Raw genomic sequence first — 71,296 nt, 5'->3', positions numbered from 1 at the left:
CATACTAGTGTTTATTCTTCATGACAAATGGTCTAAGATGTTAATACATCTGAGATAGTGCACCTAAGTCATCACAAGGGCAAAGTCAGGTTGAGGCTTCCTTTGAAATTTCTGTATAAAGATAAAGATACTCAAATAAAACTTTAAACATGACTACATTTCCAGGCTGGGTTGTGGCTCCATGGTAGAGAGCTCACCTAGCATGCACAAGGCACAAGAACATGCCAGTCACATGCCTGTCATCCCAGTTACTTGGGAGGCTAAGGCAAGAGGATCATACATTTGCGGCTCACCTGGGCAATACAGCAAGACCATGTCTCAAAATTAAATTTTAAAAAGGGCTAGGGATATATGTAGCTACGTGCTTGCCAAGGCCCTGAGGTCAACACCCAGTGTGAACAAAATCTCTCCAGGCCACACAACTGATCACAGACAACCATTGCAGGAATAGAACAGGGAAGAAGCCATTATATCAACCTCCCAAAAATAATTAAAGTAAACCTGCACTTTGTTCAGCTCACAATGCTAACATATCTAACCTCTGCTTCTACTAATTTAAATATGATAGCTTTTTAAATATGATAAAAAGCGTATGTACTTTTCTAATAAACCCAGCAGATGTGCAATATACTCAACTCTGCTCTAAAAGCCAACTTATAAGCACATAGGGGCACAATCATTAGGATAAAATGTAATTATGGCACTTCACATGAAATAACTCTTAGTGTTAATAAACATATAACCTCAAAAGAAGAAATTCAAATTTCTGAACTCAAAACATAATGGTATATTTTCAATAATATTTCAAACAGATACAAAACACAAACAGAGTTCTCCAACAAGAATTCCTGGCAATATACAAAGCATCATGCTCATCAGAAGACCCAATCCCTTGCTTGCAATGAATAAGAAAACAACTTTTTATAAATGTAAAACTTTAGGGCCTGAGGATGTTGCTCAGTGGTAGAGCACTTGCCTAGCATATGTGAGGCACTGGCTTCGATTCTCAGGACCACATAAAAATAAACAAATGTAGAACTTTAATAAGACATAGGGATATGCTTTCTAAATTGAAAAATAGAAAAGAAAATGTTTGTTTAAAAATTTATTTTTAGTAAAAAATATTTCTTAATTACACAACTCAGCTATTGACTTGTCTCTTCCACATTGTAATGACTTGGATCCTAAGGAAACTTCATCTACAGTGGTTTTAAAAATCATGCAGTGGATGGGCTGGGGATGTGGCTCAAGCGGTAGCGCGCTCGCCTGGCATGCATGCGGCCCGGGTTCGATCCTCAGCCCCACATACAAACAAAGATGTTGTGTCCGCCGAAAACTAAAAAATAAATATTAAAAAATTCTCTCTTAGAAAAAAAAAAAAAAAGAATCATGCAGGGGACTGGGGTTGCTGCCCAGTGATAGAGCACTCGCCTAGCATGTGCAAGGCCCTGGGTTCAATCCTCAGCACCACATATAAATAAAATAAAGGTACTGTGTACAACTAAAAAATAAATATTAAAAAAAGGATCAGGTGGGGTTGTGGCTCAGCGATAGAGTGCTTCCTTAGCATGTGCGAGGCCCTGAGTTAGATCCTCAAAAGCACATAAAAATAAATAAAGGTTAAAAAAAAGAATCATGCAATATAATAGTTGACATTGAAATTTTTTCTTAGAAAAATTTCATCTAAATCTGGAAGAGACATTGTGAGATATATATATATATATATATATATATATATATATATATATATATATGTGTGTGTGTGTGTGTGTGTGTGTGTGTGTGTGTGTGTGTGTAAGTAAATACATAATGTTTTTGAACATATCTCTGGATACCTCTGATGCTTGAGTTCTAGCAAATGATATTGTGTGTGTGTGTGTGTGTGTGTAAAAATATATGTGTGTGTGTATGGTGCTGGGATGGAACCCAAGGCCTCTCAATTGCTAGGCAAGTGCTCTGTCTCTGAGCTGCATACCCAGTATGCAAAGACATCTCAATAAGCAGAAAATAATTAAATTCATTTAAGATTATTATGAGAATTTTCAAACAAGACAAGTTTCTCAATGGAAAACCAAGAAAGCAAAAAGCATATTTTAAAAATATTGCTGAGGGAAAACAGCAGAAGTTCACAGGATTAAGAATTCTGTAGAAAATTAAAAAGAACTGAAAACCTGGTGGACATGGGGCATTTCCTAGGAAATACAGACATTGCAAAACAACTAAATTAAGAAAACTCAATCGATCCATTAGCATAGCAAAGTTGGAACTGCTGCTGGGAGATCTCCCACTGGAAAAGACCCTGGGATCATTAGGTCTCACAGCTAAGTGTTACCTGACCTTTCACAAATTCTGATTTTATTTCAAATGTTTATGATCTAGATAAAAAAAAAAAGGTGACTTTCCTAAATTCAGTTCATGTTCTATCAAAGCATGATATAGTCAAGATATTTCATCCATGTAGAACGTCAATGTTTATTCAACAGGCTATTTTGTGCACCACTGCAAGTGTACTGTCAATTAGTGCCCTGAGCTGTGGCTGAGAGAGGCAGGGCCTGGAAACAGGGTAGGGTCTGGAGGAGGGCCACAGTCTGGACAGGGCAGGGATCTGGAGAAGAGATGTGGGGGGCTTGGGGGAGGGGTCTAGGCAGAGTCTATGGAGGATGTGGTCTGGGGGATGGGGTGGGGTCAGGAGAAGAAAGGCAGGCCTGGAAGAGGGGTCTGGAGGAGGGTCAGAGCCAACAGGAGGGACAACAGATGGTAAGGAATACTGGCCTTGGTGGTCACTCACTCAGAGGCCCTAGTTCTCTAGCCTTCCATCCCAACAACCCACCTCAGGGAAACTGACCTGAGCTGGGTGGAGGCAGCAACAGTCTGCCTCACCCACCACCCTCCACAGTTGAAAATTCTAAATTTGAAATGAAAATTCTAAATTTGAGGCCAGTCTGGGCAATTTAGCAAGATCCTCTCTCAAAAAGAGAAGTGAGGGTGTTGCTCACTTATAGGGGTAGAGCACTTACATAGGATACATGAAGTCCTGAGTTCAAATCCTAGTCTAAAATATGTATATAATTTAAGGCAACGGGTACACTGTTTTTATAAGACCCAATTCCTTTTATTCTACGTTCATCTTATCATCATTTAAATGCATTACCACATTCATGAACAATTAATTATTTTGGCAGAAGCTGTAGAGCACTTGAAAACTAAAATGTAAGATGCTATTTATTATAGATCAATCAATTCAAGATAAATGATTTCTAAAATGAAGATGTAAGTCAGTGGAAAAGTAGATTGGGCTCATAGAAACCTGACTCTCCAACATATTGGTGCAGGGCAGGCACTGACTTCCTCAACAAGATCCATAAAATTCAAAAAATAAAACCAAGACGCAATAAGTGAAATGCCTTCAAATTAAAATGCTCTGACAAGTGAGGGAAATAGGATCATGAAGAGAGCCCCTCAGAATGGGAGAAAGTCTTTTCCATCTACTTTTCCAACAAGGGATTAATATCCAGAAATATAAATAACTCAAAACATGTAACAACAGAAAAATGAATAGCTCAACACAAAAATGGGTGAAAGAACTAAGCAGACATTTCTCAAAAGGAGAAATACAAATGGCAAAAAAACATGGGAAAAAAAAAACATGCCTGGCAATCAGAGAAATGCAAATCACATCTACATTAAGATTTCATCTCCAGTTAGAAGGGCAAACATCAGGAATACAAAAACCAACAAACTCTGGTGAGGATAGGGAGAAAGGTACACTCACCTGTTGTTTGTGCAGATGAGTGCAACCAACCACTATGGACAGCAGTACAGAGATTGCTCAAGAAACTAGAAATGAAGCCATCACATGATCTAGCTCTTCCTCCCACCCTTTTTTTTTTGGGGGGGGGTATTTACCTGAAAGAACAAAAATTAGCATGCTATAGGAATACAGCCATATCAATGTTTAAGCCAGCACAATTCTCAGTAGCCAAGCTATGAAACCTTCCCAGGTGTCTGTCAAAAGATGAGCAGATAAAAAAGCATGGCATATACACACATCAGAGTTTTACTCGGCCATAAAGGAGAATGAAATTACTGCATCTGCTGGTAAATGAATGGAACTGGAGAACATCATGCTAACTGAAATAAGCCAGACTCCGAAAGCCAAGGGTCAAATGTTTTATCTTATACACAAAAACTAGAGGTAAATAAGGAAATATAAAATGGGGAGATCCCATAAAGATACAAAGGAGGTCAGTGGAATAGAAGGGGGTGTAGGGGGAGAGAGGAGGGATGGGAAAAGGGAGGAACTGAAGAATGAAACTGACCAAACGATCTAAGTACATATACGACCACACCACAGTGAATCCCCCCTCCGTGTCTGTCTATAAACCACCAGTTTAACAAAACAATAAATAAATAGAAGGAAGACCACGAGAGAAAGGGGAACAGGAGGACGGAGGTGGAGGGAACATGGAAATACTGGGGTGAAACTGAACAAATTATACTCCATGCACGTCCGCATACATCAAAATGGACCCCACTATTATGGATAAGTAAAATACACCAGGGCTGGGGCTGTGGCTTCGTGGTACAGCACTCACCTAGCACACATGATGCCCTGGGTTTGATCCTCAGCACCACATAAAAATAAATAAATAAAGGTATTGTGTCCAACTGCAACTAAAAATGATATTTAAAAAAATTTTCAAAAGAGGAAAGATGCACATATACTGACAATTAAACTGGAATTCCCTCAACCGAAGAAAAATGTGGTTTATGAGTTTAGTTTTGTGAGTTTAGTTCCATGAAATGTGGTTCATGAGTTTAGTACATGGAATAAACTTTCTTAATATTTTTAGATGTAGATCAAACAAACACCTATATCTTATTTATTTATATGTGGTGCTGAGGATCAAACCCAGGGCCTCACACATGCTAGGCAATCACTCTACCAGGAAGCTTCAGTCCCAGCCCTGAAATACATTTTTAATAAATGAATTTGTTACAAATAACATACTAAACTGAAATAAAGTAGTAGGCTGGTAACACATGTGCTTTTCCATATTTCCGTGTTCTTTTCTACTACTTTGACACCATTAAAATAATAAGGAGGGCTGGGGTTGTGGCTCAGTGGCAGAGCACTTGCCAGGATGTGCGAAGCACTGGGTTTGATTCTCGGTATCAATAAATAAAACACAATCATGGACAACTAAAATAATATTTGAAAAAATAAGCAATAAGGAACACAAGTAATGGAGTCTCTCCTGGGCTTAGAACCCTCGTTCATCATTCCTCCTTCATCCCACCCAGGATCTCCAGGAAAAACCTGGGGTAACTGTAGGAAGATGATGAGGGGCTGGGGCTCCAGGGTAGAGCAGTCGCCGAGCACGTGCAAGGCTCTGGGTTCAATCCTCAGCACCACATAAAAATAAATAAATTAAATAAAGGTATTAGGTCCAACTACAACTAAATTTTAATTTAAATTATGGCAATATATACCTAATGTAAATTATTTTTTAAACAGACGATGAGGGTCACAACCTAGACCTAGCCTGAATGAAATAGTGAAGGAGCAGGGCGCACAGCCAGGCTCTCCTCAGCTCAGTCCCAAGGTGGGGCTCTCTCCTCACCAACACCACATTTCCCACACCTACTGCGGGTCATTCCAGAAGCTTCTAGTGCAATTCCCTCAGGCAACTCAGAACAAGAGAGCTCCAGGCATCCCTAGATACATGACCGACAGTGTCCCCGAGCCAGGCATCCACCGGAGGTAGCTCTGAGGAGAAGGGAGCTCTGGGCATCCCTACAGACATGACACACAGTGTCTCCAAGCCAGGCATCCACCTGAGGTAGCTCTGAGGAGAAGGGAGCTCCATGCATCCATAGAGACATGACCCACAGTGTCCCTAAGCCAGGCATCACCCTCAGGCAGTTCTAAAAATAAGGGAGCTCCAGGGGTCCCTAGAGACATGACAATAGACCCAGCCTGATTCCCTCTTAAAATTGGCAACCATCTTGCCACAAAGCCATGAAAAGCTAATTTTGATTTCACTGTAAATTACTGCAGATTCTGAACCTGCTTGGAATGCCTGCCCGGGGCCTTGGACTCCCCCTGCCTGGCCATCTGACCCGACAGCAGCCCTCTCTGAAACTGCAGTGACGCCCCATAAACCCTGGCCTTCCCTGGCCAGACAACGCCACTCTCTGAGGCTCTAATGACCTTCATAAATTCTGATGTTGGGGCCAGCAAAAATGTAAACCAGCCTTTGTGCTCTGCTGTCGAGTGTTGCTAGCTGTAACCCCCTTTGTGGAACTTCCTGGGTATGGAGCTGCGCTGCGAGGGAGCTGGGGCTGTCTTTTCCTGTAGTTTTGGGTGGGAGAAGCAGCCCGGATGGTGGAAATAATCAGCTTGATTTAATTTGATTTTAATTGGAGTCACTGGTCTTTTCTTTGCGTCCTGGTCTGACAGTGACCCACAGTGACCCCGAGCCAGGTGGCTCCCTGAGGCAGCTCTGAGGAGAAGGGAGCTATGGGGGTCCCTAGAGACAAGACCTCCAGTGTCCCCAAGTCCAGTGTCCACCTGGGGGAGCTCTGAGGAGAAGGGAGCTACGGGGGTCCCTAGAGACATGACCCACACTGTCCCTGACCCAGGTGGCTCCCTGAGGTAGCTCTGAGGAGAAGGGAGCTACGGGGGTCCCTAGAGACATGACCCACAGTGTCCCCAAGCCCAGTGGCTCCCTGAGGCAGCTCTGAGGAGAAGGGAACTATGGGCCACCCTAGGACCGACAGTGCCCCCAAAACCAGGCGCCCACCTGAGGCAGCTCTGAGAAGGGAGCTCCAGGTGTCCCTAGAGACATGACCCCCAGTGTCCCCGAGCCAGGCGTCCACCTGAGGTAGCTGTGAGGAAAAGGGGGCTTGGGCCCTTCCTGAAGGGCGACCCACAGTTTCCAGGAGCCAGGCTCTGCCAAGTGGGTGCTGAGGAGAAAGCTCACCTCTCACCCTGAAGGAGGAGGACTTGCGTCAAAGATGTCTGCGAGGCCCCTCCCCTGATGACCACGCCCCCCGATGGCCAAGTGCCCGGATAGCCACGTGCCCCATGGCCACGCCCCTAATGGCCACCCCTGATGGCCACGCCCCACAGGACCCTGCTCATGCTCAAAGGTGGTGCCCACCCCTAGTTCCTGGTAAACCTCAGCCCTTTCTCCACTCTCAGCTGTTACTGGATAGAACCTGTCCCCACTGCTGTCACAAGGTCTGGCAGAGTTGGCTGTGTCACCATGGAGTGGAATCTCAGGAGAGGAGAAAAAGGAGCCAGAAGCCCACCTCCCCTTCACCAGAAAGCAGGGAGCGGAAACTCCAAACCCCAGCCCTTGTGCTGCAGCAAAAGAAAATTTAAAGTCAGACACCAAAAGCCATGCAGGAGAGGGTTCTGAGAAGTGACCGTGAGGTGGAAATAGACTAAGAGAAAAGTGAGGCTTCAGCAAAAGCACTCTCAAGGGGGAGAGTGGGCATCTCCAGGCAGGGAATAAAAGGAGACAAGGCTGTCCCCAAACTTCACTACTGTTGATGTTTTCAGGAGAACTGGGGACCACCTCTGTACTCTGCCCATCAGGTGGTCAACTCCTCCTTCACGTTGGGCAGTGGAGTTGTTGACCTTAGCCGGTCCTCTCCAGAACTGTCATGGTGACCATCCTATTAGGGGGCTTCATCTACAAGTCAATCCGTGTTGATGTGGACGCTGGGGTCAATTGCTGCTCAGAAGTTACCTTAGTGTGACTGTGCTACTAAAGGGATCTCCTGTAGTGGCACCCCCTCCTCCACAGAAAATCTTAACTAACTTTCCCCAGAAATCTTCACCATAATTGATTTTAGGACTCTCAGCAAAAGAGTCTCTGTCTACAAGATCAATGTAGGTAAACTTCCTATTTTCCTGTTTCTCTATTTCACTTGGCCACTGCCCTGGAAGAAATCATCACTCCAGGTGCTGAATGCCCCATTACTAGTTTACCACAGACATTTATCCAGTATAGCAGTTTGTAGAAGAGTGGGGAGCCACTCTGAATGACCCACACCTTCCAGTCCTGAAGCAAGAGGCTCTGACGGATCATTTCAATCATTTCATGGTGATTTGGGCATTGTCCCAGCTCAGAAAGTCGAGGCATGTCTTCAGATGTAGGTCTCTCCCCTGAGGTTGAGCTACACTCACCTGTTCCTCTGTAATCCTACCCCTTTGTCCCGTTTGGGATAGAATGGTCCATGGAAACTCCCTTTGTGTGTCCCCTGCTCTTGCTCTGCCTTTGGGTGTGGCCTTCCTAGATGTCAGTCAACCTGCTGACACAGACAACAGAAAGCTAGACTCAGCCCCCTGAAACCTGACCCCTTGCCTCATTTGAATGGCTTCTCCTCAATAAAAGTGTTCAGCGTGTGTGTGTGTGTGTGTGTGTGTGTGTGTGTGTGTCTGTGTCTGTGTGTGTCTGTGTGTTCTCTCTCTCTCGCTCTCTCTCTGCAGACCCTTAAGGTTAGAGGAGCCATCACCATAGGACCCAAAGGAAAAAGTATTTTTCTGTCTCTATGTGATTATTTCACACAGCCCAGTTCACCTGGAGTGACCCTGGGTGTTTTAGTCATGAGAAAGGTGACAATTTGTGGCCCATACAGACCTTGCCACAGAGGACCATGGGGCTGTGTGCCACGTGCTGGTCCAGGTGCCCTGGAGGACCCTGGCAGTGTCACCTGCTGTTCTGCCCACACAGACCTTGCCACAGAGGACCATGGGGCTGTTTGCCCCATGCTGTTCAGGCATCTGGAGGGCCCTGGCAGTGTCACCTGGTGTTCTGCCCACACACCCTAGCCACAGAGGACCTGAGAGCTGTATGCCACATGCTGTCCAGGCACCTGGAGGACCCTGGCAGTGTCACTGGTGTTCTGCCCACACACCCTAGCCACAGAGGACCTGAGAGCTGTGTGCCACATGCTGGCACCTGGAGGACCCTGGCAGTGTAGTCAGGTGTTTTGGCCATGCAGGCCTCACCCCAGAAGCCTACAGAGGCTGCAGGTACCACATACTCCAGGATTCTGGCCAGTGCAGTCCAGTATTCTACAATGTGGCCCTCATTGCGAAGTTTCTGTGAGGTGCTACATGGGGGCCCCTAGGATTCTGGGAAGTGTATTTGGCCCATGCAGCCCTCACCATAGAGGCTCCTGGGAGCTGCTGGGAGCCATCAGCCAAGTAGCTATGACAATTTCCTTGCCAGTGTACCCCCATGTTTCTTTAGTTGAAGGACTCATGGAAATAGGACATTTTGCAGCAACATTGCATGTAAGGTGACCTTGCTCAAGGACCAGGGCGGATCCGTGTTTAGGGTGTTCTCGGTTTAGGATAATCCGAGTTTAGGGCGTTCCCTGTTTAGAATAGGGCATATCCTGCTGCCTGAGTTCCCCTTGAGTTCTCACGGGATTCAGAATATATTTGGGAGACAGAAGCCCAGTGGAGTGTGGATTTGAGCAGAGAACGTGGATTTCCCCAGAACGTGTTTGTAGAGGCCAGTGTGAGTTCGGGAATAAAGAGTTGCTGTTTGAATCTACAAAGCTGTGAGTGGCTCGTGATTTGTGCCCAGCCAGAGACTGCGGCAGGGAGCTGCAGGCCCCCAAGCATCAGGGACCTTGTAGTGTGGAGCTCTGTTGGTGCAGCCCACATTATAGTGGCACCTTAGAACTCTGAGCCCCAGGAATTCTGGGCATTGTAGTCCGTACTACTCAGGCACCCCTGACCTCAGAGGTCTGTGGGCCATTGATTATTCTGGGTAATGCAGTCCATGCTATCTAAGTGGACCTCACCATCAAGGCTCCTGGGATCTGCCTGGACACCCCCGATGCTTTTCCCTGAAGCCCTCGAAAGGAAGGTGTCTGGGCACTCCAGGGCTCAGGGATTCTGGGCAGTGTAGTCTGGCCTTCTGCACAGCCCGCACTGTGAAGGCCTCTGGGACTTGCAGGCTGCACACTCACCAGGACAACACCTCCCCCAAGGATTCCAGGTAGTACAGTTAACTTCTCTGCCCTCCCATTCTCACCACAGAGGACCCTTAGAGCTACAGCCCTTGAGGGTAGTGAGTCATGTAGTTCTGCCCACTTACATCAAGGGTTCTGGGACCTAAATTCCCCCTTAGGGTTGTGGGTCCTTCAGTCCCAGGGCTGGCTCAGTCACCAAAGAGGGTTCTGGGAGCTGTAGTCCTGAGGATTGTGGGTAATGTAGTGCAGCTCAATTACTACAAAGGATCCTGGGAGCTGCAGCCCCTGAGGATTGTGGGTAATGTAGTGCAGCTCAATTACTACAAAAGATCCTGGGAGCTGCAGCCCCTGAGGATTCTGGGTAATGTAGTGCAGCTCAATTACTACAAAGGATCCTGGGAGCCGCAGCCCCTGAGGGTTCTGGGTAATGTAGTGCAGTGATCATGCTCAATTACTACAAAGGATCCTGGGAGCTACAGCCCTTGAGGGTTCTGGGTAAGGTAGGGTAGGTTTGGCCTGCACAGCCCTGCAGGGAGGACCACAGGAGCTGCAGACCCCATGCTTTCCCTGGTTCCCTAGAGATTCCAGGTAATGCTCTACCCACACAACCCTCACCACAGAAACTCTGGGAGTTACAGGGTTTGCAGGGATCCCCAGGGACTCCAAGCACTGAAGCCTGGTGTTCTGCCCTTGCAGCCCTGATCCCAGAGGTTCCTAGGAACAGCAGGCATCCAAGGGTAATGGGTAGCACAGTTTGTCATTTTGTCAGTACAGCCATCACTCCAGAGGTCCCTGCTAGCTGCAGGTCCCCGAGGGTGATGGATACTGCCGTCTGTCATTTGACCTATGCTGCCCTCACTGCAGAGGGCTCTGGTGATGGCAGGCCCTGAAGGATTCTAGGTAGGACAGGCCATCATAACCTTCGCAGCTCTCACCCCAGAGTCTCCTGGGAGCTGCTGGCTGCATTCTCACAAACCACCCGGGGACTCTGGGCAGTGTAGTCCAGCATTCTGCTGCTCAGCACCCACCAAGGCCCCTGGAAGCTTTGGGCCATGTGCTTGCCCTGGTACACTGAGGATTCTGGGTAGCATATCCCAGCGACTGCCCACCCAGCCAAGAATCCTCCACAAAGGCCTCTGGGATCTGCAGGCCACACAGTTGACAGGAGCCCCCATTATTCAGGGTAGTAGTGGTCTGCCATGCAGTTCTCACCAGAGGCTCCTGGGAACTGTGGGCCCCGAGGATTCTAGGCCCTCCTGTCCAGCATTCTGCCCACAGGCCTCTCAGTGTGAGGCCTCTAGGGGCTACTGGTCCTGGTACCCCAAGTGTTATGGGTACTTTAGCCAAGACACTGCCCACGCAGCCATCCCCACTGTGGGACTGGCCAGAGGGCCCACCCCACTGGAACAGACTCACCCAGCACACCCAGCATCATCCGGTTTCTTCTAAAAAAATTGTAGTCACGTAATGGAAAGAAGTCTTTAATACAGCCACCGTTGAAAATAATCATGATTCTTTAATATCTAACACCCAACTGAGACACAGATTTCTCCAGCTATTTCCAATAGACTTTAGTCAATGACAGATGAGGTTCTAACGGGAGCATGCAGTGCACGGGATCGATACATCTCAAGTCCTCCTTTACTTGTGGTTGATTCACACTGTAGATCTTCAAGTCTGTGTCTTGCTTCTTGGTTTGGTTTCATCTCAGAGTGCCTGGGATGGAGCACTCCACCCCTGATCTATAACCCCACCACAAGGTCCTTCTTGTAACCGACACAAATGCAATATTTACACTTAACATAACTTTGAATTTTAACACATCAACTTCTCATTATTTCTCAAGTACTTAAACCTATAAGAAAAATTAGCCATTAAAACATGAATAAGAGCAAGCAATGAGGTCCCCTCAGGCCCCAGTGGGACTCCAGGCACTGGGCCTCCCTGCACCATCTTGAGTGGCCATCTGTGTTTCTCCTGTGTCCTTGGATTTCTCCCCAAAATACACTCAGGCCACACAAAACACACTGAAGTGACATAATGATGAGCAGCCAAAGCCTCACTGAGGAAAACTCTTGTAAAAGAAGTTCTGCTGAAATATTACTTGGGAAAGCAAAGGACATGGCAGAACTTCTTCCTCAGCCCACCAGGCAGTGCCCAGGAAGATTCTTCCTCATGTTTTCCTCACTTGGACCTTGGTCATCCTGAATCCACAGTGGAGTCTCCATGGGTAGGTGCCAAGGAGAAGGAAGCCCTGGTCCTCACCACAGACATATCCCCCAGGCATCCCCAGGCCATGGTGTCTCTCCACAAGGGTCCCCAGGATAAGGAAGCCCTGGTCCCCACCTTAAGACAGAGCCCCCAGGCATCCCCAGGCCATGATGTCTCCCCAACAGGGTCCCCAGGGTAAGGAAGTTCTTGTCCTCTCCATAGGCAGAGTCACCAGGCATCCCGAGGTCATGAGTCTCCCCAACAGGGTCCCCAGGGTAAGGAAGTTCTTGTTCTCTCCATAGGCAGAGTCACCAGGCATCCCCAGGCCATGATGTCTCCCCAACAGGGTCCCCACGGTAAGGAAGTTCTTGTCCTCTCCATAGGCAGAGTCACCAGGCATCCCGAGGTCATGAGTCTCCCCGGGAGCATCCCCAGGATAATGAACCTCTGCTCCTCACCTTAGGGCCCCAGATGTGGTATTTCACACCTGGGTCCCCAAGAGAAGGAAACTTGCAGAGGACACAGAACACCACCCACCAAAAGCAGGTGGTGGGAGACAGTTGTTATGTGCACCCCCTGCTGGCCGCCATGGGCAGCGCAGGGTGCCGGAGGCTCACCATTCAGAGCTGCCTGCCTCTGTACACACCCTAGTGCCAGTAAACAGTGAAGCTCTGAAATTCATAGTTCTGATTATTTCTGGTCATAATTTCATAAATCAAAAAGAAAGAGGGATGGGGCTGTATCAGTGGCAAAGCTCTGGCCTAGCACATGTGAGGCACTGGGTTTGATCCTCAGCACTGCATGATATAAATAAGATAAATAAATAAATAAAGACATGCTGTCCACCTACAACTACAAAAAAAAAAAAATTTAAAAAATATAGCCCATCCTATGTCTTGGTCAAAATGGATGGAGATAGAAAGCTGCAAAGTACATGGCCCCTAGGCAAAATTCCACCGATTTCCTATACAGTAGCAATCATGTAGAGGAAAGAGTGGAATGTGTAAACTGGAATAAGAGAATTTTAAATGTGTTAACATGTAAAATAGCGTCCCCCAAAATTGAAGTACCTGCTTTCAGAAAATCTTGAAACAGTAGAAAGAAATCAAATGCAATATAAATAAATGCAGAGATACTCCTTGTTCAGGTCTCCATGTCGTTAAGATAAACCTCCTCTGCAGATTCAGTGATTCCAAGTGAAATTCCCAGAAAGCTGTTTCTGAACCTAGGATCCAGATGCACCTCAAGAAGGCACACATCTGGAGCCCAGAACCTGTCAAAATACTCCATAGACTTGCGTTTACAATGCGAAACTGCAAAACTCTAGAAGACATGCATGACCACACGTTTCATGGTGAGGCTTTAAATAAAGCCCCAAAATGAATCCATGAAAGACAAAACTGATGATGTGAGTTGCATTAAATCACTCTGCAAAAACCCATATTAAGGAAATGAAAAGACAAGGAAAAGACTGGGTGAAACATCTGGAAAGCATGTGTCTAAAATAAACTTGTGTCCAGAACATAGTAAGACACTCAGCAATAAGACAACCCAGTGGGTAAAATCTAAAGAGACAACTCACAAGAAAGTATGAGATGGCAAAGAAGCACAAACAGGATTCTTAGCATCACCTGTCATGAAGAAAGCACAAACTAAAATTCTGAGATGCACTGCACACCTACTAAGCTGCTAAGGTCTTTCCTAAGTGCGGTATCCACCTTGAGGATGATGAGCAGCCACAGGCACTCTCGTGCATTGTTGGTGGAACACTCAACAGCTCACTACTATCAAAAAGCTGGCCATTTTCCCCAAAGTTAGACATGGTGTCACCTCATGATCCAAGAATACAGATGACTGCCTCGAAAACACACCTAGGTAACAGCATGGAGTTATGTACAGCAGTTCTGTTCACAGTGTCCAGATACCTCAGAGAACGTCCCTGCCCATAGTGGGGGAGGGGGGTATTAAGAGAATGTCCCTGCCCAGAGAGCGGATGGGGCTGGGGGACTTCAAAGGACATCCCTGCCCCGAGGGTGGAGGGGATTGGGGGCCTCAGAGGACACACCTGACCCCACACATCACACTCTGCAGAGAGCAGACCACACCAATGCTCCAGTGGCACCACAGCCACCAGGCGGGGAAAGGGGCTGGCTCCTGAAGGGCTCGGGGGAGCTCACTAGCTCTGTGTCCCACACTGATCCCTTGACAGTGTGTTTGGTTGTTGGCCTTCTGTTTTGTCTGCTTATAAATCAAAAGCCCAACGCATGGACCCTTTCCCCCCTTGTCACTGAAGGCAGAACAGTGAGGACCCAGGAAACTCACATATCAGCTCAGGTCCCCACAGGAATCAACCCCTGGAGAAGCCCAAGCCTGGAACATCCATTCCTGGCTCTGGAGAGAACTCCAGGGTCTGAGGCAGAGTTGGGTCAGGAAGGGATGCCCTGGTCTCCCTCTGTCTGTGGCCAGGCTCCTCCTCGGCTTCTCCTGGCTCCTCTCCTGGTTTCCTCCAATCTGCAGCCTCAGAGGTGCAAGGCAGACAGGGATGGGGTGTGTGCACATATGTAAAGGCACGCAGAGGTGCATGGGTGTGTCATGGGGATGTGTAACAGAGTTGGTGGGGAAGGCTGTGAGGGTGTTGTGTATGTGTGCACCTACACACGTCTATACTTGTATTTGTGTTTGTGTGTCCACTTGGGGTGCCAGTCAGGGAAGGAGTGCACCCCACTCCTCCGGACGAATCCTAGATCCTCACTTTCCTTCTATGGAAATTTTTTTTTCTAAAAATACCTTTTTCTTTTAAGAATATTAAGAAGTGATGCTGTATTTTTATTAACATTCACACACTGGGTCAAGGCCCAGCCTGGCTCAGGGAGGGCAGAGGGACCATCCAGGCCACCTGGATAGAGGTGTTGCTCCCTCTGTCACTGCACCCCTCCTGTGCTGCTGGAGGGGCTGGAATCAGGGCTGTGCACCCCAGAGCAGAGAAGGACTAGAATGTGTGAGGTCTCTCTCAGAAGAACAAGAGGGTTGGAAGGGAGCAATGCCCGACGCTCAGGGCATGGACTTTGCTGCCCACAGAGGAAGAGCACAGTCTCTGGTCTTGGATCTGATGCTCATCCCTGAGCTGAGAGCAGTGCTGTCACACAGAAATGTCCCCAGGCACATCAGTGAATGGCCTGAACTCAGAACAGGAGAACTGAGGGGCTCAAAACTGACACAGTTCCTTTCCTGCCACATGCCCCTGACCTGCCCTGTGGTCTTTCAACTCAGCCCTCCAAATGCCTTGGCCACTTTCCTTGGTCCCTCCCCTAACCAAAGCCAAACTGCTCCAGGATGCCTCCTCAGCTTCAAATTCAGAACAGTTTCCTTCATGCTGAGGTGATTAGCAAGGTGCACTGGGAGGAGCAGACATCTTTAGCACAGGGAGAGCCAGTGGGTCCATTTCCAGGACCAACAAAACAGAGCACAGAAATAAGTGTGACTTAAAACACAAACCTGCGATCTCGCCATTCTGCAGGCCAGAATCCCCAAATGAGGGTGTCAGCAAGGCCATTCTCCCTCTGACAGCTGTTGGAGGGTCCTTCCTTGCCTCTTCAGCTTCTGGTGTCTGCTGACAATCTCCTGCCTTGCAGCATTAGGGAAATAATTACCCATTAAAGCAGAGGGTTTAATCAGGGCCCTATATGCTGCAGAAGGGTTGTCCTTGCTAAACCCACCAAACAGGATGCTTCTGGAGACAGCCAGGGTGGCCAGATGTCACCAGGGATGGCAGAGGATGAGGAGCCTGATCCGATACTGGGGAGGGGGTGTCCTTGCTAAACTGAGCAGGGTGCTCTCCAAGCACTGAATTTTACAAGGTGGGGCAGCAGCAAGCCCAGGAGAGGGTCCAGGGGTCTGCAGAAGTGTGGCAGTCTCCTCTTGTTCAAAAAGAGACATTCCTCTGTCCTCTGAACAATATAAATTCATGTCATCATTTGGTTGCCTTCTATTTATCAGGGACCAGCTGACTCATCTCTGGGACTTTGTAGTGGAGGATACTTGCTGGACGGGGCCAATAGCCAGGTATTTAATGAGAAGGAATTAATATGAAAATAAAGAAAACATGGGAAAAAATATCACAAGTAAATTCTGTTCCTGGATTGTCTTTGATGGTGCTATGGTTTGAATTTTTGTCATCCAGAATTCATTTGATGTGAAGTGGGAGCAGTGAGGGGAACTCTGAGGACAGACTGGCCCTGAGCACTCGGCCCTCATGAGTGAATTTATCCATTCATAAATTAATGGATCAAGGGCTCAGTGGGTAGAGTGCTTGTTCACATGTACACGACCCTGGGTCCAATCTCCACCACCACAAACATTAATTACTTAGTTAATTAATTAATGGATCAATGAGTTGTCAAGGAAACAAATTTGCTACAAAAGCCAGCTGGTCCCTTCATGCAGTGCCTCAGGATACTGCAGAATCCCCGTCAGAAGAGGTCTTCAACAGATGCAGTCCCTGACCTGGGACTCTCTACACATCTTGAAATTAAAAATAGCCTTTTTTTTTTTCTTTAGGTGCTGGGGATTGAACCCAGGGCTTTGTGCATGTAAGACAAGCACTCTACCAACTGAGCTATATCCCCAGCACTAAAAATAGCTTTTTAATGAATGACTCAGCCTCAGTTGAGCAGATACAGCAACAGAAAACAGCCCAAGACAGATGGAAATATCAAGAGGGAAATCAGACGGCTAAGGGATTAGAGGAAACTGGTGTGCTATATGTAGGCAACACAGGAATTACTGGAATTTGAATTTTAAAAAAATAGCACTCCTGAAATACTGAAGGGTTACTCTGACAACACATATACAAGTATGCATTCAGAGAACTTTGAACATGGTTGAAAGGAATGAAAAGAAACATAAATAAATGCAGTGATTTTTCTTGCTCAGGATCAGTTCAACCATTAATGTTAGCGAGATACTTCTTTCTAATTTGATCTTTAGATGCAGCAGAATCCCAATCACAGTACCACAGAAGATACCTACAAATGCTGAGCCTAGAAGATATGGCAAAGGAGTGATCAAAAATAGCTCAAAAGGGGGGCTGAGATTGTGGCTCAGTGGCAGAGCACCTGCCTCGCACATGTGAAGCACTGGGTTGGACCCTCAGCACCACATAAAAATAAACAAACAAAACAAAGATCAAGACTCTGCACATCTGGTTACAAGCACTATCATAAAGCTTCAGTGATCCCAGAGTGTGGCAGTGGGAAAGGCATTGGAAATAGACAAAAGGAACAGAAGAATGAGCCCAAAAAAGACCCATGTAAAACCAGTCAAGTGTCCTCTCAAAGGGACAAAGGCCACTAGATGGAGAGAAAAAAATCTGTAACCACAAATGGCTGCAGAACAGTTGTGAAAATAAAAACGAACCACATGAAACCTGAACGCAATCTTTATGGCTTACCCAAAAAGCTACTCAAAATAATCCATAAAGTCAAATTTTCAAGTGCAAAATTGTAAAGTTTATAGAAAAAAAATCTGCATAGCCTCGTGTCTTATACATAGGAGGAATCAGACCCAGGAAGAACACCCTGTGGAGACTGGAGCTCTGCTGCCAAAGCCAGGAAACTAGAGAGGTTGCAGGGAGACCACCCGGGGAATGCGGCCGGCACCTCAGCTCCAGAGCTCTGGACTTCAGAGTCTGAGGCCACAAGTCTCTGTGTGTCCAAGCTATCCAGTTTGTGGCACTTTGCTAGGCAGCCCTAGGAGAATGACACAGGGACATTCTGCTCCACCCTTTGCAGATACCTGTCTCCCCAAGCTCACCCCACATAGGGAGGGGACAGGAGCAGGGCACTTCACAGGCCCTCACCATTGCCAGGTGGTCACTTCCCACACTGACTGTCTGGGCACTCTGGCCTCAGCTTTCAACCTCCTGGGGCCAGTGGAGGATGAGGACAAGGAGCAGTAAGAGGTCAGCCTTCCTGGCACTGGACACTGAGCCTCCACCTTGCTGTTCCTGGGCCCCAGAAAGCACAGAACTAGACCAATCCCACCCCTTACATGTCCTTCAACCCCACCTCCCAGCTTGTAACAGCAAAGATGTCCCTTTTAATCTCAGGAGGCAAAGGAGAGGACATTCCACCTGGTCAAGGCATCTCACCTGTGTCCACTGGGCCCAAGATGGCCCTTTAAAGGGGTGAGGGAAGAACAGCCTGGGGGTCAAACAAGACAGAAAGAGGAGAGGGGAATGGGGGGGGCTGGTTGTCAGGACGCTGAGGGTGGATATGTCTCCCCACAGAGGCCGAGTGCAGGCGCTGAAGAGGGACTTCCTGCCTCCACCCAGGGCCTCTGATAACTGCATAGGCACCCTTTCTCAGGAGGCCCAGTCTTAGCCAATGGGCAGCTCCAGGGACTTAGTCCATTTTCCCAAAATGGTCATGATGCAGCTTGCTGAGTCAGGATTCTGACGTTCAGGACTAGCACACTGCCTGTTCAGCACAGGAGGAGCAAAAGGCCCTTCACAGCCCAGGCCTCCAACTGTGCCTCCCTTACAGGCATCTCCTTTGTGGGACACCAGCCCTGCTGGCCGCAGAAAAGGCTACAGGCCAACACAGGGATGGCTAGGGACCCTGCGTGTTTCCTGGGAGGGCTGAGGACGGGCACTCCCCATAGCAGCCAAAGGCAGAGCAGTCACTGCCTCTGCCCTCTAGAGTCTGGGGTGAGGGGGCTTCCTGGTGGGCATGCATGAGCCCAGACCTCCTGAGGCAGGTAGGAAGATGGTGTTCCCCCAAGTCCACACACCCTGATGGAAGCAAATCCTCTGAGCTCAGGGACTCAGCATAGTTTGTGCCTCATGTGCAACACCCCCACCTCCACCTCGTCCCTCAAAACAACTGCCTGAGGAAAGCTCAAGGCTTCCAAGAAAACTTACTATATCCTGGCCAACACCTGAGGACAGGCCCCAACCTCCCTTTCTCCGGTCATTTAATAGAAAGGACTTGCAATTGACAACATGCACCTCTTGCAACTCAGAGGGGCTCAGAGCCTGAGAGCCATTACCTCGAAATACAATCATCCAGCAGGACAGGTTCTCTCTCCCAGTCTCTGGGGGAAGACAGAATTCTTAGACCACTGCCACCAACACAGCTGGCCTAACTGCATTCACAAGGACTGACTCTATTTCTTACTTCACTGAGTCCCAAGCTGAACTCTTCCTTCCTTCCCCCTTTATTATGCCCAAATTACCTCTGTGCAGACCATAATGGAACTCGGCTCTTTCCTCTACCCTCAGTAGCTACCTGACGCACTGCTACATCTGATGTCCAGCTGTGCCCATCGGTGACATCACAGGTGTGGACATCATCTGATGTCCACTTGAACCCATCGGTGACATCACAGATGTGGACATCATCTGATGCCCAGTTGTACCAATGGGTGACATCACAGATGTGGACATCATCTGATGTCCAGTTGTACCCATCGGTGACATCACTGCAGTGGACGTTCAGGAGGAGAGTTAAGGAGACCACTTTCCTAAGCGCCATCCTCTGCACTCGGCCCCTCCAGCACAGCTGCAGCCCTTGGAGCAGGCAGAGGAATGAACACACCAGTCCCAGTCAGCCCTGGGTGGCCACCTGCCGCTGGCCAGCACTCCACACAACACACCCGACTCCCCACCTCTGTGTCCAACGGGGGAAGGCCGGAAACCCAAGCGGCCGGCGCAGAGGCCTCTGGGGAAGCGGGCCCCAGGCAATCTGGGCATTGCAGTCCAGCATCCTACCCGGGAAGCCCTCACCATGATGGCCCCTGAAAGCCAAGGCCCCTGGGCACTGTAGTCCACTTCTCTCCATGCACCTCACCATGATGGCCCCGGGGCATTCTGGGTATTGCAGTCCAGCATCCTGCCCACGCAACTCTCACCGTGATGCCCCTCCCCGGAAGCCGCGGCCCCATCATTCTGGGTAGTGTAGTCCAAAGGTCTGCCCACGCGACCCTTATGGTGATTTCCCCCCCCCTCCCTAGAAGTTGAGGGCCCCGAGCATTCTGGGTAGTGCAGTCCAGAGGTCGGCTCATGCAACCATTATGGGGCCTCCCCGGAAGCCGAGGGCCATTCGCATACTGGGTAGTGTAGTCCAGAGGTCTGCCCACGCAACCCTCATCACGATGGCCCCTGGAGCATTCTGGGTATTACAGTCCAGCATCCTGCCCAGGCAACCCTCACCATGATGCCCCCCCCTCCTGGAAGCCCAGGGTCGTTAGCATTCTGGGTAGTGTAGTCCAGAGGTCGGCCCATGCAACCCCCCCCCCCCACCGTGATGCCCCTCCCCAAAATGCGGCCAGATCCTTCTGGGTTGTGTAGTCCAGAGGTCTGCCCATGCAACCCTCACGGTGATTGCCCCAAGACCTGGAAGCCGAGGACCCTGAGCATTCTGGGTAGTGTAGTCCAGAGGTCTGCCCAGGCAACCCTTACAGTGATTTCCCCCTTCCCAGAAGTCGATGGCCCAGAGCATTCTGGATAGTGTAGTCCAGACATCGGCTCATGCAACCATTACGTGATGGCCCTCCCCGGAAGCCAAGGGCCATTCGCATACTGGGTAGTGTAGTCCAGAGGTCTGTCCACGCAGCTCTCACCAAGATGGGCTCCCTCCCCCGCCAAGCAGCAGGCCCCCCAGGGATTCTGGGTGGTGTGCTTTGGCGCTCTGCGGTGTCACTACAGATACCCTGGGCAGCTTCGGGCGGGAGGATTCTGGATATTGTAGTCAAGTGTTCTCCTATTCAGTCCCCAATACAGAGGATCTGTCGACCCCTCAGCTGTGTCCGTAACAATCCTCCTGGTCCCTCCTGGGCTAGGGAGCTGCACCCCACTAATGGGACACCAGGTGGGACCTACTGGGGGTTCCAAAAAATTGGTCACACAGGTGGGCCCTCAGGTGCTGGGCAGCGGGCAGGAGCCATGCTGTCTCGAGGGGCCTGTGATGAGGGGGATGACCCCGGCCTTGCCATACTAGCCCAAGGTCATCATGCATTCCAGGATGGCTGCTACCAGGCAGGACAGAAGCTGCAGGCCAAGAATGTTGACATCCCAGTGACACCTGTTTTCCCTGGAGACAAGGGGGACAGGCCTGACCCTCAGGGCTCCTGCTCCCTTGTCTGCCTGGGGGCTAAGCTTTGAGGGGACCCAACGCAGGCATATAGAGGGGAACTTGGGTTCTGGGAGATCAAGGCCCCTGGCCTGAGCTCAGAGGGACTGGGGAGGGGAGAGCGGGGGTCCCCAATGGAGGCAATGGAGGGACAGTGGTCCCTGTTGTTTAGGTACTTGTCAGCTCATGGCTCTGGCTCAGCAACCCCACCCAGCCTGCACCCAGCCTGCCTCCTGGGCAGTGGGCGGTGTTTCCTCATCACAGCTGGTTGGACACAGGGCTGGTTCCTGTGTGTACAGGCCCTCAGGGGTCGCCACCACTGCTCCTCTCATGTCCCCTGGGAGAGTGGGTGGTGGGACATGGGATCAGATATTGGGGTGAGCAGATGCCACCTGGGGACGGGGAAGGGTGAGGAAGCTGATCAACAACGGGGTGATGGGACATTATCGGGGAACGGGTGGTCAGATATAGGGTGGTGGGACATCACCGAGTGTATACGGAGAAACCCGAGAGAACGCGAAGAGCCGAGGGCGGCTGAAGTGTGGGGACTGACGAAGAGAGCCGAGTGGCCTCGGAAGGGCCGAGTGTGTACGGAAAGGGCCGAGGGTCGAGGACAGTGTGGAAAAGGGGGACCCAAAGAGCCGATGTTGGCAGGGAGTAGTCGAGGGCCAAAGAGCCGGTTCAGGGGCGGCGCAGAGTGTCCAGGTCCTAAGCGGACGGCGGGGGGCCACGCAGAGGGCACCGGAAGGGCCAGAGGCGGTGGATGGGCCGGGGGCAGGCGGGGAGGGGAACACGGCAGCGAGAGGTGATCTGGGTCCGGCGGGGAGTGGGGGCTGCGCAGGCTTGGAGGAGGGAGGCCCTGGAGGACGCTGGTGGCTGGACTGGCGGGGCTGGGAAGCGGGGTCAGGGGCAGCGGGCAGGGCAGAGCCCAGGGCGAGCGCGGGGGGGCCTGGGGCGGGGCAGTAGGCGGTGCTGGAGGCCCGGACCTCCTAGGGTCGGCCCAAGTCAGGTGTAGCCTGAGAACAGCCAGAGGAATACCACTTTCACTTCTGTGGTCAGTGTGGGAAGAGGACACGTGGGAGCCTGTGTCCCTCAGGAAGCCTCCCTGCAGAAGTACCCAGCCCGACACCCCTCAGGATCTGATGGAGTCCAGGCACAGAGCCTGAAGAGTCCTGGCAGGGGCGGGGTCGTGAATGTACCCAGGACACTGCGTCCTCCCCCAGTCGGCACTTGGGACACACCGTCCTCCTCCAGTCTAACTGCGGACACAGGGTCCTCCTCCAGTCTACACTCGGGACACAGTGTCCTTCTCCAGTCTACACTCCGGACACCATGTCCTCCTCTACTGTACACTCAGGAGACTCAGATACAGTGTCCTCCTCCACCCTACATTCAGGATATCCGTGTCCTCCTCCAGTCTACACTCTGGACACAGTGTCCCTCCAGTCTACACTGCGGACACAGTGTCCTCCTCCTGTCTACACTGGGGACACAGTGTCCTCCTCCAGCCTACACTCGGGACACGGTGTCCTCCTCCAGCCCACACTCGGGACACAGTGTCCTCCTCCAGCCCACACTTGGGACGCAGTGCCCTCCTGCAGTATACACACCAGACACCTTTTCCTCCTCAGTGACCTTGGCTTCCCATGAGAGTGACCATGAGGAGCACGTGTGTGCACACCCCAGACAGTAGACGAGGCACTTCCCTTGGAGGGCACCTGTCTAAAAGGCTGCCCAGTGGAGGAGGCCCTGGCCTCCAGCCCTGTCTGTGGACTCTCCATTCAGAACTTACTTGCCCTAGCAACAAAGGTACCTGGCCCACAAACCCAGCAAAGACCCAATTTCCCTTTTCCCGGCCCACGCGGGAAGGACTCAGCCCTACTCAGGTCCTCAAGCCCTGGGAAGGCCCCTGTTGGCTCCCCAGGCCGCCTGCCCCCTGCCAGAGCAGCCCTGTTTGGCAATCCAGGCCCCTGTCTGTGCTCCTGGTTTGTCTTGCTGGGCTGTAATTATCTGTTAGGAGACCTTCTCCACAGGGAAATGCCAGAGGAGGCAGCTGCCCAGGAACCCGGCCCTGCACCGCCCTCTTCCTGGGCAAAGGGCAGCTGAATTTTTCCAGGGTGAGTTCACGTTTAGACAGAGTGGGCCTTGGATCCCCCCAACCAGGAGGGGCTTTCTGTAACATTGTTCTCCAAGGCCTCCACCTGTCCCCACTGCTGTCTATACCAGGGTACTGACCTTGGCCATCTCCCCAGGTGACATTGTAGGGATGGATGGGCCCCACCAGGAACGTCCCCCAGGACTGTGAGCTGTCTGCTGCTGGAGAAAGAGTCTGTTCAGGTGTAACAGGTGAAGGATCTCGGGATGAGCTCCTTCTGGACACGGGGCCCTCATGCAATGGCACTGTGCTCCCAAGAGAGAAAGGGGGGACACAGACACAGAGGAAGAGCCACATGGAGATGGAGGAAGAGACTGGAGCGAGGGGCCACCATCCAAGGCCACCTGGAGCCCCAGGAGCTGGAGAGGCAGAAGGAGCCTCCCTGGAGCCTATGGAGGGAGCTGGACACCATTGTAAGAGGCAGGTCCTGTCCACATCTTGACTCCAGAACCTGTGAGTGGGACCTTGTGTGGGAACAGGGTCTCTGCAGAGGTCGTTAGTGAAGGGTCCTGAGATGGGCTCCTCCTGGGTCAGATGGCCCTCATGCAATGGCTGTGTCCTTAAAACAGAAGAGGGGACAGACTCAGAGGAGGAGCCACGTGGAAGATGCATTTCCACTTAAAGCCCCAGGTTGGTGGTCCCTGGTTCCAGCAGGCCCTCTGCTGTGTGGGTCTCATGAAGGCAGATGGACCCTGCCACAGCGGTCACCAGGAGCTGTGTGACATGGTCTGGATGAAAGACCGTGGAGGAGCTGGTGTCTTTGGGGTCCTGCCCATTGCCACATGTGGGCATCCCACCTCGGGTGCTGCACAAGCCCCCTGTGCAGAGGGCCATGGGGACCCTCCCCTCACTGCTGACGGGGCCTCACTGCTTCTGAATCTCAGTTTTGATGTGAAGTCAGGGCTGATGCCTGGGGTCACTACCCACTAGACCAAAGGGCCCCGAACACCCAGTGCCCACCCTGGGGGCTGCCCTCTACCTGATGATCTTGTGCTGCTTAGCCCAGGCCCCTTGGCCAGACTGACTCAGGTGGCTCAGAGTTCAGCTCTGCAGCAGGTGGGGACCCTCAGTAGTGTAACAGGATGAGCAGGGACAGGGAGGGAGGGGTACAGGGGGTGTGAGCAGGGAGAGGGAAGGAGGGGTACAGGGGGGTGTGAGCAGAGAGGGAATGAGAGGGGTACAGGGGGGTGTGAGCAGGGAGAGGGAGGGGTACAGGGGGGTGTGAGTAGGGAGAGGGAGGGAGGGGTACAGGGGCCTGTGAGCAGGGAGAGGGAGGGAGGGGTACAGGGGGTGTGAGCAGGGAGAGGGAGGGAGGGGTACAGGGGCCTGTGAGCAGGGAGGGGGAGGGATGGGTACTGGGAGGTGTGAGCAGGGAGAGGGAGGGAGGGGTACAGGGGGTGTGAGCAGGGAGAGGGAGGGAGGGGTACAGGGCCTGTGAGCAGGGAGAGGGAGGGAGGGGTACAGGGGGTGTGAGCAGGGAGAGGGAGGGAGGGGTACAGGGCCTGTGAGCAGGGAGAGGGAGGGAGGGGTACAGGGGGTGTGAGCATGGAGAGGGAGGGAGGGGTACAGGTGCCTGTGAGCAGGGAGGGGGAGGGAGGGGTACAGGGGCCTGTGAGCAGGGAGGGGGAGGGAGGGGTACAGGGGCCTGTGAGCAGGGAGGGGGAGGGAGGGGTACAAGGGCCTGTGAGCAGGGAGAGGGAGTGAGGAGTACAGGGGGTGTGAGCAGGGAGGGGGAGGGATGGGTACTGGGAGGTGTGAGCAGGGAGAGGGAGGGAGGGGTACAGGGCCTGTGAGCAGGGAGAGGGAGGGAGGGGTACAGGGAGGTGTGAGCAGGGAGAGGGAGGGAGGGGTACAAGGGCCTGTGAGCAGGAAGAGGGAGGGATGGGTACTGGGAGGTGTGAGCAGGGAGAGGGAGGGAGGAGTACAGGGGGTGTGAGCAGGGAGAGGGAGGGAGGGGTACAGGGGCCTGTGAGCAGGGAGGGGGAGGGATGGGTACTGGGAGGTGTGAGCAGGGAGAGGGAGGGAGGAGTACAGGGGGTGTGAGCAGGGAGAGGGAGGGAGGGGTACAAGGGCCTGTGAGCAGGGAGGGGGAGGGATGGATACAGGGGGTGTGAGCAGGGAGAGGGAGGGAGGGGTACAGGGGCCTGTGAGCAGGGAGGGAAGGGAGGGGTACTGGGAGGTGTGAGCAGGGAGAGGGAGGGAGGGGTACAGGGGGGTGTGAGCAGGGAGAGGCAGGGAGGGGTACAGGGGGGTGTGAGCAGGGAGAGGGAGGGAGGGGTACAGGGGCCTGTGAGCAGGGAGTGGGAGGGATGGGTACAGGGGGTGTGAGCAGGGAGAGGGAGGGAGGGGTACAGGGGCCTGTGAGCAGGGAGGGGTACAGGGGCTGTGAACAGGGAGAAGGAGGGAGGGGTACAGGGTGCTGTGAGCAGGGAGAGGGAGGGAGGGGTACAGGGGCTGTGAGCAGGGAGAGGGAGGGAGGGGTACAGGGGGGTGAGCAGGGAGAGGGAGGGAGGGGTACAGGGGGGTGAGCAGGGAGAGGGAGGGAGGGGTACAGGGGGGTGTGAGCAGGGAGAGGCAGGGAGGGGTACAGGGGGGTGTGAGCAGGGAGAGGGAGGGAGGGGTACAGGGGCCTGTGAGCAGGGAGTGGGAGGGATGGGTACAGGGGGTGTGAGCAGGGAGAGGGAGGGAGGGGTACAGGGGGCTGTGAGCAGGGAGAGGGAGGGAGGGGTACAGGGCCTGTGAGCAGGGAGAGGGAGGGAGGGGTACAGGGGCCTGTGAGCAGGGAGGGGTACAGGGGCTGTGAACAGGGAGAAGGAGGGAGGGGTACAGGGTGCTGTGAGCAGGGAGAGGGAGGGAGGGGTACAGGGGCTGTGAGCAGGGAGAGGGAGGGAGGGGTACAGGGGGGTGAGCAGGGAGAGGGAGGGAGGGGTACAGGGGCTTGTGAGCAGGGAGGAGGAGGGATGGGTACAGGGGGTGTGAGCAGGGAGAGGGAGACAGGGGTACAGGGTGCTGTGAGCAGGGAGAGGGAGGGATGGGTACAGGCGGGGTGTGAGCAGGGAGAAGCAGGGAGGGGTACAGGGACCTGTGAGCAGGGATGGGTGGGTGGGTGCCCCGATTCCCTCTACAAGCAGATGACCTTCCACTGGGCACCCCCACCCCACAGCTGCCATGGCACCCCAGGTTTACAGGATGCAGGTTCCCAGTCTCTTCATATGAGAGCCCCCCCTTTCCCCCAGAAGCTCTCCTGGGACTATGGGGGTCATGCCTTTGGGGCAGGGTCTCCCAGAGACTCTCTTCTGGTTAGGGAGGTCCTTGCTGCCCAGGGCATGAGTTCTGTGGCCCGCTAATGTCAGTGTCCACATCCACTGCTGGCCCTAGGAATGCCAAAGGCCCTCTGCCACCTGATAGGTAGGGATGCGGAGAGGGAGGTGACCTGGAGGGTCTCGGGGCCCAAGGAGTCAGCAGGGTGCTGAGAAGAGGGGCAGATGGAGAAGGCACAGAGGGGACAGGGAGACAAACTGGAGTGATGAGGACCCAAGCTTAGGGCCTGGGGTCCTGGGTGGGGGGAGATGCAGGAAGGAGCTTCCCAGGACCCTGCAGAGGACGGCCTGCCCTTCAGGACCCCAACCCCAGAGATGTGGACCAGAGGCAGGAGGTGCTTTGAGCCCCGAGGGTGTAGGGCTGACGGCGGCCAGCAGGGGGCGCAGGGAGTCTTCTGAGCATCAGCGCCGCTGTCTGCCTTGAGGCAGGGACTGGGTCCATCCCATGGTGACCCACAGGGCAGGTGAGCAGGGCTGTCCTGGTCCTGCCCGGGCTGGACACACAAGGCAGGTGAGCCGGGCAGTCTGATGAACAGGTGCTCATGGAAAGTTACCTTGACACAGACTCAGGGCTGTGACAGGGGCAGCTGCAGGACCCAGAGTCACTCAGGAGAGGCTCAGGTGGAGGCTGAGGCCTCAGCCTGGGGAAGAAGTCAGCCTGTCACTCGTTGGAGAGGAAAGTGCTCCTGCGGGACCCTGAGGCCCAGCCAGGGCTCATGAGGGACATGGAGTGCTGGGCGCAGGAGGAGAGAGGCTCAGGCCCTGGGCTGCAGAATTTGGTCATGGAGGAGCGTTGAGCCCCTCAGGGAGACGTCTGTCCCCAGGCAGACCCACAGCCTGAGCCCCACCTTGCCCCTGTGCCTCTCCCAGGAAGCAGCCTAAGGCGAGGTGACCCAAGGCTCTGGCAGACCCAGGGTGCTTTCCTGTCACAGCGTCCCTGGGTGACAACCCCAGTCAGGAAGGAGTTGGGACAGGGGGTGCTCAGCTGAGCCCCAGAGGAGGCCACTCCTAGACAGGAGACGTGATGGAGCAGTGCCACCACTCACAGACCCAAAGAGAGGAGGGCAGGGTCTCATGCTCTGGGACAGAGGGAGCCAGCTGACCCACCAGGGGGCAGGGGGCATGACCCTGGGGCCTAGGCCTGTGGGGGTCCAGCGAGTCACTCCAGCAGGTCTCCCACAGGGAGTACCACCTGGTGGGCTCACCACAAGCACACAGGCCATTGCAGCTCCCAAGGTGCCTCAGGGCCACCACGGCTTCTCTGGACAGCCAAGTGGGACGTGGGGCCAGCAGGCCAAGTCCAGCAAACTATCTCCAACTGTCTCACAGGGAGGAAGGAGTGTCACCAGGAGGGTGAGAACTGGACACTGTCCATGTGACTGAGCCCTGCTCTGGTGGGGGAGCCCACCCCATGACAGCAGGGTGGCAGCAGGACATCAGAGGAGTCACTGCAGGGGACATAGGCTCACACTGACTTGGCACAAGCCTCCTGCTCTGGGGGAGCAGACAGGGAGAGGGTGGTGCCAGGGAGACTTGGTTGAAGAGGCTCCCAAACCCAAGGGTCTGCAGAGCTGAGCAGAGGGGAGGGGGGAGGAGCCCCAGGGCCCAGGGAGCTGCAGAGCTGAGTAGAGGAGAGGGAGGGAGGAGCCCCAGGAAGCTGCAGAGCTGAGCAGAGGGGAGGCAGGAAGGAGCCCCAGGGCCCAGGGAGCTGCAGAGCTGAGCAGGAAGGAGCCCCAGGGCCCAGGGAGCTGGAGAGCTGAGCAGGTGGGGAGCCCCAGGGCCCAGGGAGCTGCAGAACTGAGCAGGAAGGAGCCCCAGGGCCCAGGGAGCTGCAGCGCTGAGCAGAGGGGAGGGAGGGACGAGCCTGGTGGACAGGACATCTGGAAGGCTGGGATGAGGGGCCAACTTTGGATGCAATTTCATGGCCCTGTTAGTGTCCTGCGCTTGGAAACAAAGAGTCACAGGGGCTGAAACCATTTCACCAGTCAGGTGGGATCTTCTCCCCCAACTTTGGAGGGCAGAAGGCTGAGACCAGGGGTCACAGAGCTTAGCTCCCTTCACAGGCTCCAGGCAGGACTTGTCCAGCTACAGAGGGAAATTTACAGATGGCAGGAGTGCCAAGGTGGCCCTTCAGCACTTGGCCAGTGCAGGGGTTGATGTAGGAAATGACCACAAACCAGCAGCTGAAAACCACAGGAACCTGTCTTCTGCCAGCCCTGGAGGGCAGAGGCCAAGGCCAGGGGTCTCAGGCTGAGATCCCTGCACAGGCTCCAGGTGGCCCTGGGCTGGTGGCCCCTCACTGCAGTCTCTGCCTCCATTTCCACGTGGCTACTCCTCTGTGCCTGTGTCCCCTCCTCTGTCTCTAGTGAGGACACTGCCATTGCATGAGGGCCACCCTTACCCAGGATGGTGTCATCTTGAGATCATTACCTAATTACATGTGCAGAGACCCTACATGCAAAAGAAGCCCTATCCCGAGGTCCCAGGTGCACTTGGGGTGCTAGTCACCCCACTGGGGTAGGACATGAGGAGGCATCCCAGGTGGGGAGGAGGAAGGCAGGTGATTGTCAGGAGGAGGAAGGCAGGGGAGCAGGGGCGAGTGGGCCAGCCCATGTGGGATGCCTGATAGACTTCCAAGCAGGGTTCTGGGCACGGAGTCCCGTCTGGGAGCCCGTGTGTGCTCATCTACAAACGGGGGAGTCATGGGCAGGTCGGAGGGTGTAAGTCATGAGACAGATGAGATCATCCACCCCAGGTGCAGAAGGAAGCCGCTCCAGGACTCCAGGCAGGGCCTGGGAACAGGCCAGTGTTTGGCAGGTGGAGGACGAGCATTCTGGAGGTAGGACGGCCGGACCACCAGGGAGTGGAGAAGGGTGGGTGCCTGGTGTCCTGTTGTGGGGTCACAGGAGCATGACAAGTGGTTTGGTGCCAGGGCCCCTGGAATGTGGGAGCAAAGGGCGTCTGGGGCTCTGCGCCCTCACAGTGTGTCTCAGGGAGAGCTAGGTCCTGTTGCATGGAGGCCCACCACCCTGCCTGCCCAGCCAAGAGACTGCCTGCCACCCTTGGTTTCTCTCTCCAGCCCACTGTACCTTCCCACCAAGCCAAGGCAGCATTGTGTCCTGATGCTCACGATGTCATGAGGTCTGACGCTGTCTGGCCACTGCCTGTCCTTGACTTGAGCATAGAGAGGAGAGCCATCGGGATGGATCAGGGGCCACCTCAGCCATCTTGACCTCAGTGTCCCACATGGCTCCCTAAATATGTCCCCTTAGCTTTGAAGAGTTGCACGTCACTGGTAGTCCTGGGAGGTGTCTGCTCCTACAAGAGCCCGGCAGAGTAGGTGTGTGTCCTGCCCACCGTGGCCAGAGAGTGAGTGGACACACCCATGCTGGGGTCGCTCCAGGGGACACTGCAGGCTGCCCAGCAGGGGGGCATGACCTGTCTTCAAACCCTAAGGCCAATCAGAAGGACCAGAGGGCCCCTCCCAATCTGGGTGAGAGCCAGGGCTACACACTGACCTCACCTTGAGCAGGAGCCTTTGGGGTGAGGGGGCGTCCCCTGGCTGCAGCCAGTGCTCCCAAGAGCCCCAGAACCTTTCATGGAGTGGAGGAGCTCCAGGCCCAAGCTCTCCATCCATTTTCCTTTAGGCCCCCTCCACGCAGGCGGTGGCCTCTCCTGTGGGAGCAGGAATCAGCCCCCAGCACCGACCTTGGTGGTCTCCCAGACAGGCGCCTGCAGTCCAGGGCCCTAGGGAGCTCTGGGACCAGGGTTGGGGTGAGGATGCTGCCGAGCGCTGGCTTGGAACCCAGGAGGAGGAGGTTCCCAAGGGAGTCCTTCACCCACAAGGCCGGTTCTAGCCCATGGGGAGTTGTCCATGGACCCTGGGGTCCTTGGGTTCTGGGGCTGGAGCCTGGGGTGTGGAGGAGCTGGGCTCATTTAGCGGCATGGAGACGTGGGTACGGGGACTCCACCTCCACCAAGCCAGCACCTCTCCTTTCGGGGACGGGGGACGACATGCCTGTACCAAGCCTTCCTCCACAGCGGGAGGAACCCTTGGAGTGGGCCTGCAAGACAGCAGCACCTCCCGCGAAAATCCTCTCCTTGTGGAGTGCCCGGCAATCCTGCTGGCAGAAAGTGGTGGTGACAGGAGAGACGCAGGGTCCCTGGCCCCCCTGGAGTCGTTGGAGTGGCACGTGGGCAGAGGCCACTGGAGGAGCCTAGGGGAGGCTGGGGGAGTGACGCCCAGACCATCTCAGAAGGCGGAGGAAGATGCGCGCGGTGGGGGGGGGGGGGCCGCTGGTGCCTGTGAACGTTTGGGTGACACGGCCAGGTGTGGAGGCCGGGTCCCGTCAGCAGGTGAAACTCGGGGGTCGGCAGTCCGTTCTTTACAGGACGCCTGTGAGTAGAGCCCTGCCCAGCGCCCAGCGTGCATGTCCAGGGCTTCCGGTGTCTCCACTGCGTCCCTCTGCGCCTGCCCAGGGCCCCGTGTGCCTGCCCAGGGCTCCACGTACCTCCCCAGCGCCCCCTCTGCGCCTGCCCAGGGCTCACCGTGCCTCCCCTGCGTCCCTCTGCGCCTGCCCGGCCAAGCCTGTACTCCCTGTGTGCCTGCCTGGGTGAGCCCTTGGACCCCCAGTTGCAAGCGGGCGCGCTTCTGCAGTAGGAGAGGAGCACAGTGTCCCGCTGCCCAGGGCAGCGCCTGTGCGAGGGGAGAACCCAGGAGGGCTGGGGAGCCTAATGGTCGTCCCTAAGGGGAAGTCTCATGGATGCCTGGCGGGGCGCTGGCCGCGACCTCGGGGGTCTCTACGGAAGCGAGGTCCCAGGGGCTGCTGCTTCTCCCACTCTAATGCAGAGTGCACTGGCGACTCCTGCAACTGCTACCTTGGCTCTGCAGGACAGAGAAGGTGACATGCCACCGCCTCGGGCTCCGTTGATTTGGCGAAGCACAGAGGGAGGGACCGGGGAGGGGAGGGCAGAAGGGAGTTGCCGCCCCCACCTGGTGGAGCCTTCAGCTGGCTGAGGCCAGAGTGCGGTGGAGTCCCAAGAGCTGAGCGAACAGGACAGGACCAGGGCTGAGGAGCACGTGAGCCGCCCCAGTATGGGAGCCCTGGGCTTCTGGGCTTCTTGGTGCTGTCCAGGAGGGGCCCTGTGAACTGAGTCCCACGGAGCGCAGGGGTCTCACAGCAACCCAATTAACAGGAGCATTGAGAAGTGAGCCCTTCTGGGGCAGAGGTCTCCTGGGCGGAGAGGCCAGGATGTGTGCTCCGGAGCCAGCCACCTGCAGATCGCACCCCACCCCAGCCTCTGAGCCGGGCCCACCTGGACAGCGGCTCAGCTTAGCAGCCCCTGCTTCCCAGGCTGTAAGTGAGGGGCCTGGAAGGTGGGGGAGTGGTGGGCACGCTGTGCCACCAGAGGGAAAGGGGGACTCCTGGAACCTTGCCAGGGGGTGCCTCTTCAAGTGATGGGGCACCTGCACATTCTGTTGACCTCTCGGGTCATGCAGAGTGACTTGGGGCACAGAGGAGCCAGCAGGGGCGCGGGCTTGGCTGGGTCCCTCTCTGCATCCCCATGCCTGCCTGGGTGAGGCTTCATGAGAAGAGGACTGTCCTTGAGACCACAGAATGTGTCACACACCCGGGAGCGCCCAGTCCACACAGTCCAGCAGCCCTCACCTGATGACCAGGAGAATGGGACAGAGAACAGGGCACTCACAGCCCTGTCCTCCTCCTAGGACATGGCATCCCCCAGGATCAAGGCTGTCATCAGGGAGAGGCACAGGATGGGGGAGTGTCCGGTGTGGGAAGAGGAGACTGTCAGCTGGTGTATGTGAACATCAATGCCAGGACTATGTGCTGGTGGAATCCACGGTCTGGGGAGGTGCAGACCATGGGCCTGAGGAAGTGGGTCTGGGGGCTGCAGACAGTGGGCCACAGTAAATGGGTCTGGGGGGTGGAGACTTTGGGCCTGAGGAAGTGGGCCTGGGGGCTGCAGAGTGTGGGCCTGAGGAAGTGGGCCTGGGGCTGCAGAGGGTGGCTCTGGGGGCTGCAGACAGTGGGCCTGAGGAAGTGGGCCTGGGGCTGCAGAGGGTGGGCCTGAGGAAGTGGGCCTGGGGACTGCAGAGGGTGGGCCTGAGGAAGTGGGCCTGGGGCTGCAGAGGGTGGGCCTGAGGAAGTGGGCCTGGGGCTGCAGAGGGTGGGTCTGGGGGCTGCAGACAGTGGGCCTGAGGAAGTGGGCCTGGGGGCTGCAGAGGGTGGGTCTGGGGGCTGCAGAACGTGGGCCTGAGGAAGTGTGGGTCCCCTGGAGCTCCAGGTGCTCCTTGGAAGGGAGCTGTGAGACCATCTATGTGCCCAGGGACCCATGTCTTCTAAGGTCCTAGGGCTCGTTGGTACCTTTGCCAAAGGTGTCCAGCATCACTTGTGGCCTGAGGGTTGCAGGGGCCCAGCTGGGGCACCTGCTTGCTCAGCACCTGCCCCCCTGCTCTGGAGCCCCTGGAGTGTGGGCTGTCACACCCTGGGCACAGGACAGTCCGTGGTGTGGGAAGTCCTGGTGTTCAGCTGTAGTTGGAAGGACCAAAGCTGGGCTCGCTGTCATCCAGACTAAGTCCTGGAAACACTGACATCCTCCTGGCTGCTGTGTGGAGCCCGCGCCTGGCTCTGACCCTGGGTTATGCCACACATGCACCTGTCCTGACTCAGGGGCCAGGGTGGGGGTGACTGTGCGTTTTCCAGGCTCATGTGTGTGCGTGGACCTACACACCTGGGAGATACCTGGGTGTCTGTGGGGCTTGCACACTTGTGTGGCCTGCTAACCCCTGTGGGCCCACACACCTGGGAGGTACCTGTGTGTCTGTGGGGTTTGCACACCTGTGTGGCTGACGACCCCTGTGGACCCACACACCTGGGAGGTACCTGTGTGTCTATGGGGCTTGCACACCTGTGTGGCTGACGACCCCCGTGATTTTTCTGAAGAGCAGAAGCAGCACTCTGGGAGCATCCCCCACTCACCCTCCCCCTCCCCAAGGGCAGGTGCCACTGTCCCCCTTGCAGATCAGGGCTGGCCCCAAGTCTGTGTCTGGCCTCAGGCACCCTCCTGTGGAGCCTGCCCCAGGCCCAGCGGTCCTACCCGAGGGCTTGGGGCACCCGCGGCTCTCACACTGGCACTGACATGAGGAGAGGCCAGTGCTCTCCACTCCTGCAGTCCTGGTGGCCCTGCAGGCAGGCTCGGCAGCCTCCAGTCCCATCTGGAGGCCCTGTGGTGGCCGTCGTGGGGAGGGGGGTCCACGCAGGCACAGCAGGACTGGTCCTGTGCCCTGACAGTGCATCCTGGTGGGAGCCCCGTGGGTGGAGTCTCCTGGAGAAGCAGCAGCCGGGCCACCCTGCTGTCCTCTGTCCTCCCAGGAGACCCTGTTGGCTGTGTGGCTCTGCACAGAGAGGGCAGCTACGTGGTGGCCTCTGGTACCCGCCTTGGCCTCCTGGACTGGGCGATGAGGCAGGTGGAGTGGGCGGCCTGGCTGGACAGGGACAAGCCCCACAACAGGTTCAACTGCAGAAAGGTGGACCCCGCCGGGAGGTTTGTGGCAGGTGGGCTGCTGAAAGGACTGGCCCAGGCCACCTGCAGAGCCTCCCGTCATGGCGGGTGCCGGCTGGGTGGGAACCTCAGGAGCCCTCCCCAGGCTGCTGGCAAGCGGCCCCCAGGGGCCATGCAGGTGCTGGGCAGCCCACAGGTTCCCTCCCGCTCCAAAGCCCATGGCTTCCATGTCATTCTTCCCAGATCCCTGCCCAGAGAGGACCCTGGGAGGGTCGAAGCCGCCAGGGTGGGGCAGCAGCCCGGGCCGCTGGCCAGAGGCCATTCACGTGCGGCTGAGGGCCCTGCACCTCTGCCTGAGCAGGCCTCTTCCAAGTGGAACATCTCTGGGGTCCCCCCTTCGCCCAGCACAGAGGCTCACTCACAGATGCCACCTGAGGGCCATCCTGCCTGCTGTCCCCCGACTGAGGGTGACCACAGCTCTCTGCACAGCGGGTCTGTGTGGGGTGGGCAGGGCAGGGTGGGGTGCTGCCCACTGACCTTCCACTCTCTCCAGGCACCATGCCAGAGGCGTCCGCCCCAGGAGTGTGGGAGCCGGGGCAGGGCTTCCTGTACACACTCTACGCTGACCACTCTGTGGTCAGACAGCTGGACCAGCTGGGCATCCCAACAGGCTGGACTGGTCCCTGGACCACCACACTCTCTACCACGTGGACAGCCTGGACTACTCTGTGCGGGCCTATGACTACGACCTGCAGACAGGAGGCCTGGGTAGGGGTCGTCATTGCTAGCCCCCCATGCCCTCCCCAGACGAAGGCCTCCCTGGCCAGCCCCCACACCCTCCCTGGGCGGGGCCACTGTGACCAGACCCCAAACCCTCCCAGAGTAGGGGCCTCCGTGGCCAGCCCCCTACACCCTCCCTGAGGTATGGGCCTCTGTGGCCAGCCCCCCATACCCTCCCTGTGGCCAGCCCCCCACACCCTCCCTGAAGTATGGGCCTCCATGGCCACCACCCACACTCTCCCCCGGTGGGGTCCTCCGTGGCCAGCCCCCCATGTACTCCCTGAAGTAGGGGTCTCTGTAGCCAGCCCCACAAGCCCTCCCTGGGCGGGGCCTCCCATGGCCAGCCCCCCACACCCTCCCACGGAGGCCAGCCCACCCCCCGACACTCTTCCCAGAGTAGGGGCCTCCATGGCCAGCCCCCCACACCCTCCCCAGGCGGGAGCCACTGTGGCCCTCCCTCGACACCCTCACTAGTCCCCTCCTGGGGTCCCAGAAGCACCACCGGGTCTCTCACTCCCTCCCGTTGTTGAGGCCACGCTATGTGACCTCCTGGTCTGGGCAGTGAGGGGCCACGCGCCTCTGTCTGTCCTGCCGCAGCAAACCCACGGCTGGTGTGCCAGCTGGAGCCAGAGCAAGGCATGCCAGATGGGCTGTGCATGGACACCACGGGGACACTCTGGGTGACCTGCATTGACAGAGGTAGGGTGATCCGCATGGACCCTGAGACAGGTGTGTGCACAGGGCAGTTGGTCAAGGAGGGGCTGTGGGGTGCTCTGTGCCAGGTGTTCAGGGTCCGGGAGTGGGAGAGCAGCACCACTTGCTTGTCCAGCTACAGGGGGACCTGTGCAGATGGCGGAAGTGCCAGGCTGGCCCCTCAGCACTTGGCCAGTGCAGGGAACACTGGAGCTGATGTAGCAAATGACCACAAACCAGCGGTTGTGGTCCCACCCTGGAGGGCGGAGGCTGGACCAAGGTCCCAGGCTGAGTACCCTACACAGGCTACAGGGAGGCTCCTCCTGCCTCTCCTAGCTTCTGGACTCCAGGTGGCCCTGGGGTGGTGGCCCCTCACTCCAGTCTCTGCCTCTGTCTCCACGGGGCTCCTCCTCTGGGTCTGTGTCCCCTCCTCTGTCTTTTGGGAGAACACGGCCATTACATGAGGGCCACCTGATCCAGGAGAAGCCCATCTCAGGACCCTTCACTAATGACCTCTGCAGAGACGCTGTTCCCACACCAGGTCCCACTCACAGGTTCTGGGGTGCAAATGTGGACAGGACCCACCTCTTACCATGGTGTCCAGTTCCCTCCATGAGCTCCAGAGAGGCTCCTCCTGTCTCTCCAGCTCCTGGGCTCCAGGTGGCCCCTCACTCCAGTCTCTGCCTCTGTCTCCATGGGGCTCCTCCTCTGGGTCTGTGTCCCCTCCTCTGTCTCTTGGGAGGACATGGCCATTGCATGAGGGCCCCCTGACCCAGGAGGAGCCCATCTCAGGACCCTTCACTAACGACCTCTCCAGAGACCCTGTTCCCACACCAGGTCCCACTCACAGGTTCTGGGGTTCAAATGTGGACAGGACCAACTTCTTACAATGTGTCCAGCTCCCTCCAGGAGACTGGCCTCTCCAGCTCCTGGGCTCCAGGTGGCCCTGCTGACCCCTGCAGTCCATGAGGAAGGGCAGACTTGGGGATCAAGTGCTGCAGGTGCCAGGGAGAACCAGCCGGCCCAGGGCCCCACTGGGGAGTGGGCACAGTCAGGCCACCTGGGGTCCAGCAGCAGATGGGTGGCTGGGCTTCAGGGATGTACCTGAGCTTTACTCACAGGGACGCGGCTGTGCACCCTGGAGATGCCAGTGTCCAGGGTGACGTCCTGCTTTTTCGGAGGGGCTGACTACTCCGACCTGTACATGACCTCTGCAGCGGACAGCCTGAGTCCAGAGCATCTGTTGCGGGAGCCGCAGGCAGGACACGTCTTCAAGGTCAGTGGGGTGTCCCTGCCAGGGTCAGCTTGGCTCCCGGCCATGTCTGCTCGGCCAGGTGTAACGCATCTTGACCTAGGGGACTGGAGCGGGCTTGGCAGCATCCATGGGGACATCTGTCCACCTGGAAAACAGCCCTCCCAAGGCCCCATGTGCCCTGCTGTACACAGAGACGTTTACGGGAGGTTTAGGAAGCTGGTGTGGCTGGCACTGCCATGGCTGGTGCTGCCGGGAGACTCAGCTGTGCCTAGGGACTCACCTCCACCCTCTCCTCCCGCAGGTCCTGGACCTGGGGGTGAGAGGCCTTGCATCCTGCCACTTCTCTGGCTGAGGAACCCCACCATCCAATGCAGCTTGAGCCAGGCCTCCGTCCCTGGGGTCAGGCCAGGCTCGGCTCTGGCAGGGCACTCCCTGCCTGACCACTGTTCACAGCTGATAATAAATGTGGCCACCTCAACGTCATCTGTGCAGCTGCTGCCCTGGGATGTGGTCCCCCCCAGGACTGCCCCATGCTATGTCCAGTGTCACCCAGCTTCAGCTTGTAATGCCCCTGTGTGTTCTCCAAGGTCCCCACAGGTCACCTGCATTCCCCAGAACATGTGGCCACACTGGTGTCTCTGAGGTTGGCCTCTCTGCCTCCACTTGGTGCTGGGTCACTGAGAGCTGGAACCTGAGCATGGGCTGTAGCTATGCTGGACGTGCACAAGTCCATCAGCCAGGGATCAAGCCGGACATCAGTTGCCTTCACAGCACTGGGCGCCCAGCGCCTTTACTTCCAAACAGCCCATTTAACCCTGGAAGGCACCTGCACTCCAGCAGTACCCAGTCCCCTGCCCAGCCCCATCACCTGCCCACTGCCTGTGTCTCGATGGCCTGATGTGGATAGGTCCTGCCCATGGAATCCACACTATGTGACCCTCTGTGTCAGCTTCTCTCACCGAGCCCCAGGTCTCAAGGTCCGTCCCACTTGTAGCATGTGTCAGAGCTGAAGTGTGGTGTTGCATGCCAAGAATCCTAATTACTCAAAAGGATGAGGCAGGGGGGCTGGGGATGTGGCTCAAGCGGTAGCACACTCACCTGGCATGCGTGCGGCCCCAGGTTCAATCCTCAACACCACATACAAACAAAGATGTTGTGTCCGACGAAAACTAAAAAAATCAATATTAAACAATTCTCTCTCTCTCTCTCTCTCTCTCTCTCTCTCTCTCTCTCTCTCTCTCTTTAAAAAAAGGCTGAGGCAGGGAGATTGCAAATTCAAGGCCAGCCTGGGAGATTTTTAAAGGGATGGGGTATAGCTCAGTGGTAGAGCACCTGCCTGGCATATGTGAGGCCCTGGGTTCAATCCCCAGCATCACATGAAAAAACTAAATTGTATACTCTGTGAAAGACAGAACAAAAAGAAAAGCTATAGACTGAGATAAATTATTTACAACATGCAATTCTCTTGTGCAGAAACCTCTTGTGAAGAAGCATACCACATAACTAAGGCAGACAAGGCCATTGAGGAGGTGCAGCTAACTCCCTGTTCCTTAAGTGTGGGCCCTCTATAATGACTTCCTCCAGAAACACATACAATAGGGACATGCAGAGAACAGTAACTCCACAGTCAGAAACTGGAAAGGCACTCCCCAGCCAGCTGAGCACACTCAAGGTAAAGTGACATTCACCTTGAGGGCTTGAGATGACAGAGCAGCTCTCCACCTCTGTGACCTGCTTGCCCCAGACCCACAGCTCCAGGATAAATATGAGAAAAACATGGAAACTTGAAAGGCACTCCCCAGCCAGCTGAGCACACTCAGTACTAAGGTGACATTCACCTTGAGGGCTTGAGATGACAGAGCAGCTCTCCACCTCTGTGACTGCTACCCCAGACCATGGCCCAAGTCTAGATGTGAGGAAAAACAAGTAAACCCCAAAGTAGAACAATCTACAAATACCTGACAGGTCCTCCCCATGTGCCGAGGTCACTGGAACAAGGAAGTTCAGAGAAACTGTCACCCCAAGAGGAGTCTACAGAGACATGTTGACTGGATGTCATTTGGGGTCCTGGATGGGGTCCTGGAACAGGAAGAGGCAGAACTGAGAATCCAGAGGAAATACAACTTCCATTATTTATAGCATACTAGTGTTGATTCTTCATGACAAATGGTCTAAGATGTTAATGCATCTGAGATAGTGCACCTAAGTCATCACAAGGGCAAAGTCAGGTTGAGGCTTCCTTTGAAATTTCTGTATAAAGATAAAGATACTCAAATAAAACTTTAAACATGACTACATTTCCAGGCTGGATTGTGGCTCCATGGTAGAGAGCTCACCTAGCATGCACAAGGCACAAGGACATGCCAGTCACATGCCTGTCATCCCAGTTACTTGGGAGGCTAAGGCAAGAGGATCATACATTTGCGGCTCACCTGGGCAATACAGCAAGACCATGTCTCAAAATTAAATTTTAAAAAGGGCTAGGGATGTATGTAGCTACGTGCTTGCCAAGCACATACAAGGCCCTGAGGTCAACACCCAGTGTGAACAAAAACTCTCCAGGCCACACAACTGATCATAGACAACCATTGCAGGAATAGAACAGGGAAGAAGCCATTATATCAACCTTCCTAAAATAATTAAAGTAAACCTGCACTTTGTTCAGCTCACAATGCTAACATATCTAACCTCTGCTTCTACTAATTTAAATATGATAGCTTTTTAAACATGATAAAAAGTGTATGTACTTTTCTAATAAACCCAGCAGATGTGCAATATACTCAACTCTGCTCTAAAAGCCAACTTATAAGCACATAAGGGCACAATCATTAGGATACAATGTAATTATGGCACTTCACATGAAATAACTCTTAATAAACATATAACCTCAAAAGAAGAAATTCAAATTTCTGAACTCAAAACATAATGGTATATTTTCAATGATACTTCAAACAGATACAAAACACAGAGTTCTCCAACAAGAATTCCTGGCAATATACAAAGCATCATGCTCATCAGAAGACCCAATCCCTTGCTTGCAATGAATAAGAAAACAACTTTTTATAAATGTAAAACTTTAGGGCCTGAGGATGTTGCTCAGTGGTAGAGCACTTGCCTAGCATATGTGAGGCACTGGCTTCGATTCTCAGGACCACATAAAAATAAACAAATGTAGAACTTTAATAAGACATAGGGATATGCTTTCTAAATTGAAAAATAGAAAAGAAAATGTTTGTTTAAAAATTTATTTTTAGTAAAAAATATTTCTTAATTACACAACTCAGCTATTGACTTGTCTCTTCCACATTGTAACGACTTGGATCCTAAGGAAACTTCATCTACAGTGGTTTTAAAAATCATGCAGTGGATGGGCTGGGGATGTGGCTCAAGCGGTAGCGCGCTCGCCTGGCATGCATGCGGCCCGGGTTCGATCCTCAGCCCCACATACAAACAAAGATGTTGTGTCCGCCAAAAACTAAAAAATAAATATTAAAAAATTCTCTCTAAAAAAAAAAAAAAATCATGCAGGGGACTGGGGTTGCGGCCCAGTGATAGAGCACTCGCCTAGCATGTGCAAGGCCCTGGGTTCAATCCTCAGCACCACATATAAATAAAATAAAATAAAGGTACTGTGTACAACTAAAAAATAAATATTTTTATATTTGTGGCTCAGCGATAGAGTGCTTCCTTAGCATGTGCGAGGCCCTGAGTTAGATCCTCAAAAGCACATAAAAATAAAAAAAGGTTAAGAAAAAAAGAATCATGCAATATAATAGTTGACATTGAAATTTTTTCTTAGAAAAATTTCATCTAAATCTGGAAGAGATATTGTGAGATATATATATATATGTGTGTGTGTGTGTGTGTGTGTGTGTGTGTGTGTGTGTGTAAATACATAATGTTTTTGAACATATCTCTGGATACCTCTGATGCTTGAGTTCTAGCAAATGACATTGTGTGTGTGTGTGTGTGTGTGTGTGTGTGTGTGTGTGTAAAAATATATGGGTGTGTGTATGGTGCTGGGATGGAACCCAAGGCCTCTCAATTGCTAGGCAAGTGCTCTGTCACTGAGCTGCATACCCAGTACGCAAAGACATCTCAATAAGCAGAAAATAATTAAAATCATTTAAGATTATCATGAGAATTTTCAAACAAGACAAGTTTCTCAATGGAAAACCAAGAAAGCAAAAAACATATTTTAAAAATATTGCTGAGGGAAAACAGCAGAAGTTCACAGGATTAAGAATTCTGTAGAAAATTAAAAAGAACTGAAAACCTGGTGGACATGGGGTATTTTCTAGGAAATACAGACATTGCAAAACAACTAAATTAAGAAAACTCAATCGATCCATTAGCATAGCAAAGTTGGAACTGCTGCTGGGAGATCTCCCACTGGAAAAGACCCTGGGATCATTAGGTCTCACAGCTAAGTGTTACCTGACCTTTCACAAATTCTGATTTTATTTCAAATGTTTATGATCTAGATAAAAAAAAAAAAAAGGTGACTTTCCTAAATTCAGTTCATGTTCCATCAAAGCCTGATATAGTCAAGATATTTCATCCATGTAGAATGTCAATGTTTATTCAACAGGCTATTTTGTGCACCACTGCAAATGTACTGTCAATTAGTGCCCTGAGCTGTGGCTGAGAGAGGCAGGGCCTGGAAACAGGGTAGGGTCTGGAGGAGGGCCACAGTCTGGACAGGGCAGGGATCTGGAGAAGAGATGTGGGGGCCTTGTGGGAGGGGTCTAGGCAGAGTCTATGGAGGATGTGGTCTGGGGGATGGGGTGGGGTCAGGAGAAGAAAGGCAGGCCTGGAAGAGGGGTCTGGAGGAGGGTCAGAGCCAACAGGAGGGACAACAGATGGTGAGGAATACTGGCCTTGGTGGTCACTCACTCAGAGCCCCTAGTTCTCTAGCCTTCCATCCCAACAACCCACCTCAGGGAAACTGACCTGAGCTGGGTGGAGGCAGCAACAGTCTGCCTCACCCACCACCCTCCACCTGGTACAGTAGGCCCCAGCAGCTTCACTGAATCCTGGGCAGAAGTCCCTGGCCATCCACCACCCTTGCCTGCTCTGTACCAGCCACAACAAAGTGCATGGAAGTAGCAGGTATTCCACTGAAAGAGGAGAGGACCTGGGTACGGTAGTATACACCATCATAATCCCAGCTACTTAGGGAGACAGAGAAATGAAAATTCTAAATTTGAGGCCAGTCTGGGCAATTTAGCAAGATCCTCTCTCAAAAAGAGAAGTGAGGGTGTTGCTCACTTATAGGGGTAGAGCACTTACATAGGATACATGAAGTACTGAGTTCAAATCCCAGTCTAAAATATGTATATAAATTAAGGCAACGGGTACACTGTTTTTATAAGAACCAATTCCTTTTATTCTACGTTCATCTTATCATCATTTAAATGCATTACCACATTCATGAACAATGAATTATTTTGGCAGAAGCTGTAGAGCACTTGAAAACTAAAATGTAAGATGCTATTTATTATAGATCAATCAATTCAAGATAAATGATTTCCAAAATGAAGATGTAAGTCAGTAGAAAAGTAGATTGGGCTCATAGAAACCTGACTCTTCAACATATTGGTGCAGGGCAGGCACTGACTTCCTCAACAAGATCCATAAAATTCAAAAAATAAAACCAAGACGCAATAAGTGGGATGCCTTCAAATTAAAATGCTCTCACAAGTGAGGGAAATAGGATCATGAAGAGAGCCCCTCAGAATGGGAGAAAGTCTTTTCCATCTACTTTTCCAACAAGGGATTAATATCCAGAAATATAAATAACTCAAAACATGTAACAACAGAAAAATGAATAGCTCAACACAAAAATGGGTGAAAGAACTAAGCAGACATTTCTCAAAAGGAGAAATACAAATGGCCAAAAAACATGGGAAAAAAAAGGTTCAACATGCCTGGCAATCAGAGAAATGCAAATCACATCTACATTAAGATTTCATCTCCAGTTAGAAGGGCAAACATCAGGAATACAAAAACCAACAAACTCTGGTGAGGATAGGGAGAAAGGTACACTCACCTGTTGTTTGTGCAGACGAGTGCAACCAACCACTATGGACAGCAGTACAGAGATTGCTCAAGAAACTAGAAATGAAGCCATCACATGATCTAGCTCTTCCTCCCATCCTTTTTTTTTGGGCGGGGGGTATTTACCTAAAAGAACAAAAATCAGCATGCTATAGGAATACAGCCATATCAATGTTTAAGCCAGCACAATTCTCAGTAGCCAAGCTATGAAACCTTCCCAGGTGTCTGTCAACAGATGAGCAGATAATGAAAGCATGGCATATACACACATCAGAGTTTTACTCAGCCATAAAGGAGAATGAAATTACTGCATCTGCTGGTAAATGAATGGAACTGGAGAACATCATGCTAACTGAAATAAGCCAGACTCTGAAAGCCAAGGTCAAATGTTTCATCTTACACACAGAAACTAGAGGTAAATAAGGAAATATAAAATGGGGAGATCCCATAAAGATAGATGGGAGGTCAGTGGAATAGAAGGGGATGTAGGGGGAGAGAGGAGGGATGGGAAAAGGGAGGAACTGCAGAATGAAACTGACCAAACAATCTAAGTACATATACGACCACACCACAGTGAATCCCCCCTCCATGTCTGTCTATCAACCACCAGTTTAACAAAACAATAAATAAATAGAAGGAAGACCACTAGAGAAAGGGGAGCAGGAGGACGGAGGTGGAGGGAACATGGAAATACTGGGGTGAAACTGAACAAATTATACTCCATGCATGTCTGCATACATCAAAATGGACCCCACTATTATGGATAAGTAAAATGCACCTGGGCTGGGGCTGTGGCTCCGTGGTACAGCACTCACCTAGCACATGTAATGCCCTGGATTTGATCCTCAGCACCACATAAAAATAAATAAATAAAGGTATTGTGTCTAGCTACAACTAAAAAAAATATTTTAAAAAATTTTCAAAACAGGGAAGATGCACATATACTGACAATTAAACTGGAATTCTCTCAACCAAAGAAAAATGTAGTTCATGAGTTTAGTTTCATAAGTTTAGTTCCATGAAATGTGGTTCATGAGTTTAGTACATGGAATAAACTTTCTTAATATTTTTAGATGTAGATCAAACAAACACCTGTATCTTATTTATTTATATGTGGTGCTGAGGATCAAACCCAGGGCCTCACACATGCTAGGCAAGCACTCTACCAGGAAGCTTCAGTCCCAGCCCTGAAATACATTTTTAATAAATAAATTTGTTACAAATAACATACTAAACTGAAATAAAGTAGTGGGCTGTTAACACATGTGCTTTTCCATATTTCCGTGTTCTTTTCTATTACTTTGACACCATTAAAACAATAAGGAGGGCTGGGGTTGTGGCTCAGTGGCAGAGCACTTGCTCAGGATGTGTGAAGCACTGGGTTTGATTCTCAGTATCAATAAATAAAACACAATCCACGGACAACTAAAATAATATTTGAAAAAATAAGCAATAAGGAACACAAGTAATGGAGTCTCTCTTGGGCTTAGAACCCTCGTTCATCATTCTTCCTTCATCCCACCCAGGTTCTCCAGGAAAAACTGGGGTAACTGTCGGAAGATGATGAGGGGCTGGGGCTCCGTGGTAGAGCAGTCGCCAAGCACGTGCAAGACATTGGGTTCAATCCTCAGCACCACATAAAAATAAATAAATTAAATAAAGGTATTAGGTCCAACTACATCTAAATTTTATTTCAAATTAAGGCAATATATACCTAATGTAAATTATTTTTAAACAGACGATGAGGGTCACAACCTAGACCTGCTGCAGAGCCAGCCTGAATGAAATAGTGAAGGAGCAGGGCGCACAGCCAGGCTTTCCTCAGTTCAGTCCCAAGGTGGGGCTCTCTCCTCACCAACACCACATTTCCCACACCTACTGGGGGTCATTCCAGAAGCTTCTAGTGCAATTCCCTCAGGCAACTCTGAACAAGAGAGCTCCAGGCATCTCTAGATACATGACCGACAGTGTCCCTGAGCCAGGCATCCACCGGAGGTAGCTCTGAGGAGAAGGGAGCTCTGGGCATCCCTACAGACATGACACAGAGTGTCCCCAAGCCAGGCATCCACCTGAGGTAGCTCTGAGGAGAAGGGAGCTCCATGCATCCATAGAGACATGACCCACAGTGTCCCCAAGCCAGGCATCACCCTCAGGCAGTTCTGAAAATAAGGGAGCTCCAGGGGTCCCTAGAGACATGACAATAGACCCAGCCTGATTCCCTCTTAAAATTGGGAACCATCTTGCCACAAAGCCATGAAAAGCTAATTTTGGTTTCACTGTAAATTACTGCAGATTCTAAACCTGCTTGGAATGCCTTCCCGGGGCCTTGGACTCCCCCTGCCTGGCCATCTGACCCGACAGCAGCCCTCTTTGAAACTGCAGTGACGCCCCATAAACCCTGGCCTTCCCTGGTCAGACAACGCCGCTCTCTGAGGCTCTAATGACCTTCATAAATTCTGATGTCTGGGCCAGCAAAAATGTAAACCAGCCTTTGTGCTCTGCTGTCGAGTGTTGCTAGCTGTAACCCCCTTTGTGGAACTTCCTGGGTATGGAGCTGCGCTGTGAGGGAGCTGGGGCTGTCTTTTCCCGTAGTTTTGGGTGGGAGAAGCAGCCCGGATGGTGGAAATAATCAGCTTGATTTCATTTGATTTTAATTGGAGTCACTGGTCTTTTCTTTGCGTCCTGGTCTAACAGTGACCCACAGTGACCCCGAGCCAGGTGGCTCCCTGAGGCAGCTCTGAGGAGAAGGGAGCTATGGGGGTCCCTAGAGACATGACCCACAGTGTCCCCAAGCCCAGCGTCCACCTGAGGTAGCTCTGAGGTGAAGGGAGCTACAGGGGTCCCTAGAGACATGACCCACAGTGTCCCCAAGCCCAGTGTCCACCTGAGGTAGCTCTGAGGAGAAGGGAGCTACGGGGGTCCCTAGAGACATGACCCACACTGTCCCTGACCCAGGTGGATCCCTGAGGTAGCTCTGAGGAGAAGGGAGCTACGGGGGTCCCTAGAGACATGACCCACAGTGTCACCAAGCCCAGTGGCTCCCTGAGGCAGCTCTGAGGAGAAGGGAACTATGGGCGACCCTAGGACTCACAATGCCCCCAAACCAGGCGCCCACCTGAGGCAGCTCTGAGAAGGGAGCTCCAGGTGTCCCTAGAGACATGACCCCCAGTGTCCCCGAGCCAGGCGTCCACCTGAGGTAGCTGTGAGGAAAAGGGGGCTCGGGCCCTCCCTGAAGGGCGACCCACAGTTTCCAGGAGCCAGGCTCTGCCAAGTGGGTGCTGACGAGAAAGCTCACCTCTCACCCTGAAGGAGGACTGGCGTTGAAGATGGCAGCGAGGCCCCGCCCCTGAAGACCACGCCCCCCGATGGCCAAGTGCCCGGATAGCCACGTGCCCGATGGCCACGCCCCTAATGGCCAGTTTGATGGCCACGCCCCGCAGGACCCTGCTCATGCTCAGAGGTGGTGCCCACCCCTAGTTCCTGGTAAACCTCAGCCCTTTCTCCACTCTCAGCTGTTACTGGATAGAACCTGTCCCCACTGCTGTCACAGGTCTGGCAGAGTTGGCTGTGTCACCATGGAGTGGAATCTCAGGAGAGGAGAAAAAGGAGCCAGAAGCCCACCTCCCCGTTCACCAGAGAGCAGGGAGCTGAAACGCCAAACCCCAGCTCTTGAGCTCCAGCAAAAGAAAATTTAAAGTCAGACAGCAAAAGCCATGCAGGAGAGGGTTCTGAGAAGTGACAGTGAGGTGGAAATAGACTAAGAGAAAAGTGAGGCTTCAGCAAAAGCACTCTCAAGGGGAGAGAGGGCATCTCCAGGCAGGGAATAAAAGGAGACAAGGCTGTCCCCAAACTTCACTACTGTTGATGTTTTCAGGAGAACTGGGGACCACCTCTGTACTCTGCCCATCAGGTGGTCAACTCCTCCTTCACGTTGGGCAGTGGAGTTGTTGACCTTAGCTAGTCCTCTCCAGAACTGTCACGGTGGCCATCCTATTAGGGGGCTTTATCTACAAGTCAGTCCGTGTTGATGTGGGCACTGGGGTCAATTGCTGGTCAGAAGTTACCTTAGTGTGACTGTGCTACTAAAGGGATCTTCTGTAGTGGCACCCCCTCCTCCACAGAAAATCTTAACTAAGTTTCCCCAGAAATCTTCACCATAATTGATTTGAGGACTCTCAGCAAAAGAGTCTCTGTCTACAAGAGAGATCAATGTAGGTAAACTTCCTATTTTCTGTTTCTCTATTTCACTTGGCCACTGCCCTGGAAGAAATCATCACTCCAGGTGCTCAACACCCCATTACTAGTTTACCACAGACATTTATCCAGTTTAGTAGTTTGTAGAAGTGTGGGGAGCCACTCTGAATGACCCACACCTTCCAGTCCTGAAGCAAGAGGCTCTGACGGGTCATTTCAATCAATTCATGGTGACTTGGGCATTGTCCCAGCTCAGAAAGTCAAGGCATGTCTTCAGATGTAGGTGTCACCCCTGAGGTTGAGCTACACTCACCTGTTCCTCTGTAATCCTACCCCTTTTCCCCGTTTGGGATAGAATGGTCCATGGAAACTCCCTTTGTGTGTCCCCTGCTCTTGCTCTGCCTTTGGGTGTGGCCTTCCTAGATGTCAGTCAACCTGCTGACACAGACATCAGGAAGCTAGACTCAGCCCCCTGAAACCTGAACCCTTGCCTCATTTGAATGGCTTCTCCTCAATAAAAGTGTTCAGCAGGAGTGTGTGTGTGTGTGTGTGTGTGTGTGTGTGTGTGCATGTGCGCGCACACGCGCCCCTCCCCCTCTCTCCTGACCCTTAAGGTTAGAGGAGCCATCACCATAGAACCCAAAGGAAAAGGTATTTCTCTGTCTCTATGTGATTGTTTCACACAGCCCAGTTCACCTGGAGTGACCCTGAGTGTTTTAGTCATGAGAAAGGTGACAATTTGTGGCCCATATGGAACTCTACGATGAATTTTAGAAATTTAGTGGGTTTGGAATTTCTCTCCAGAAGTTAAGCGTGCTTAGGATTGCAGAGTATTGTGGGCTGAATTGTAGAAAGTAAGTGAAGTAGAAGAAAAATCTGTGACATTCAACTTCTTAATATTTGGGAGTAGTTTGTCTTTAGAAAGAAAAAAGTTATTTTTATAATTCTAGAGACTCTAAATGTGAAGAATTATTCAGATGATTAATGGGGTGTGTTGTTAAGTCTTCTCCCATGGGGAAAGTGCTTTTGTGGACTTTTTTGGATTGTGATAGGAGTATTAGTAAAAATATATTGATTAAAAGGTGATGTCATAATTATTGTGCAGTAGCTAGCTAAGAGAGACATGTGCTGTTAGGTAGAGATAAGAAAGTGTGCTTGCAAAGAACTGATATGTTCACCCCATTGGAATGATGTAATGTACTTGCAAAGAGCTGATATGAATGATGTAATGTACTTATGGATTAGTATAAATATATCGGCACGGAGGGCTGGCATTAACCTTCAGACCTGCCTCGAGAGAGGACAACACCGGACGGTCTGTTGGTCCAACCAGTCTCTGCTCCGGAGCCGCTGTGTGAGGCGTGACCTGAATAAACCGAGCATTCGAGAAAGACATCTGGTGTCCACGTCTTGCAGTACGTCATGGGGTTGCTGGACCGGAATGGATACCCGTGAGGGTGAGCGGACTCCTTGCCCATTGCGGGACCCCCGGGAGGTGATCTGGAGCTGAGTTCCAGACATCGGGACCGTCTGCTTGCGACAGATTGTTTTTGTGAATTTTTATATTTTGAAATATTAGGTAAAGATTTTGGGGGTTATATACTAGAAGTCTGTGCTTGGAGAGTGAGAAAAGGGGAAGGAGGATTTTGTGATGAGACTTGATACAAGGATTCTTTAGCTGTGGAGGAGTGAATGTTATTTTGTGAAAATACTCAGAAGGTTTATACTGAACCTCTTTGCTACATTCTCGTCCTACTGAATCAGAAAGGCTGGAACTCAGCCACTGAGGACAAAAGACTTTAGCTGCTGTTCCCTGTGGTGTCTGTAACTAGGCTCACATCCAGCAGTGCTTTTAACCCTTAAGCAACCTGGCCTGGGTGCCAAATGAAGACTGCCCTAAAATCTGAGAGAAACACTGGTGTCTGCCATTAAAACTCACTTTTTTTTTTTTTTGAGAGAGAGAGAGAGAGAAAGAGAGAATTCTTTAATATTTATTTTTAGTTTTTGGTGGACGCAATATCTTTATTTCATTTTTATGTGGTGCTGAGGATGGAACCCAGCACCCTGAGCTTGCCAGGTGAGCACACCACCACTTGAGTCACATCCCCAGCCCCTAAAACTCACCTTTAAAGTCCTCTGTGCTACAAGGAAAAGTACAAAACACAGGAGAATACAAGCTGCTACCCGTCCCTAGGATCCTGCCCAGGTTGGGGCATAGAGACAAATCTAACAGAATCCCACCAGCTAGAGGAGCTCAGGGAACATTTGCTGACTGTGGCAGCAGGCTCCATGCTGTTTCCATCACCATGGTAACCGCTGGAAGCCTGGCAGAGCGGGCTTCCTGGTCCTGCCTCCCACATTACAGTTATTTTTGAATTAAATAACCTGACTTTTCTCTGTGGTTATGTTACTAAATAATGCTATTGATGGGCGGTTTCCAACTATGCTTTTTTATATTTTGCTTTTAATTTTGAAGGTTATTGGGGTGCACTTGCTTGTCGCAGGAACAAAAGCCGGCAATGTTCCTGTGATGAGCATAAGACCCTTACTCTCATTCCTGACTAAGTAATTACAAAAAATAAAATATACATAAGGGTCTTATTTCAGCTACATCATGTGGCATCACACATTTATTTATGCACTCCTAGTTAAAAGTAAATTGAAATTGATCCAAATATCTTAAGAACCACGTGGTTACATAAAGTTAATTCAATTATAAGTTATGCCCTTATTAATAATATATTTTTCTAGGTACTTGGATAACCTATAGTTCTTAATTCATAAAATGATTAGCATATATGTCTAATTGTTTAGTTAATATATACTTATCTAATTGCTTTTCTTCAACAGAAAACACATAATTTATATACTTCTTATACATGCATTTATCTGATGTTCTGCCTTAGATCCTCTGCTTCTGTTTACAGATATTTTAGATACAGACATTTTAGATAAATATATTTTACTATAAATTTGCTTTCAAGAGAGAATTTCTAGTTCTCAAAGTTATCATACAATTTTTTTTAAATTTTTTATTTTAGTTGTCATTGGACACAATACTTCCATTGTTTAATGTTTTTAGGTGGTGCTGAGGATTGAACCCAGTGCACCACACGTACTAGGCAAGCGCTCTACTGCTGAGCCACAACCCCAGCTCCTGTATAAACTTTAATAAGATGACAAACAAATATAATTCTATCTTCAGAAATATTCAAGGGCTTTAACTATATTTTCATTGATATTTCATCTTATCAAAGTACAAAAATTTATTAAATTCTAAGGTTTTCAAAAATTACTCCAAAGTATAACCAGGAAAAATTCTAAAAGGAAAAGATTCTTCAACCAAGAGGAAGCACACATTGGAGGTCCTAAGAAGAATCAAAAAATCATCTTTGGGTGAAACAAGGTCTTTACATTCTAGGTTTTCATGATAAAAGTATTTTTCTAAACCAGAAAATCTTTATATCATTATCTAGACAGATGATATAAAAAGTTAAAACAATTAAAAAGAGATTTATATGTAAGATAAGAGAAGTTACCAATCAGGCTCCATGGTAAGAGCTGGAAGGGGGAGGAAGGGAGGGGAGAAGACTCCCCCCTTCTCAGTCGCTGTCCTTGAAGGGTTAACTTGCCCAGAACAGTGAAAGACAAAGCTGCTTTTGTGTGAATTTCTGCAGACTGGGAACTTCTGAGCCCCTCCCCTTACATGCTGGGTATAGAGTTCTGAAACTACTGAACTCAAAGTTCAGGGGGATTGATTGATTACACCAAAAGCTGTGTCCTCTGAACCTGGCTATAGACAAATAAAATCTGCTTCCTGGTCTGTGCCCTGCAGCACTTCCTTTCCAGACAAATGGAGCCACCTTTAGCCATGATTTGTAGCTTCCCACCAACCTCAGTGGACAGAGTTAGTTCCATTACTCCTTTTTCTTGACATGTCTTCTCATTAGCTCCTCTGCTTCAGTTTATTTCTACAAATTAACTACCACCTTTGCTTTCTCATCTACTTTGGGAGTACTTTAAAGAACTCTTGGGACCTTGCCTGCATTTCAATGCTCATTGCTAGCTACTACCTAACACCTGCACCCCAGCCCTGCACTCCACCAGGCCAAGCGCTGCTGCAGCCAGGGGCCAGGTGGGCAGGGGTGCAGACATGTGCAGCTGCAGGAGCTGGGAAATTCACTTATGTGCCCAACAGAAGCCCAGAAACAGCCCACTGCAGAGGCCTCTGGGAAGTGAGGTGTTTGAGACAGAGCGACTTAGCCAGAGGCTGCCCCATTTTTAGATCATGGTTTTTCTGAAAAGAAGTTAAGGCTGGATGCAGTAGCACACGCCTGAAATCCCAGTGGCTCTCGGGGGTGAGGCAGGAGGATCACAAGTTCAAGGTTAGTCTAAGCAATTTAGTTAGACCCTAAGGAACTTGGCAAGACCCTGCCTCAAATTTAATCTCAGCCCATGATGACCACTGTCAAGGGGAGAACTTACTTCAGATCAAATCCTCTGGTGATTCTGGGAATGCAGGCTTCAGCCCCTGCCTTGGGGCATTCTAACTAATTCTAAATAATTCATTCTAGATGATTCAGCTCTAGTCATGGATGCCCCTGGGAGCTGCAGGTTACACTTCCATTCAGAATTCCCAGGGAATCTTGACTGTGAAATCTGGTGTTCTACCCCCACACTGTAACCACAGAGGATCTGACAGCTGTGTGACACGTGCTGTCCAGGCACCTGGAGGGCCCTGGCAGTGTCACCTGGTGTTCTGCCCACACAGCCCTTAGCACTGGGGACCATGGGGCTGTGTGCCACGTGCTGGTCCAGGTGCCCTGGAGGACTCTGGCAGTGTCACCTGGTGTTCTGCCCACACAGCCCTGAGCACTGAGGACCATGGGGCTGTGTGCCACGTGCTGGTCCAGGTGCCCTGGAGGACCCTGGCAGTGTCACCTGGTGTTCTGCCTACACACCCTAGGCACAGAGGACCTGAGAGCTGTGTGCCACATGCTGGCACCTGGAGGACCCTGGCAGTGTAGTCAGGTGTTTTGGCCACGCAGGCCTCATCCCAGAAGCCTACAGAGGCTGCAGGTACCACATACTCCAGGATTCTGGCCAGTGCAGTCCAGTATTGTACAATGTGGCCCTCATTGGGAAGTTTCTGTGAGGTGCTATACGGGAGCCCCTAGGGATTCTGGGAAGTGTATTCGGCCCATGCAGCCTTCACCATAGAGGCTCCTGGGAGCTGCAGGCCCCCAAGCACCAGGGACCTTGTAGTGTGGTGCTCTGTTGGTGCAGACACATTATAGTGCCCCCAGGAATTCTGGGCACTATAGTAGTCCGTACTACTCAGGCAGCCCTGACCTCAGAGGTCTGTGGGCCATTGATTATTCTGGGTAATGCAGTCCACGGTATCTAAGTGGACCTCACCCTCAAGGCTCCGGGGATCTGCCTGCACACCCCAGATGCTTTTCCCTGAAGCCCTCGACAGGAAGGTGTCTGGGCACTCCAGGGCTCAGGGATTCTGGGCAGTGTAGTCTGGCCTTCTGCACAGCCCGCACTGTGAAGGCCTCTGGGACTTGCAGGCTGCACACTCACCTGGACAACACCTCCCCCCAAGGATTCCAGGTAGTATAGTTAACTTCTCTGCCCTCCCGTTCTCACCACAGAGGATCCTTAGAGCTACAGCCCTTGAGGGTAGTGAGTCATGTAGTTCTTCCCACTCACATCAGAGGGTTCTGGGAGCTAAATTCCCCCTTAGGGTTGTGGGTCCTTCAGTCCCAGGGCTTGCTCAGTCACCAAAGAGGGTTCTGGGAGCTGCAACCCCTGAGGATTGTGGGTAATGTAGTGCAGCTCAATTACTACAAAGGATCCTGGGAGCTGCAGCCCCTGAGGGTTCTGGGTAACATAGGGTAGGTTTGGCCTGCACAGCCCTGCTGGGAGGACCACAGGAGCTGCAGACCCCATGCTTTCCCTGGTTCCCTAGAAGTTCCAGGTAGTGCTCTACCCACACAACCCTCACCACAGAAACCTCTGGGAGTTACAGGGTTTGCAGGGATCCCCAGGGATTCTGAGCACTGAAGCCTGGTGTTCTGCCCTTGCAGCCCTCCCCCAGAGGTTCCTAAGAACAGCAGGCATCCAAGGGTAATGGGTAGCACAGTTTGTCATTTTGTCAGTACAGCCATCACTCCAGAGGTCCCTGCAAGCTGCAGGTCCCCGAGGGTGATGGATACTACCGTCTGTCATTTGACTTATGCTGCCCTCACTGCAAAGGGCTCTGGTGATGGCAGGCCCTGAAGGATTCTAGGTGGGACAGGCCATCATAACCTTTGCAGCTCTCACCCCAGAGTCTCCTGGGAGCTGCTGGATGTATTCTCACAAAGCACCCGGGGACTCTGGGCAGTGCAGTCCAGCATTCTGCCACTCACACCCACCTAGGCCCCTGGGAGCTTTGGGCCACGTGCTTGCCCTGGTACACTGAGGATTCTGGGCAGCATATCCCAGCGACTGCACACCCAGTCAAGAATCCTCCACAAAGGCCTCTGGGGTCTGCAGGCCACACAGTTGCCAGGAGCCCCCATCATTCTGGGTAGTAGTGGTCTGTCATGCAGCTCTCACCAGAGGCTCCTGGGAACTGTGGGCCCTGAGGATTCTAGGCTCTGCTGTCCAGCATTCTGCCCACAGGCCCCTCAATGTGAGGCCCCTAAGGGCTACTGGTCCTGGTACCCCAAGTATTATGGGTACTTCAGCCAAGAAACTGCGCACGCAGCCATCCCCACTGTGGGACTGGTCAGAGGGCCCACCCCACTGGGACAGACTCACCCAGCAAACCCCAGCATCATCCAGTTTCTTCTAAAAAATTGTAGCCATGTAATGGAAAGAAGTCTTTAATACAGCCACATTTGAAAATAATCATAATTCTTTAATATCTAACACCCAACTGATATGCAGATTTCTCCAGCTATTTCAAATAGACTTTAGATAAAGTCAAATGAGGTTCTAATAGGAGCATACAGTACACTGGATTAATACATCTGAAGTCATCCTTTACTTGTGGTTGATTTACACTGTAGATCTTCAAGTCTGTGTTTTGCTTCTTCGTTTGGTTTCATCTCAGAGCTCCTGGGACGGAGCACTCCACCCCTGATCTAGAACCCCACCACAAGGTTCTTCTCATAACCGATACAAATGCAATATTTACACTTAACGTAACTTTTGAATTTTAACACATCTACTTCTCAATATTTCTCAAGTACTTAAACCTATAAGAAAAATTAGTCCTTAAAACATGAATAAGAGCAAGCAATGAGGTGCACATTAGCCCTTCCCCTCAGGCCCCAGTGGGACTCCAGGCACTGGGCCTCCCTGCACCATCCTGAGTGGCCATCTGGGTTTCTCCTGTGTCCTTGGATTTCTCCCCAAAATACACTCAAGCCACACAAAACACACTGAAGTGACATCATGACAAGCAGCCAAAGCCTCAGTGAGGAAAACTGTTGTAAAAGAAGTTCTGATGAAATATTACCTGGGAAAGCAAAGGACATGGCAGAACTTCTTCCTCAGCCCACCAGGCAGTGCCCAGGAAGCCTCTTCCTCATGTTTTCCTCACCTGGACCTCGGTCATCCTGAATCCACAGTGGAGTCTCCATGGGTAGGTGCCAAGGAGAAGGAAGCCCTGGTCCTCACCACAGACATATCCCCCAGGCATCCCCAGGCCATGGTGTCTCTCCACAAGGGTCCCCAGGGTAAGGAAGCCCTGGTCCCCACTTTAGACAGAGCCCCCAGGCATCCCCAAGCCATGGTGTCTCTCCAAAGGGTCCCCAGGGTAAGGAAGCCCTGGTCCCCACCTTAGATAGAGCCCCCAGGCATCCCCAGATGTGGCATCTCCCACTGGGTCCCCAGGAGAAGGAAACTTGCAGAGGACACAGAACACCACCCCCCAAAAGCAGGTGGTGGAGACAGTTGTTATGCGCACCCCCGTTGGCCGCCATGGGCAGCGCAGGGCGCCGGAGGCTCAGCCTAGTGCCAGTCAACAGAGAAGCTCGGAAATTCATAGTTCTGATGATTTCTGGTCATAGTTTCATAAATCAAAAAGAAAGAGGGATGGGGCGGTATCAGTGGCAAAGCTCTGGCCTAGCACATGTGAGGCACTGGGTTTGATCCTCAGCACTGCATTATATAAATAAGATAAATAAATAAATAAAGACATGCTGTCCATCTACAACTATAAATCTAAAAAAAAAAAAAAAAATAGAAAAAATAGAGCCTTCCTATATCTTGGTCAGAATGGATGGAGATAGAAAGCTGCAAAGTACATGGCCCCTAGGCAAAATTCCACTGATTTCCTATATAGTATCATCATGTAGAGGAAAGAGTGGAATATGTAAACTGGAATAAGAGAATTTTAAATGTGTTAACATGTAAAATAGCATCCTCCAAAATTGAAGTACCTGCTTTCAGAAAATCTGGAAACAGTAGAAAGAAATCAAATGCAATATAAATCAATGCAGAGATAATCCTTGTTCAGGTCTCAGTATCGTTAAGATGAACCTCCTCTGCAGATTCAGTGCATTCCCAGTGAAATTCCCAGCAAGCTGTTTCTGAACCTAGGATCCAGACGCACCTCAAGAAGGCACACAACTGCAGCCCAGAACCCGTCAAAATGCTCCATAGACTTGCGTTCACAATGCAAAACTGCAAAACTCTAGAAGACGTGCATGACCACATGCTCCCTCTGTCTGCTGCCAGGCTCCTCCCTCGGCTTCTCCTGGCTCCTCTCCTGGTTTCCTCCAATCTGCAGCCTCAGAGGTGCAAGCCAGACAGGGATGGGGGTGTGTACACATATGGAAAGGCACGCAGAGGTGCATGGGATGTCTAGGGACTCTGCATGTTTCCTGCGGGGGCTGAGGGCAGGCACTCCCCATGGCAGCCAAAGGCAGAGTAGTCAATGCCTCTGCCCTCTAGAGTGTCGGGGCGGGGGGGGGGGGGCTTCCTGGACAGGGATGCATGAGCCCAGTCCTCCTGAAGCAGGTAGGAAGATGGTGTTCCCCCAAGTCCACACACCCTGCTGGAAGCAAATGCCCTGAGCTCAGGGACTCAGCATAGTTTGTGCCTCATGTGCAACACCCCCACCTCCACCTCGTCCATCTGAGGAAAGCTCAAGGCTTCCAAGAAAACTTACTCTGTCCTGGCCAACACCTGATGACAGGCCCCAACCTCCCTTTCTCCGGTCATTTAATAGAAAGGGACCCCCAAAGACCATCAGAGACCCAAGATCGATGTAAGCAGCAAAGAGGTGTTTATTGCGAGCTAGCTCGGTCCTCCGCACGCACACACAGCAACTGGTGAAGCTGAGAGGTCCCAAGCCCAGGGTTTGCAGCAGTTTTATACATTCTTTGGAGAGGGCAGGGACTTTACACACATCATAGTCTCCCTTAGAAAATCATCACATGCTGGGAGCCATCAGCCAAGTAGGTATGACAATTTCCTTGCCAGCGTACCCCCATGTTTCTTTAGTGGAAGGACTCATGGAAATAGGACATTTTGCAGGACATTGCCTGTAAGGTGACCTTGCTCAAGGACCAGGGCGGATCCGTGTTTAGGGTGTTCCCCCTTTAGAATAGGGCGGTTTAGCATAATAGGAGATTAGGGTGTTCCCCCTTTAGAATAGGGCAGTTTAGCATAATAGGAGATTAGGGTGTTCCCCCTTTAGAATAGGGCGTATCCTGCTGCTGAGTTCCTCTTGAGTTCTTAGGGTCAGACAGTATTTTTGGGAGACAGAAGCCCAGTGGTGGATTTGGGCAGAGTGTGGATTTGGGCAGAGAACGTGGATTCCCCCAGAACGTGTTTGTAGACTGCCGGTGTGAGTTCGGGAATAAAGAATTGCTGTTTGAATCTACAAGCTGTGTGGAGACTCGTGATTTGTGCCCAGCCAGAGACTGCGGCAATCACACACCGCGGGAAAATCAAATAACAACTCTAAAACATGATTAGCACATTCACTGGTGGGAACAACTTGGGTTAATGTTTTTTTTTTTGATCAGTTTTATTTTTTGACTGTGGAGTTTTTAAACATTGCAATGGAGATTTCACCTAGGTAAAGCTACAAGGCCTCTTTATTATTATCTTATGTGTTGTACGTTTGTTTGCACATTTGTGTTTTGTGTTATATGTCTGTGTGTGCGTATGTCCATATTTCATATATGAGGAGTGCTCATGAGAAAATGGATCCGAATTATTTTTTTTTTATTATTCACGTGATTTAAATGGCTTAATTTAAATCAGGTAAACAGCTGTTAAGGATTGTTTTTTAAGTAGGTTAACAGATCTGTTTGTTTACTTTCACCTTTCCTTTTCATTATATTTAATAATTCTTTTCAGGATAATGTCTTTTTAGCATCATTGCCAGAATTCCTATCTTCATCCCAATGAATATAACTCAACAAGTATGCTCAATCAAGGAGTCAACTTACTTTGGGAGGAAACGGACTTTGCGAGGAGACGGACATATTGATAGATTTCTCCACTTTGAACCGCTTACAGAACTTGCCTGGACTATGTAACTATCGTTTAGTGCAGCAAATTGTGGTAATGCTGGCATATCTTTGCTGATGGTGTCACCAGTGATGCAATTTTTATTTCCTTGCCAGGGCACCACATGTTAATTGTGGTAATGCTGGCATATCTTTGCTGAAGGTGTCATCAATGATGCAATTTTTCCAAAGGAACTGTCAATTGGCTTGGTGTCGTGGCATTTCTGTATCCTCCTCCCTTCTGCTAGTGATGGTCTAAATTTGGGGGCCAATGGCTATATGCTGGACCGGTAGTCAGTGACGGGTATGATCCAATTGCAGTGGTATCAACCTAAGACAGGAGGCTGACGCCTAAAAGTCAGTTTTCCAATGACGGGTAAGAACCATATGTTGAATTGGACAACCTACCAGGCACGGTCCTTAAGCCACATTAACCTCACTCCCCCACTGGCACCAAGGCCAAATTTGGGGGCCAACAGAGGTGAGGCAAAGAACCTCACCCCCCCCACTGGTGCATAGACCTATCCACAAGTATGGCTGTATGCTGGACCGGTAGTCAGTGACGGGTATGATCCAGTTGCAATGGTGTCAACCTAAGACAGGAGGCTGACGCCTAAAGGTCAGTTTTCCAATGACGGGTAAGAGCCATATGTTGAACTGGACAACCTACCAGGCACGGTCCTTAAGCCACATTACTTGTTGTTTAATTAATCAGAAGGGGGGAGATGCTGGGAGCCATCAGCCAAGTAGGTATGACAATCTCCTTGCCAGCTTACTCCCATGCTGTCTTGTGGAAGGACTTCTGAAAGGTGACCTTGCTCAAGGACCAGGGCGGTTTAGCATAATAGGAGATTAGGGTGTTCCCCCTTTAGAATAGGGCAGTTTAGCATAATAGGAGATTAGGGTGTTCCCCCTTTAGAATAGGGCGTATCCTGCTGCTGAGTTCCTCTTGAGTTCTTAGGGTCAGACAGTATATTTTGGGAGACAGAAGCCCATGAGAGTGGATTTGGGCAGAGTAGTGGATTTGGGCAGAGTAGTGGATTTGGGCAGAGTGTGGATTAGGGCAGAGAGTGGATTTGGGCAGAGAATGTGGATTTCCCCAGAACGTGTTTGTAGACGGCCGGTGTGAGTTCGGGAATAAAGAATTGCTGTTTGAATCTACAAGCTGTGTGGTGACTCGTGATTTGTGCCCAGCCAGAGACTGCAGCACTCAACAGTGAGGGGCATGCCACAGACTACATTTTCCACAATCCCAAGGGGTAGTTAGCACCAAGATTATCTAATGGGCAGTCAAATAGGACTACAGTGCCCACAATAATTTTTAACAAGTTTCCCAGGAATCCCTGAAGCAAGCAAATAAATTTGGAAATGTATTACCTCCAATTCTAAAGAGGTAGGAAGGTCCCAGAATACCCCATGTTGAATGGTTAAACCCAGGACTAAATTAATCATAACTTAGTTATCCATAATTATCTATGATTTTCTAAAAAGAGACTCCAAAATTCCTCATTGTGAGGCCACTTTACCCACAATCCTACTATAGGCAGAAATTCCTAAGATTCCCTAAGTGATCAGGTAAAACTTGGGACTACATTACCTACAATCCTAATGGGAGAAAGTTTCCAAGATCCTATGTCATAAGTGGTAAATCTAGGAATGTATCATGTACAGACTAAGGTTTAAGAATTACTAATTCCCTACTGTGGGCCAGCTAAACTAGGGATTACACTATCCACAATCCCAAGAAAAAAGGGAAGCTCCCAGCATTGCCAATGTTTATCAAGGAAAAATGGGGGCATATTATTCATAAATCTTGGAACTCTATTACCTAAGGCAAAGATGTTCCAGGAACCCCTTGGCCTGTGGTAAACCTGACACTGTACTTAATCTTTATGGGGGGAGGAATTTTCCAGAATCCCACAGTGAGTGATAAACCCAAGACTGCATTACCCACAATCCTCATTGGGAGAGTAACAAGTTCACAGGAAAGAAAGCTTCCACAAGTCCCCCACTGTGTAATACGTGGGACTACATGACCCACAATTCTATGGCACAGGAAGTTCCCAGAATTATTTGAATGGAGAGGGCAAATCATGGGACTACATTATCCAAAATCCTCAGGGAGGAGACTCCCAGAATACCCAGCAGTGGGCAGGCAATTTGGACTACATTACCCATAATGCTCACTTGAGACCCTGCTACTATCAGGGAAAAACCTGGGACATTACCAATAATACTAAAGTGGAAGAAGTGGGATACTGGGAACTTCCTCCATTTTAGGATTATGGGTAATGGTGTCTCCCTACCCCTCTGAAGTGGTTATGTCTAGAACTAAAATACCCATAATTACATGGGCTCAAAGCACCCAAGATTCCCCAAAGTGAGCAGTAAATCTGAAATTACATTACTAATACTTCTTAGAGGAAGAGTCTCCCAGGATCGCCATCAGTGAGCAAGCAAATAATGGAACTTTAATTTCCAGAATTCTATGAAGACGCATTTCCCAGGATCTCTTACAGTGAGCAGGCAAAACTGGGATTACATATCCCATAAAACTAAGGGGTAAGAGGGCTTCCAGAATACCCAGCATGAGCAAGCAAATGTTGGAACTACACTACCCATAATCCTCAGCAGAGGAAGTTCTCAGGATTTCTGCATGAAGAAGACAAATTATGAGACTACATTACCCACAATTCAAATAGAGAGAAAGCTCCCACAATTCCCCACCAATAGTATAAATTATGTGACTACATTACCCAAAATTCTGAGGGGTGGAATTTCCCAGAATTCCCCAAAGTGAGTGGTATGCTCCTGACTACTTCACCCATCATCCTTAGGGAAGGAGGCACCCAAAATACCAAGTCCTGAGTGGAGAAATACTGGAACTATGTTACACATAATACTAAAGGAGAGGAAGTTTCCAAGATCCTTTGCACAAAGAGGACAAATCATGGGACTACATTACCCACAATTCTACTGGGTGGAATTCCCAGAGCTGCCCAAAGTAAGTGGTATGCTCTTTACTACTTCACCCATGGTCCTTATGGAAAAAGGCTCACAGAATATCCAGTGGTGAACAGCAAATGTTGATACTATGTCATTCATGGATTCTAAGGAGGGGAAGTTCCCAGAATTCTTTGCTCAGAAAGGCTAAATCATGGGACTACAATACCCACAAGGCCACAGGAAAGGAAGCTTTCGCAAGTCACCCACTGTGTAATACTTGGGACTACATGACCCACAATTCTGTGGCTCAGGAAATTCCCAGAATTCCTTACATGGAGAGGGCAAATCATGGGATTATATTACCCAAAATTCTCAGGGAGGAGGCTCCCAGAATACCCAGCATTGGGCAGGCAAATTGTACCATATTACCCATATCCTAAGAGGGAGGAAGTTCCCAAGATCCTCTGCACAGAGCCAATAAATCATGAAACTACATTACCCACAACTTTAACAGGGGAGGAATCGCCCACAAGTCTCCACAGTTTGAATAAAACATGGAATTATTTTACCTGCAATTCCATGTGAATTGGTAGGAGGAATTACTCAGAATTCCTCAACCTAAGCCATACACCTGTTAATACTTCACCCACAATATTTGGGGAGAGCCTCCCACAATACCAAGCTAAGAGCAGAAAATATTGGGACTACATTATCCATAATCCTAAGGGGAAGAAGTTCCCAGGATCTCCAGTGTCAGTGGTTAAACCTGGGCCTATACTACCCATGGTCTTTAGTGGCAGAAATTCAAGAGTACCTCTTGGTTTTGTAAATCTAACTAACCTTTGCTCTGTGGCTAATTTTTGCCTAGCCCTATCCCTACCCCTAAAATTACTCAGAATCCTCAGGGTATAAGGGCAAGCATGTGCATTCAGCTTTCATTGGTCTCCTGGCAGAGGTGTGTGGCTAAGATCAAGGACTACATCACCCATAATTCTTAGGGTGAGGAAGCACCCAGAATCTCCCAAGGAGACTCAGAAAAATCCAAACCCTAACTCTATTCTTGTTGTAATGTATGTTCAGCATTTTGCTAGCTCTTCATGGGGGATCCTGGGGCTTCATCTTCCTTAGGATTGTAGGTCATTTAGTCCAGACATTTTCCCACTCACGGGAAGAGATGGAAATAATTCTCCTAAAAGTTTCTGACCCTGAGGACTGTGGGTAATGTAGTCCAGCATTTTGTCAGTTTGCTCCCATGAGGTGACCCCCCCCCCGATAGATTGTGGGTAATGTAGTCCAGTATTGGTTCTCTCTGCAGAATCCAGGGAACTTCTGCCTCATTTGGATTGTAATGAAGTCCCTGTATTTTCTGGTTCAGAGGGGTTGATTCTGTGCACTTCTATCTCGCCCTCGGTGGATTATTAATAATGTAGTTCAGCATTTTGCCTGCCTGGGGGGTGGAGAAAGGGGGCTCTTGAGAATTTCCACAACAGAGGGCTGAAGGAACTATAGTGCAACATTTGCTGGCTCCTGTGGGGAAATCTGGGAGCCTCAGCCACCTGAGGATTGTGAATAATTTAGTCACATGTTTTACCAGCTCACGTGAGGCATGGGAATCCTGAGATTTCTGTCCCCCAGGATTGTGGGTAATGTAGTCCCACATTACAGCTCATGGTGAAGGAATTCCTATGAACCTCCCATTCCCACCTCCACCCCAAGCATTGTGGGTAATATAGTCTAGTGTTTTGCTGGTTCTCTGTGGGGGATCCTGAGCGCTTCTTCCCCCTTAGGACTGTGGGTAATGTAGTCCCACACTTTGCTAGCTCACAGTGGGGAGCACTCCAGTAAGCTTCTACTGCCCCCTGAGAATTGTGGGTAATGTAGTCCAGTGTTTTTCCCACATACACCTCTGTCAGATGTCTATGTAAGCACAGTTATCACCACAGTGGCTTCTGGGAATTATCAGACAAATCACTCAACTGTGTGCAGACTTACCCAGAATACATATAAACAATGAAGCAACATTAGCCTTAGCCCTCAGGCACTAGTGAGTCCCCTGTGCTGGAAACCCCAGGCCTCCCCTGCACTACCCTGAGTTTATGCCTTGATTTCTCCTTTGAGTGTGCTGGGTTTTCTCCCCATGAAATATACCTTCTCCCCAAAAAATATATTATGACAGTGAACATTCAAAGCCCTCACAAGGAATACTTTCATAAATATTACCTATAAAAGTAAAAACACAGCAGAGCTTCTTTCTCAGTGCCTGGGATAGTGGACAAAGGGGCTTTTCCTCATTCTTCCCCCACCTTTTCCTTGGATAGACTTCAGTTATCCCAAAATCACTGTGCCATCCACATGTAGATTCCTAGGGGAAGAAATCTCATGGTACACATGGTCCCTAGGTGTCCCCAGCCAAGGCATCTCCCTGTGAGTGTATCAAGGAAGTTCTGTCACAACAGTCATTGCTCCAAGGTGCCTTTAGCCTGCACCCGTGGTCCCTTCCTGAGTGGGTTCCCAGTTTGGGGTTAGAGTTACTTCACTGTGGACATGGGCACCAGGTGTCCTCAGCTACACCATTTCCCTGTATGGATCCCAAGGAGAAGGAAGCTTTTGTCACCACGCTCATAGCCCAAGGTGTCCACAGCAATGGTCTCCCCTGGTGGACCACAAGGGTGAGGGTTACAGCAAGTCTTGAAGTTACAGCAAGTCTTGGGTTACCTCACTGTGGACATAGACCCCAGGTACCCCCAGCCATGGAATTTCGCCAGGTGAGTCCTGAGAAAAAAGTTTGCTGTGGGAATAGGACATCCATCCCTGGCAGACATATGATTCAAGGGGATTAGAAAAACTCACTCTGAGAACCCTCTCCTGGCCATTGTGGGCAGTTGAGGATAATCAGTGCTCAATGTTCAGCATTGGCCCTGCACTCCCTTGTGGCAGTCCTGGTGAAGCTCTGAAATTCATGGTTTTGATTTTATGAGGCCATAATTGTGGAAATCAAACAGCAATAGAATCCACCATACCATGTTCATAAAGGATACAGATAGAAAAAAAGCAAAATACATAGTCAATAAGAAAAAGTCAATTGATTTCTTATATATCAGCAAAACTATATAGAAAAAATTGAAATTTAAAAACTAGAATAAGAAAAAAAATTGAACTATTCCATTTACAATAGCACCCCCAAAATTGAAAAGTTATATGTTTTAAATTACAACTATATTTTTAGAAAATCTTGAAACAATCGAAAGAAATCAAACAAAATACAAATAGAGATATTCATTGTTCAGGTCTCTACATAGTAAAGATGAAATTCTCTCACAGTTGATTTGCAGATTCAGCACAATCACACTCAAATTTCCAGAAATTTTTTTCTGAACCTAGAATAGATGTCACAGACTACAGAAGGACAAAGAACTCGCACATCTGTGTCATAACACCTGAAGTAGTGAGGAAATGTGATGCTGTGAAGGGATACACAGGTAGATATAAATGGAAATGAGTGGAGAGTCCAAAACTCACACATGCCTACAGGTAGCTGATTTTGTCAAAGGAAAGAGACCTTCATGAAGACAACAGCATCTACTGCACAGATGGTGTTGGAGTGTTTGGAAACCCTATGGGAGAAATGGACAGGGAAAAACCTTTATAAGGTTCACAAAACTCACTCTAAATAGTCCATGGCGTACATCAAAAATGTGAAACTATAATAATTATAGTAGAAACTACTATGACCATGTTTCATATTGAGTTTTTATTAAAAAATACAGCTGCAAAAACAAATCCATTAAAGAAAGAATTGATAATGTGGACTTAATTTAAATTTAAATTGTCGTTGTGCATGGTGGTGCATGCCTGTAGTCCCAGGTAATAGGTAGCCTGAGGTGACTTAGCAAGACTCTGTCTCAAAGTAAAACAGTTAAGAAGAGCTGGGAATATAGCTCAGTGGTAGAACACCCCTGTGTTTTATGTTCAGTACCAATTTTTTTAAAAAAATATTTTTATTAGTTATTGATGGACCTTTATTTATTTAATTGCTTATATGTGGCACTGAGAATCGAACCCAGTGCCTCATGCATGCTAGGCAAGTGCTCTACCACTGAGCCACAGCTCCAACTCCCCCCCCCAATTTTTTAAAATAAAAACATCTACTCTGAAAAATTCATATTAAAGGACCAAAAAAATTAAGCCAGAGACTGGTGAAAATATTTGGAAAATACATGAAGTCCATCTAAAGTGGACTTGTATCCTAAATATGGTAAGAAACAATTGAATTAAAATGGGTTAATATCTGAACTGACAACTTAACAAAGAAGATATGAAAATGGCAAAGAAGCATAGAAATGCTGCTCAGCTACACCTGACATGAGGGGAAATGACCCACAATGCTGTATGGAACTTCAACTGCATTCAATGGCTCCAAACTTTTTCAATTGGAAGATGTAGAACCAGAACTCTTATTCATTGCTGGTGAAATGCATAATAGTTTATTACTTTTAAAAGTTTTAAGTTTTTTTCCAGAGCAAAACATAAGCACACCATATGATCCAATAAAAACTTAAGAATTTAGACAATTGCTTAGAAAATATGTCTTGAAAATATGTATATACAACATGCATTTATACACAGAAATTCTATTCAGAATGGCCAAAGAGATTCAGTGTTCCCTTTATTCCACAACATAAGTTTGCACATTGAAGCTGAAATTAAACCCATTATCCCATGCCTGAATCTAAAAACATGCCACTATGGCTTGAATGTTTGCATTCCACATGTGTTTAAAATTTCTTGTGTTAGAAACTCAATCTCTGGGCTGGGGATGTGGCTCAAGTGGTAGCGCGCCAGCCTGGCATGCGTGCGGCCCGGGTTCGATCCTCAGCATCACATACAAACAAATATGTTGTGTTCGCCAATAACTAAAAAATAAATATTAAAAATTCTCTCTCTCTCTTTAAAAAAAAAAAAAGAAAGAAACTCAATCTCCAAAATCCCAGAATCCAGAAAGCCCACCAATCTCTCATGCCCCCCTAGCCGTCCACAGTTTGGAACAGCCGAGGTGTCCCTTTTAATCTCAGCAGGAAGAGTGTCTCAGGAAGGCACAGAAAAGGATGATCCACCTGATCATGGTATCTCACCTGTGTCCAATGGGCCCAGCCAGCCTTTTAAGGCAGTGAGGGTAGAATAAGCTGGGGGCTACAACCCTCTTCTCAAACTCAATGAATTACAATTTAATTAAAATCCACCCTTATCAACCCTCCCTGGGCCTTCCTCAGTCAGGTTTCCCTCTCAGTACTCAAAGGAGATGCCCCATGGACACAAGCATTTCAGAATGCAGCCCACACCCCATTTAGAAGGCTAATGGGGTGCAGGAATGTGATCTTGTGCACAGGTGGTGGGAAAGGGAACACTTCCCTCTCTAGGTAAGACTTCACTGCACAGAGGACACAGGGAGCTCAATTCTGATCTGTGGCTGCTGCTCAATTTCTGAACATTTCTCAAATGCTCCCTCTAACACAAGGAGCTGCCAAACACACTACCCTAGGGTGGCAGTGTTTTTGTCTCCACAGACACCTTAAGAAATTTCTGGGGACCTCTGCTTTTACTCAAAATAAAGCTGTATAACTTTTGTTGAAAAACTGACAATCTTTACCTTCTCCTCATGGGGGGCTGACCTGGCTCCCCATACATATTTCTGCCCAGATGCCCCTGAAAGTTCAAGTAGCCTCCTGACTCCCCAGAAGGCATCACAGGAGGCCCAGCTTTAGGCAAATGTGCCCAGAAAGCCAACAAAGCATTACATGCAGAGGCACCTCTGACAAGGCCTGTCTTCTCCATGACACCTCCTGGCCCTGTGCAGGCCATACTCTGGACTCTGGAGGGGACAATGCCCTGCAACAACCCCACTCCAGCTCTCAGTCGACTAACATCCAGCTGTGAGTTGTCTCTGATCTTTGTTAACCTCATATATTCATATCAACAACACTAGCTGAGCCTTTCTCAGCCTTGAGCTCTAAATCATGAAGGAAGAGGGAAATGTGGTGCTCATAGGAAGGCCTCATCTTGCTGGAGAGCAGGAGTTGGCTCAGCTCTATGGCAGACAATGGGGCCTGGGTGCTGGCAGATGGTGCTGGCAGGTGCTGGCAGCTGCTCTGGGGCCCCAGCAAAAGAACAGTGTTGAGATGGGCCCTGCCTCAGGGGTGCTATGTGACAAGATATTGCAGTCCTCCTTTTTACACATCAGGATGGGCTGTCTCCCTAACAAGATCATCCCACCAATGTGTTTCCACATTAGGAGTCATCCTAGGTGCTCAATGTGAATCCTGAATACTTTCTTCTGTCAGTGCTCAACCCTGTAAAGGGTGTCTGTTAAGAGGGAAATGTGACACATCCTGAATAGAGTTGCTCCACAGTCACAGGGCAAGAGAAAATAGGGTGTCAGAGCAAGTTTATGGAGATGGATCCAGTGCACGCATGTGAAGGAGGAGATTGTGAAGGATGGGCCTGAGTTATGAAGAAGATGAGAGGCCATTAGGACAAAGTTAAGGATCAGGAGGAGGGAGAGCAGATAATGGGCAAACATAGTCACCCAGGACAACAGTTATTCCTAAACATGTCAACACATGCCTCCATGTTGGCGGTCAGTTGTGTACCAGGGAAAGTGAAGGTGTTTGCAGAGCACACATGCACAGGAATGTTCATAGCAGCCTATTTTGTAATGCTCTGTCATGTGTCAGGCTATATGGGCAATGATCAACAGACTCCATTTTATCCTGAGACTCCATATCCTGTAAGAAATACTTCTCCTATGGGAAAGACCTGCCTCTGTACTCAATATTTACCTAGCATAGCATACTTTTCAACACAAATGTCAGTTCTTATACAAAGTAAAACTGTTCTTTGGTTCCATTTTTCTTGGGAAATGTACCCTGACAGAGATTGTCTAGTAACCATTAGTAGTAACCATTAGTAATTATTCTAACTTGTACTCAACTGGGGTCATTTTGACACACTTTCCTTTTGCTTGCTTGCTGCTGTGGCAACATGGAACATCCGTTGCATTGTTTCATTAACTGCTCAGTTCAGCTTCTGTACCCTGCTTGCTTGCAGCTACATCAAGCTGGATGTGGCTTTTGCCTTAAATACCCTAAAATGTTGAAGTTAAATACCCTAAAATGTTTTCTGCAGAGACAACTTGGTCCTGTAGGAAGTAATCCCAGTCAGTCAGAATAAACACTCTTCAATTTGGACAAAACTGGGACTTGGTGTGTTTTCTGAGTGACCTGCCCCACAACATAACCACCAACATGCAAATGTCATCCACAGAAGAACAGGTAAACAACTGTCAGCCACCCACAGGGACACAGGTGGCTCTGAGGTATCTGTCCTACCCTGGCAACAGCAAGTTCATCTGTGTTCTAATAATTGTATCATTTCAGCAAGCAGAGGATGTGATGTGGGGGCTACTACCCTTTCCTCATATTCCCTAATTCTTCCCTCACTGAGCACCTCCCTTGGGTCCCCAGATCTTTAGTTCTATCCTAGGGACCTAGTCCTGGTGGCCACTAATGGAGATAGGACAAGTGTGGTGGAGGTGATCCTCTCTCCACTGGAGAATCTCAGACCATCTCATCACATTTCTCCACCCCACCCCCTCTCTCTGCAACCCATAACCTGTATTCCCAGTCTGGAGACCTTAATCTCTCCACAGAGGACCCCAGACCATTCCACCACAATGTCCAACCTGTCTCTGTGGTCTTCTACTTGTTTTCCCATCTTTGAACTTGGTCTATCTGTCCAAAGGGGACCCCAGATGACACCTTCACACTTTCAACCTCATCTCTGCAGTTCCCCAGAGACCTTGGTCATCTCTGCTGCATCTTCAATAGTATATAGCTTTGATGTCATCAAGAGCAGTTTCTTACCTAGGCTATTAAAGACCCTCCCCAGCCTGTTCTTTTATTGGAAGGCAAAACTGCTATTTTGGAAAGATGTAGGCAGGAACTATTAGAGTTTTCAGAAATCCTTGAGGAAAGCTTTATCTGCATATTCTGAAATTGTAAGTCTATAAATCAGACAGTATCCAACCTCATGTCCTGCAGAAATTCTTATCTAGGCTGAAGGCTCTTGGGGCCTACCTCTGGGGACCATAAATCAGGAGTCTATGGTGGAAGCACTGTCACCAGGAAGCTGCCCACCCCTGCCAGCTCATCACTTGGGCCTGGACCCTTCTCCAGAAACACTCTGGTGATGGCTGCTGCATGGGTGGGTAAATCCTGTAAGGAAAGAAATTCCACAACCCACTGGAGGGAGGAGGGAGCATAGTCCACATGCAGTATAACACAACCTCAAGTATGGAGGCAGACATGGCATCCAGCCCAGCTATCCCAGACCCCTGAGCCAAGTTCATCACTGCTGTGCCCCAGCCTCCCTCTCTAAACCCTGGTCTCCAACTAAGGAAGGAGGGGAACTGAGCAGGAGAGATGGCCCAACTGCCTGAGGGGATGACAGCACCTGGAAGCCAGTGGCCTTGAAATCGTGTTTGTCCTAGGAGATCTGTGCTGGAAATGCTATATGCCTGGGGATTGTGGTTCTGTAGATTATGATTTGGGGTCATCTGGCATTAGTGGTTGTGATTGAATGGGACAGGTTTTGTTGGTCCTAATAGCTCAGCAATGAGTGAGTTTTAGGACAATGACCAGATCTAAGGGCAACAGCAGACATCCTTGTTTTGATTCTGCAGAAAAGAGGCTTTATCTCATTTATTCAAATTTACAGTGAGAAAGAGGGTCATTGATCAGTTGTCCCCTGTACAGACATTGGCTGAGGTGCATCACCCCTACTTACCACATGGTAAGAGCCTCCAGGACCCTACTTCTCATCAGGCAAGTGATCTCCCTTCTGTCACCCTGGCTCTTGACCACTTGAACCGAGCTTGCCTGTGGTTCACCCTGACCCTGATTATAAGCACTTCACTCTCTTTGTACTTCAATGTCACCCTCAATCTCTCCTAGAAACACAGTGGGCACCTGCCCCCAGGTTCTCTCAGTCATTTTCACCCTTTACTCTCCTTATACCCCAAATTCTAGGGAGCACCCAATGCTCCAAGGATTCTCCACAATAAGCAGGCACATAATAGATTACCTTACCCACAATCTGAAGTGGCAGATACTTCCAGGATCCCATGTAGAAAACAGCAAAGGGCACATATTAACCCAACCCCTGGTCCTTGCCCTAATCCTAGCCCTAACCCTAACTGCTCAGAATTCTCAGGGTACCAGGGTAAGCATGAGGCATTCATCTTTATGTGACTACTAGCAGAGGTATGTGGGCAAAACTCAGAATTATATCAACTATGATGCCAAGGGGCAGAAGTTGTCAGAGCCCTCCTCTTATAGTGAGTGGGCTAAACACAGGAATACATTACCCACAATTCTAATTGGAAGAAACCAGCAGGATCCCTAGAAGATAATTGGCAAAATGCTAAACATTGTATTTAATCCCAGAGGTTTGGGAGGCTGAGATTGAAGGATTACAAATTCTTTTTTTTTTTAAAGAAAGAGTGAGAGAGAGGAGAGAGAGGGAGAGAGAATTTTAATATTTATTTTTTAGTATTTGGTGGACACAACATCTTTGTCTGTATGTGGTGCTGAGGATCGAATTCGGGCCGCACGCATGCCAGGCGAGCGCGCTACCGCTTGAGCCACATCCCCAGCCCAGGATTACAAATTCAAAGCTGGCCTTAGCAATTTAGTGAGGCCCTAAGCAACTTAACAAGACCCTGTCTCAAAAAAATAAAAAGTTTGGAGATGTGGCTCAGTGCATAAGCACCCCTGGGTTCAATCCCTAGTACCAAAACAAACCCTAAACTTACCATAGCTCTAATACTAGCCCTAACAATACTCAGAATCCTCAGGGCACCAGGGTTTATGGCTTTCAGTTTCCATGGAATTCCTGACAGAGGTGAGAGGGCAAAACTCACAATAATATTACCCATAATTGTTGCATTTCTCATGACTAAAACACCTAGGGTCACTCCACGTATCCTGAACTGGCTTGCATGAAGTAATCAAACAAGAGACAGAGAAACCTTTTTCTTTGGGTCCTGTGAAGGTTCCTCTGACTTTAGGGGTTCATGGAAAGAGAGAGAGAGAACATGTGCTGTCGGAAGCCATTCTCACACGTGACTGGGTGACTCCCGGTTAGGGTCTGAGGCGCTCTGGCTGTGTCGGAGCTTTCCCAGCCCTCTCCTGTTGAGAGAACCTGTCCGTGTGGGGGTATAACTGACCACTGACCCCGGAGGCCCAATCACTGACCCTGACCTTGGAGTGCCGGCCCCCCTTCAACCTTCATTGGATGGAATTCTCCCCTGAATTTCTTGCTCCCCAATAAAAGGCTACTCCCTGGCGTGCTCGCTCTCTCTCTCCTGCTAGCCCTGAGTAATCCTTGCTGCCCTGGTGGGCGGTTAGAGGAGGGAACCAGAGAGGGGAGCCGTCTCGGACCTGGTCATAGAA

General features: G+C 50.5%; 1 protein-coding gene and 1 long non-coding RNA gene across 2 annotated transcripts; one reads left to right on the top strand and one right to left on the bottom strand.

The window, feature by feature from the left end:
- The first annotated feature begins 34,296 nt into the window (after nt 1–34,296).
- LOC143388106 (regucalcin-like) lies at nt 34,297–37,420 on the top strand. Its single transcript, XM_077105072.1, has 5 exons — nt 34,297–34,518; nt 34,982–35,108; nt 35,718–35,849; nt 36,935–37,089; nt 37,370–37,420. Exons 1-5 carry the CDS (start codon nt 34,297–34,299, stop codon nt 37,418–37,420), a joined length of 687 nt encoding a protein of 228 aa, XP_076961187.1.
- Nucleotides 37,421–38,182: 762 nt separating this feature from the next.
- LOC143637812 (uncharacterized) lies at nt 38,183–43,171 on the bottom strand. The gene is made up of 3 exons (XR_013154488.1): nt 43,121–43,171; nt 39,027–39,147; nt 38,183–38,237 (listed from the first exon to the last, which is right to left on the bottom strand). It is a non-coding gene; the product is annotated as an uncharacterized LOC143637812 (long non-coding RNA).
- Between the last annotated feature and the right edge of the window lie 28,125 nt (nt 43,172–71,296).

Source organism: Callospermophilus lateralis, chromosome 13 (assembly GCF_048772815.1).
Source record: "Callospermophilus lateralis isolate mCalLat2 chromosome 13, mCalLat2.hap1, whole genome shotgun sequence".
Taxonomy (NCBI): domain Eukaryota; kingdom Metazoa; phylum Chordata; class Mammalia; order Rodentia; family Sciuridae; genus Callospermophilus; species Callospermophilus lateralis.
This window is presented reverse-complemented; position numbering and strand designations above follow the sequence as displayed.

What these genes read in the sequence shown, in the direction of transcription:
- LOC143388106 (XM_077105072.1), top strand. Translation starts at nt 34,297, where the DNA reads ATGAGGCAGGTGGAGTGGGCGGCCTGGCTGGACAGGGACAAGCCCCAC. An exon ending in GGCCCCCAGGGGCCATGCAG is followed by an intron (nt 34,519 to 34,981) that starts GTGCTGGGCAGC and finishes CTCTGTGGTCAG; the next exon opens with ACAGCTGGACCAGCTGGGCA. An exon ending in CCTGCAGACAGGAGGCCTGG is followed by an intron (nt 35,109 to 35,717) that starts GTAGGGGTCGTC and finishes GTCCTGCCGCAG; the next exon opens with CAAACCCACGGCTGGTGTGC.